The 71,267-nt window shown below is 49.9% G+C and overlaps 3 protein-coding genes across 4 annotated transcripts in view; all 3 read left to right on the top strand.

The window, feature by feature from the left end:
• The first annotated feature begins 16,389 nt into the window (after positions 1-16,389).
• Positions 16,390-59,020, top strand: LOC128722694 (protein giant-like). The gene is made up of 5 exons (XM_053816369.1): positions 16,390-17,380; positions 56,164-56,321; positions 58,036-58,270; positions 58,604-58,857; positions 58,934-59,020. Exons 1-5 carry the CDS (start codon positions 16,390-16,392, stop codon positions 59,018-59,020), a joined length of 1,725 nt encoding a protein of 574 aa, XP_053672344.1.
• A 10,596-nt stretch (positions 59,021-69,616) lies between these two features.
• The window catches only part of LOC128722695 (uncharacterized), a 4,308-nt gene continuing 2,657 nt past the window's right edge, over positions 69,617-71,267 (top strand). For both annotated transcript variants that reach the window (XM_053816370.1, XM_053816371.1), the window contains exon 1: positions 69,617-69,877. The gene's annotated coding sequence lies outside the window, so the exon portion shown is untranslated. The remainder of the gene's footprint in view (positions 69,878-71,267) is intronic.
• LOC128722696 (uncharacterized) overlaps positions 70,777-71,267 on the top strand; it is a 1,080-nt gene continuing 589 nt past the window's right edge. The window contains exons 1-2 of the mRNA XM_053816372.1: positions 70,777-71,195; positions 71,265-71,267. The exon at positions 71,265-71,267 is cut by the window's right edge and continues 74 nt beyond it. Of these exons, the coding sequence (XP_053672347.1) occupies positions 71,084-71,195; positions 71,265-71,267 (115 nt within the window). The 5' untranslated portion in view covers positions 70,777-71,083. The remainder of the gene's footprint in view (positions 71,196-71,264) is intronic.

A 71,267-nucleotide genomic window follows, 5' to 3' on the forward strand; every position in this document is an offset into this window, starting at 1 on the left:
TAATTTTACATGAGCCTCACATCACGCATGACGCAGTACAGTATTGTTTGGTGCCATGCCGCACTGCTTGCAAATGTTTGAATTAATTAATTAAACACTATTTGTCAGCTAGCACAATCGGCACATACATAGACGGACGGTCGAACACAGTGTATGAAAAAGTGCACTTTAAATTTATCGTTCGAGAGCACGTACGCAAAAAAAAAGTTTGCACGCGCTTGCAGCTTATCAATGCAAACAAAAGGCTCGATTGCGAATCACGTGCTCCACCTCGCGCTAATGGAGGCGCCTGGTGTTTCATCGATGATGGTGAAATTGAAACCACAAACACCCAACATCCAGGCTGATGGATGATCCCCGATCGCGCAAATGACCTTTCGCTGATCGCTTCGGGTAACCTTGTCAATTAAAAACTGGGCAACCGTTCCTCCGGGGCATCCTTGAGCGGTTCTGTAAACCGCGTTTTTTTTTATTTATATTGGTTTCACCCCATCCGCGCGTAATACAATCCATTCCGTTTGCTGCGTCAGCAAGCGCCACTGCTGGTGGCGAACGGTGATTTTTAACAATTTTTGACAACTCTCCACCCCAAGCAGGTTCGAGCTTCATTGGCTATTGGTCGAGGCCGGCCGGACGAACGGACGGTACCAAAAATAGCCCGCCAGGAATCTTCCGAACCTTCCCTGTGTTGCCATTGCACCCAGTCGTGGTACCACACGGGTGACATTTTAAAGTCGATAGACAATTTAAAGTGCGCTCAAAAACGCTGCCAAAGCGTGCGAGTGGGAAAAAATAGAGTAACCACCTCCTCGATGGAGTGTACGATCCTTCACTCACCTGCTGGTCGGTTGGTCGGTTTGTCTCACTGGGGGGTGACTCACGGCAATCATCGCCCTTAAATCTCTCGTCCCTTTCCATCTCACTCGCTCTGTCTCTCTCGCTCTCTCCCACTCGAGTGACAGGTCGATGGTGACATAAATTTCCCTACCACCCTACCGGCGCGTCCGATCCGGTCAGTCTGGCCAACCACCATTCAGCGGATGGTCAGCCATTTATCATCATTAATCACGCGTCGTGCTTGCACTCCGAAAGGCAGGCTGAAGTGCGTCTTCAGCTTGCACCACGGAAGGAGCGTCCTTGCAGCCGGGTTTCGCACCAATAAAAGCAGCTCGCTGTCAAACACTCACCACACGGTGTGGGAGCTTTCACTTGCACCGCTTGCTCGTGGTCTTATCGGTCCTTAAAGTGCGCTCCCGAAGCACGACCGGACCGATGTGGGTGTTTGCCGATGATTACGGAGCGATTGCGTTATTTATGAGGTGCCAGAGCCACGTATCGAGAGTTCCCGTTTCGCGCACGCGACCTTTGCCCTACAAAGCGGTGTGCTAGCATTAAATCGATGCGAATGGAAACACGCATCAACCCAAAACTCGGTGGTGGTCGTGCGACGTAATTAACGATTAACGATCGCGCAGTTGTCACGTTTATCACAAACGGTCGAATGCTCGAACGGGTACATCAGGGTGCTTAGGGGTGGAGATTAGCCCTTCACATTTACATTTTGTAATTCGTACGCTTATTGCTCCATTCTGCGCACTCCGTAAATGCAATAACACACCCAATAATCCCTGCTTTTGTACACCTTCTGGCAGCTCTCACCCATCCTAGGGGTCTCTCGGGGTGTCGTTGCACCCAAGCTGTGTCCTTCGAAAGGCCACGGAAAAGTGTGCATGCATGTTGCTGCATCTGGTCACCACCCCATGCAATGCACTAACGATTCATTTTCCGTGCCAGTAATGGCTCATTACGGTGAACCAGACCCGCTGGGGCACACCATCCCTTCATTCGTCCTTTTACACAGGGCCACTTGGGGACTTGGGTGCACGCATTTGTCACATGCATTTTTAATCCCAAAACCCGCGCAAGTAAGCCGGTTGACTTCGCGTGCCAAGTGTCGGTACCGTGACGCTAGCATGCCCACCGACTATCGAACATCAATCGCCGTTTTCGCCGTTTCGTACGTCATTCCCTTTGCTTTCCCATCCTGAGCTAGGGTCGTAAAAACTCACGGGGCTCATCACTCAAAGACCAACCGAAACCGAATCGCATGCCTTTCCGGAGCCTCGAGTACGTACCACACGGAGATCGTATCGCGAGGTGTTGCTCCATAAAATTGGTCGTTTGGGAGCGATAGAAAATTTATACCACCCCATCCGATAGGGTTTTGCGGGCGTTCTGGCCGGCGTTTTGTTTCATGGCATATCAGATCGGAAGAGTACGGGTGGTCGCGGTGAGATAAGCGAAAGTTTTAAATTAAACTTTCATTAATGGCCAGCATTACAGGCGCCACGCACGTGATACATTCAGTTTTATGCTTACCGTCTGGTCCGGTTTAAGTGTCTAGAAGCTAGATTAGAATCGGCCCGCGTGTCCGCATCGGTGAAGTGACTGATGAAAGGGTACGGTGCGAGCACGATTCCGTTAGACACGCTCCGTAATCATCTGATTAACGGTTAGCTATTTAATTTTGTCGCAAACTGATCAATTTATTCCGGAACTTTTGCCTGACAAATGATGATCAATCGGTACTCATCAACACGCAGAAAAAGGTTCAACCCTGGGTGGCCTATACTTTGAACGCTTCGTTGCCACCGACATGTTTGTTAACGGGCCCTTTTTCGCTCATTTGCATGCTCTCGCACACACGCGTGAGTCTCTTTCAAGGCACAGATCCTGTATTGTGCAACAAACCCCCCCGGGAGTTATGGATAATTCGTCATTCAGCTTCCGTCGGTCTAGTTTGGGGTGGTTGGCGAAAAGGGACCGTTTAAAATAGGGCCACCCGTAAAATCTCGACCCCGGAAGGGCAAAGAACGGCTACTCTGCCCGAATCGTGGTGGGGAAAACTCAAAACGTGAAACAGATTGGTGCGTTCTACACACCCGGTTGACGAAGGTTGGCAGCTGGGGAGATTGATTTGTCTCGCTGTGCGCGTTGATCAAATTGATCGCTATGATGGATTGAACAGAACCCTGCTGATAGGGATGAATTAATTTTAATATAAACACCACCCAAACGCTAGGGAAGTGTTTTTTTGTCTCCATTCTCCTCTCATGTGTTTTCTTTTCCATTCTTTTCTCGTTACAGGTAAGCATGGGCACGTTGCGTTATGGCGTTTAGTAAGTTGAAATGGCGCTCAACTCACGAAACGGAAGCACATCAAGCACAGACATTCAGGGTAACTTTTTCAATCTGCCAAACGCCGATTGGGTTTTATTTTTATGCCCCATCTGCTGTTCCAAGAAATTGCGGCTCAAAAAAGCAACCGCTTTTGATCACTTGCTGGCGTTTGCTAGCGCCTACAATGCGAGCAATTTTCTCGTGGTACGCGAATGCGTAAACAGGAAGCTTTTCATTCACCAAATGCGTGAACCGAACCGCGAAAGCAAAAGTCACACAAACCGCACAATGCACGGAAATCCGATTCTAAACACACTCTCTTGGAAAAGAGTGCAAAAAAAAGCTGCAAAAAAAAGGAACCTACGGCTCCCGTACTAGACAAACAAACGTACGTACGTTTGTATTGGCTAACCTTCATCGCCGTCGCACATACACAAACACACGCTCGTGCACGCTTCCAAAAATGGCGAAAGCAAGCCGTCATTCCGTGCGGGTGGCATTCCTAGCTGGGTCGATTTTCAATTTCGCGCACCGTGAATGATTGGGTCCGACGGACATCGGCAGGACACGAACCGGCAAAGGCGAACCAAATGGCCTCGAGAATCACATCCGCAACGGTTTTCTCCTCCGAAAACAAAAAAAAAGAAAAAGCGATGGTGTGTTTTGTGTTGTTGCTTCTATCGCTTCTTTCTCGGATTAAAAGTCACGAAACGTGCGAGGGCGCATACGGGAATGCTTTAACCTTTCGCCTGCAGCAAGGATTAATGCGCTGGATTATGGCGCTCGGGGCGATGTTTATTGATTATTTTTCCCACCCAGCCCATGGGGCGATTCTGAGCATGTTTTTTTTGCGTGTGTGTGTGTATGTGTGCGACTTGTTTCACGTGAAACTAGTTCCGTTCGTACAGGAAACCGTGGAAATCGATTTCACCGTTGCCTTCGGCACCAAGCGACACATGAATATTTAAACTATGCACTGCGCGCCTACGCGTCGGTTATCGCTGGCATGCTCGCTAAAACGCTCGTCGGCTAGAGTTTTGCATTGTTACTACTTTTCCGCAACGAGCGTGGGACAATTTTGTGCTCCAGCAGAACGCAGATTAAGCGGACAAGTAAACGCAACAGAAACGTTGAAACGCCACAGCTAGGGAATTAAGCTTTCGGGACGAAATTACGCCTGAACTCGTGACATCAAATTGATTTGCGCTCCTCTTCGAAGGATGCTACTTTCCATTGCCGGCGGCAATCGTATACAAGGAGCTAAATTCCGATCAAGTTTTCCGACCCACTCGTGCGGTAATTTCTGCTCGGCTCCAAAACACGGTGCCCTCGGTTACCTCATCCGCGTGATGTTTCGGTAGATCGAAGATACTTTATCGCGCGGCTGAATTTCCCCGGGGAGGGTGACCATAAATAGCTCCAGCCGCCCGACCGAGATACATCATTTCCTGAAGAGGAAGAACGTGGCCACACCCGGTGCTGTAATGCGAGTTGGGAAGGAACCGGGTAGACCGACGATTATCTTCGATTCAACACCATCACGCCGCACCATGCCGTGGAATGCATGCAACCGTGGGTGGAAATGCACATTTAACTACGACCATGGCGGAATGGCCGACCAATTCGCGGGTTGACGTGCTTTCAGAAGCCGCTATTTATAGGCCAAACCACCTCGTCACGTGAAAACCGAACCTGGGGGGGTGGTTTGGAATTTGCTGGCACCGGTTCCCGGATTGGCGCCATGACAAATGAACCGATAAGACGCGTCGACGGCGGGAAGGATACCGTGTTTTAGTTGGGGTGGCACTGTTACTGCCCTGCTAATACAACGCCTCCAGTGGGCCGTTTTACTGCGTCTTCATTGCAGCATATTGTATGTGCTGCGCGTGGTTTGAATTTTTCAATCTTCCGCATGGCTTCCGAGTGAGGTAATTTTCTCCCGCAATTAAAACCTCCACCAATTGCGCTGTGCTTTTATTTACCTTCCAAAACCATGTCAATCTTTAAAATGGGCGCTCCGTCGGTGGTAAAATTACTGCTTCTTCGTAAACGCCCTCCCACCCAGGTGGTGCTTAATTGGGTGTAATTTTGGAACCACGGAGCGTTCCATCATCATTCACCTGCATTGCGTGCTCGCTGCGACAATGGTGGTAAGGGCTAGCTGGCCGACCATCCGGTGCTTCCGGCAGGCATCGATGCGTTCGCTTCGCCTAAGCAACGCATTCCACCGGTCTCGACCCCAATTTAAACCGCAACTAGTGCCGATAAGATAAGATTAGGTGCTTGCGCACCTTCGCTATGCGATCGCGCTTAGTTGGGAGATATGCGGTCGGACCCCAGGTTCAACCTTCGCCCCGAGTGCGTCATGTGAGGAGCTCTCGCGAGATAATGCGGGTCTCGAGCTCACGCGCGCACCTTCGAAAGCCCTTCCGTCAGCGCGTCTCCAGGAGGTTGGCCGTGCTGGGTTGGAGCTGAGGTTGTGACGATAAATTAAACTATCTCAACTGTTTGAGGTGGCCACCGGCCCGGTGGGAAAGGTACCCGGGATGGGGAGGGCGGTGCCAAAATCTAAACAGCGCCAAAAACTCACTCACCCCGCGAGTCAGGTGCAGTGACGGTTTGCTTTCCGCAGTGGTCCCTTCTTGCGCTTTATCTCGGCCAATGCCACGGCTTGCCTACTTGCCGAGTCATGTGATCGTGAGGGGGTTTTGGTTTTTTTTTCCTCTTGTTGGTCGGCAGCCCCAGCTAGATGGGGGATAAATATTTAAACTCGTGACTCGCCGCCGGAACCACGTGTTTACGGGAGCAGCGAACGGAAACCATTTGTTGCCGATCGAAGCCGGCATTTGAGTGACGGGGGCTGGGAAAATCGGTCCGCAGCTGAGAGATGCTAGCCATGCGACGTGTGTGAAGCGAGCGTTCTTTTTTTTGCCAGCTGACGTTTGGCTTTGCCTTGAGTGTTTGCTTCGCTTTCCCAGGGAGGGAAATGTTTTCACAACCCTTGCGCCAAGTCTAGCGGCTCATTGATGCCGTGAGAATTTTCCAATTCATTCACACACCAAAAAAAAAAACGGACCAGTTGCAAATGTTGCCAAACCGGTAAAGATGTGATCCATTTTCGTCCCGTTAGCACGTTTCAGAGGTTGTCCTTTGAGCAAGAAAAAAGCACATACATCGAACGGAAAACGTGATGGCTCAAAATCTGCATGTAATCGGGTGGCATTCGAGGGTCACAAAAAGAAAGTAAAGCTCTCCCATCGCACCACCTTCCGCAAGTTGACAAGCGGCGGTCGAATTTCATTAACTTCGAGGCACATTCCGATTCGGAGTTGACGGAAAAATACGCCGACCGCCTCGGACTGGAGTGCGCGCAATGCGGCAACTGGAACAAACCGGTCCCGTTTCGGTCGTGACTCATCACGCCGAAATCCCTCCGAAATACGGCAACATCTGGCCGAAAATGTCAGCCACCCGCGTGTGGACAGGCGGAAAATTCCACCCTACCCGGTCGGACGAGGCTTCCGCAGTGACGTTCTTGCGAGCGCGGGTGTAACCGAGGACCGAGGACCTCCTCTGGTTCGCGGCGTGAGCGAAAGAGAAAGCAAATGCCGGCTGTACGGGCAAGGATATCCGTGCGGACTATGACGTCATTCGAGGCGGAATTTATTCTAGCCTACCGCTGCATTATTAAACCCTGGGTCGTTTCCTTCCGCCAGCCAGCAGGATCCTTGCTCGGGCCTAGTTCGTGGGTCAGATCCTCTCGCGGGGCTTTCTCTTTTCTTTTTGGTTACCCCCCCATTTTGCGTGTGTTGGTTTTGTGTTCTACGCTGGCTTTGTGTGCGTTCGTTCTCGTTCCGGCGCTTCGTACATTGTCCCTGTTGAAGTCGTCACATTGGCAGCGAAAAAGGACGCTGGTGCGGTCGAGAACGGGGAAAAAAAAAAGAAAATTACCACCTCAACGTCCCCAAACGTTATTTACCTTACTTTCTCTGCTTGTGTTCTCCTCTCGCCTGGAGTGTCCTTTCCACACTCTCTGCTGGCGCTAATCACGTCACGTCGAGTGCGAGGCGAACGTCCGTTTGTGCCCCGATAGCAGCCCGTTGTGGTGCGTCTAGCACAAAATGTCGTTTTTGGGAGGGCACTCGGGGAAAATCCCTTGACCTTCCTTCGCATTCGTTGCCTCCTGTCCCTTTTTGGTCGGAGGAAGGTTTCTGCAGCGGGGGATAATGTTTCCACGTGCGGGCGATCGATGGGGCAAGCGGATTCCTGACCGCGAACGGGTCCTTCTGCACCGATGCGAGGCGTAAAAAAATACATAATTTTATGGCCTCACAGACATCATAAAAATGCTAATGAAACGACCATCCACGTGAGGGAGATAGCGAGAGTGGGAAAGCAGCAACGATCGAGCAAGAGAGTCCGCGAGCGGTGAATGTGCGGGCGAGCAAAGGATGGAGTGACGAAGGAAAAGCCTTCCCATTTCGTTTCCTTTGGCAATGACTTCCGCCGCGAGGGATGCGCGGGTCCTGGTGCTCTGGTGTAAGCTCGTAAAGTTGTTTTGGTAAAGTTCTCTGCTTGCTGGTGTCTGTAAGCTCAGTTTCGTCCCGTGTTTATGTTGCTCTACTCCTACGCAAACAAGAACGGGATTCGCTCCTCGAGGAGAGGTTCTAAAAATGGGAGCCCACTCGAGAAGGTAGGATCGAGTGATAAACTCTTTCTGAATCGAAAAAGAGAGAGAAATTTGAAGAGAGTGAGCTCCTGTAAGTTTGAGCGAAAGCTTTCGAAAAGCCTTAAAAGAGCTCAAAGCTTTCAGAGGCTCTCTCAATTGTCCTGCTGATGTAGAGATGAATTTTCCTGCTGGTACAAGCGAGAGAATTTTAAACACGTACACTTACACCAACACCAGCGCCAATAAAATTGAAAACAAATAACGCCATCGGAGGGAAATCCTCTCAGTGCTCTCGCAAAACATCTTCCCGCCTGACATGCGCACTTGGACATCCGGCTATCGAAAGGATCTCAGGACTAAGCAGGCGGGATTCGAGCAGTTTGAGTGTCGGTTTGTTTTGACATTATCGCAAGCGGAGAACACATTTGACAGCTGAATGGGAATTCGTTCTCGACGTTGCTCGCGTTAATTAGTTATTCTTGTAGCAGATGACAACGACAACCCTCCATTGTGATAAGGGATGTATGCAAATTGAACTGCTTTTAATTTAACCCCCCTGGCGATATTTCTGGCTTCATGCGTATTGCTCTTTTGTCGCATTAACGTTGTGTTAATTTCTTCGAAAGGTATTTTGCATTCCCAGCCAGTCGGGACCAGCTAAGCTACTTTTCTTTTACCCCCTCTTCTAAGCCAGGGGTGAACTAATTATCAAGATGCGCTAATTTCAAACCCCAAGACACCCCGCGTGCCTGGTCGGCTCACGGACTAGGATTGCAATCTAGCACCATGGTGCGAACTCATCGTGCCGGCTTCTTCGCTATTGCGTGCGCCAGCTCAGCCTAGTAACGGCCTCGTTTGCGCACGAAGCGCTCCATACGCGTGAAACAAGCGCCAGAAATCGATCGGCGTTGCTATGCGCAAGCCTGGAGGCTTGGCCGCAATGGTAAGCTTCATTTCGTCACTGGCCGGGTGAGGGCGTAAGAAGAAAGCAAAATGTCTCGCCAGGAGCCGCTCCATATTTGCGGAATGCTTTAGTACGCGTTAGGCTGCGAACTTCGCATGAATGTGCGTACCGCGGGAAGACGTGGCGTGTGTTTGCGCAGCGCATCATCGCACCAGAAATCACGTGAACTTTGCATTCGGCTGGTTGTGAACGGGGGCTCATGGGTCTACGTTTTTTTACCATCGGCTCTTTGTGTAGCACTGCTCCTTATCAGTGACGCGTGATAATTTCGGACATCGAATGACGGTGGCGTTACCTTCGTACGCTTGCGGCTGCCGAAGGTGCCCGGAGGTCACGAACGGGAAGCGTCCTCGCCGTCGTAGGATGACGCAAAATGACCGCCCATGGCCATCAGCACTGCTGGGCAGCATTCGATTAGAAACCAATAGCGGGAACCTGTTAGCCGCGTGGCGGGAGAAAATATGCTGCGTGGTCATGGCACAAAGTCGCAGCGATAAGGAAGCCCGTTTCCCGTTTCTGGCCGTGGTTTCGACTCCTCAAAACAATCCGATGAATCGTGGGTCTTTCGAGTGAAGACTAGGAACTGGGAGTAGTGAGGGTTGTAAATCAATCAAACCGACGATTGCACACATTGGTGATGATTAGGAAAAAACATCAAAGTCGCTGGGGATGCGAAAAGGGCGGACTCTTTGTTGCTTGACGAAAGCGTGGAGCGCTTTGAATGAAACATGTGCTACATGCATCTCGTGTACTGAACACATTTTAATTTACTTTGAATGCGTAATTGCTCAGATCAATTTTAACTGCCAGTTTAATTTCGGGGACTAGTTTTAAGAATTTCATAAACCAGTAAAGAGTAAATTTCAAGTCACTTTCGCTTTCTCGGACTAGATAAATACCGACCTTATCACAGCGTCCACGGTTCGATAAATAATTAAATGTTGCAACCAAGCACACTGATAAGAGGATTTCTTAGTGTCTTCACAAGCCCCGGGCTTGCCGGATATTTGGGCTTAAAAGCGCGTTGAAATCGATGCACTTTTTTTCGCCACTTACTACATTCCATCGTTTCGTGGCGGATAAGATTGCACTTTTTCACGGGACGACGGTGACTTGTCAACACGATTATGTCATAAATCAAACGTATGTCCAAGGTGTGGCTCAACGACCGCGATGTAAGGGGTTGTTATCTCACTGTACATTCATCGAAGCCGGAACCGTTTGTATTTATTTTTTCGTCTTCACGAAATCAGTTCTTTTTTGACAATGGACAATGTGTTCCAAGAACCGGGTTGATAAACTTTACCATAAACCTAAAAGATGTGTCGAGGATATGTTTCTAGAAGGCAATTTTTTGCTCCGAGATAATCATCTGTATTCCCCATCTACCAAGAGCCAATGGTAACCTTCACCCTACCGGATATTTGGATCGATATTACTTATGCAAAATGGAACCAAAACAAACCCGAAACATAAAACAATCTCTCCCCAGTATTCATTCTTCTCGGCTCAACGACAAATAAATCAAACAAACAAATGTTGCTTCCGTTCTCGTTGTCCTTTCATCGCGAAACGTTCATCACATGTTTCGAGCTAAAAAAAATGATGAAAGAAAAGCTGTGTAGATACACTTTTCTCCTGTTTTCCCTGCTGATTTACCGCCTGTTCCCATCTTGTCTCAGGCGTTTATCGACGGATGTACGAGTTCCAAAACTCCAAAGCATCAATCTATCCTCTGGGACACTCCGGTCTTTGGAGGATGTTGGAATGTGGAATGGTGATTTTTTCTCCCTCTTTTGCTTCTCTCATTCTTTCATATGCCTTTGTCTCATCCGTTTGCTACGTCACAAGAGTGGGCAGTTGTTCTGCGTGCGGAGTTTTGTGCGTTAAGAGGCTTGATTGAAGTGCTATCGAAAGTTTTCCATTTACCAAACACAAGAGGCAGAGGTCACCGAAAAAAAAATCCAGGAAAATACGCAGTACGACCTCTCGCCTGCAAACACAAGGGAATTTAATGAATGCCGGTCGAGGCGGGATGTGTGCGGTTCGTGCCCGGGACTCCGAGCGGCAGGACGAAAGGCGCAAGACCGTTTCTTATCATGCGGCAAGGAAAATGGAAATCTTGCCATATCATATCGTGCAGACGATGGGTGGATGGAAGCAAATTTGCTCAAACACGAAACAGAGCTAAACAGGATCCCATTTCGTTGGTGGCACGGGGTAAAGAATGAGCGAAGGGAATGCAACGCACTCGTATCACGTGGCCGAGCCAGGTACCGGCGCTGGAAAACTGTGCACAAACGCTCACTCACTACCACCAACCTCGGTCGATGTCACGTGGCCAGGAATGATGATTTTTCCCGGTTCAAGGATGCAAAGTCCAACCATCCCGGGGGGGCTATTGGTGGAGTAGTGCGGCAAACCGAGCGAAAGAGGGATAGGTGAGCTACTGGAAACGGTAGAGAAACGTTCCCAACTCAAGCCCTGCTGAGTTGCAGGATTATGTTTCCATGGGGGAAAAGTATTAACGTCAAGGAGAGGACATAGAGAGGAAAAATGTTGGAAAATTGCTCCCACACCAACACCGGGTACATGGATTCTTTACATGCTTCGAGTTACAGCGTAAAACTCTGCTTACAGCTTGTAGCTTAGCACATGTGTCCCTAGATGGCGCTAGTGGCAGAGTATTGCTAGCAGCGCCACCTGCGGTGAAGTAAGGAGAACTATTGGATTTTCATAAATGAAGTCGAAAAACATTGCCTTGATTTTAAATAGTCCTATGTTTTGCAACATATCAATTATATGTATCCAAAAAACACCAAACTTAATCGCCATTCCTGGCTAAGATTTACAAACGTATGCAAATTCAGTGGTGGACCCGAAAAAGAAACCAACGTTTAGTCGTTGCAAGTTGATACTATAAAAGTAGATGAATTTATCTTAACTTTTTTAAACGGGGTCCGATCAAAGGATAGTTTACATTATGTGCTTATTACAATAATAAGTACTACTCGACAGTGGTTATTAGATTTGTATGCATAACCAGAAGCTAGAAAGCTTATCGCATAAAGTTGTTTTGCATGTTTTTGTGGAGTATGTCGTGTAAAATCGAGATTCTTACGTAGAGCTACATTTACTACGCCTTAAAGGGTACATCTATAGCTGCATTTTGAGCGCTCCGAGCTCAATGCTGGCAGCTTTGAGCCTACGGATAAATCATTTTCGAAATAGTTAATATTCTCCGGGAATGGACCGTGTAAGGACGGGTGGTGAAAACTCCCCACATCCCTACCACTCTCCCGACTCATCCGACCGGAGCTGACCCAGGGAGGACGAAGCAGCAGAAGCTGGCGCGGTAAAAACCCGCGTGACACGTGTTCAACAAACGTGACTCCGCCACCGATCCCATGCCCACATCAGAGAACGAGTGAGAGCGAATATGCCGACAGAGATGGAGCCGGAGAGAACGCGACTGATAGTGTGTGTTCGCGAATGATTAGGGTGGACACGGCATCGGTTGCTCTGAGAGAGATCCGATCTGTTGAATGCGACCGCGTCGGCATCCGAGTCATGTCCGGATGTGCGAATTTTATTGTCTCACTCGGTTTGACCGACAGCCGGCCTCCGGTGGGATGAGCATGAGGGTAGTTCACGCGATATGCAAAAACAACCGCGATGTTCAAACATGCGACCTTACACTCCCAAAACGGACGGGACAAGATGCATTTTTGGGGCAAACTTACACGACATACATTGGGTGTCGAAAAATGTCATTGGAATGCGAAAGGAAACGATACAAATGCATCAACATACAATTACCACCGACAATGTATTCGGGAGGGCTAGCATGGGCCTGGGTGGGAAGGAAACTTTCCCGACATTCGCCCTCGGAACGTGCGGATTTGACTTTCAGACGACGAACGGTTGCTCCCACGAGCCGTTAGTTTGGTGGGGCTGGGAGGGATGGAAACTGGATTAAATTTATCCCGGACCAGGAGCAAATCAATTGCCCGGGAAGGATCTCGCGAATAGGGAGGGTGAGAAGGGGGAGGGAGGGGGAGGTGGCGGCAGTTAATGCACCGGGCAGGAACACACGGATGTGTGGCAGTAAGGAAGGAAGCATCTTTTACCATTAAAATTGAAACGAGTACTGAAACGTGTCTCGCATCCCTGGTTACCATGGCGATTGACGTTCACGAGTATCGAAGCATGCCATGTGAACAACGAATGTCTATAGACGAACGACGCACATCCGCCTGCCCAAAATGTCAACGTCTCCTGTACGTCGGGATGTGCCCGACAGAGTCTGTGCAGAGTTGGTGTTTAATTTCTATTTTATTCTCTTTTGCAGGTAAGTGTCAACTCTATGAACCGATCCATCTGAAGCTGTGGCCGAGTATGTTTCCATTCGTGAGTACTTAACCCGTGTGTAACCGCGTTTAAATACGCGCCCGAATCCGCGAGTGTGGTTTGTACTACTGACAAATTAAATGGCTTCCATACAGCGCTGTAAGTAAGCTGGGTGCGTTTCTTAGTGGAAACGTTTGTTCGTTTAATTTTCCCGCCAAACGTCTAGCAAACATTCATCAAACACGCCAGCGTGAGTGCACCATAGTTCCGGTGGAAAATAGCGTGTGGGTTTGCCGCGGCTATTAGCGGGAAAATGTTCACCTGATAATTTTCTTCGTTCGAGCTTAAATTGCTCCAGAAACTGTTTTAATTTTGCCTGCTAGAAGGATGTCACCACGTTTGTAGTCTTGTATGAAGCTGAACAACCACAGTTCATAGACAGGCAATTTACTGCCTGGCATGCTTGGATGGTGGAAAAATCCAGCCCGGCTGCAATTGACACATTTCCCTCCAACTCTTTCCACACCCACCAGATTCAACTCGCCTCCCCGGGGACAAGCGGCAGCAGGCTAAATTTGTTGCATACAAGCAAGTGCGCCCTTCAAATATTTCCGTCCAATTTCCCCGAACGAAGCCCACATTTCCACAGGCTACATTCGAACGCCTCGCAAGGATTCCACCACTCATTACTTCGGAGCTCCCGAGTGGGGTTTGGGTTGGGTTGAAGCAACCGTACTGCACAAGAGTCCACAGCCACCCACTCAGGCGTTAGGGGATGAATTTAAAATAAATATACCCTCACGCCAAGCGCCGGTACGGAAAACCTCCGAGCGTCTGTTCGATATGTGTGTGACTTGCCATGCCAATTGCAGGAATCGGGTCCCATTCTTCTTCCCGCGCACCGATACTCACCCCCAACTTCCCTTTTTTGGAAGTGGAAGGGGATGAAAGCTGACTCCGCTCGCCGAGGCACGTTGCAGCGAGCGCGTTTTCGCGCGTCTCCATTTGCCGGCGCATTGCGGAAGGCGTGGACGATTAGGAAGCGGCGAAGAAGTGTGGGTGTACATGGGAGCGGAAAAATGAATATGAATTCACCGGCCGCCGACAAACCCCACCAACAAAACGCGCACGTGAGTGAGAGAGATGGAGAGAGAGAGAAGAGAGAATGATGAATTGTAATGAAGGTTCGTGGACCGTGTGGGTTGGAGGAACCTTTGGGGGTGGATTGCGCGGGAACAAAACATGGAGTGCCACGTGCCCGGTGCATACATATGTATACAAATCGACGGAGTGGCACAAACCAAAAAAATCACACACACACAAAACATTCCATGCCGATCCGTAACATCGTACAGTACGTCTCGCACCAACACCGGCACGCAGCTCAAGCTCCTTTTGTTTTTCATTTATTATTGTCCCCCCGCTTCCTGTCCTTCTCCCATGTGCACCCACGGACGAAGCGCTAGATCGTGTCTTCATCCGCGTGACACGAATGGGCCTGTGAGGGTGTGATCCACCCTTCGATGGAGGCGGCTGGTGGCCGACGGTGCCGTCTGGTCGCAAACGCGTCTGACTAACGTGACCCACCGCTCCTCCACCCGCGTAGTTCCTTCCTGCCAGCCCTCTCGGTTGAAGTGCAAACAGCGATTGAGTGCAGCTCCACCGGGTCGGTTCCCGGGAGCAGTACAAGCTGAGCTTTCGAAGCCATTTGAGGCGTTCCTGCCGTTTTCTCGCTCGCCGATTGCCGGCAGTGTTGCGCGCTGTGTTTGCAAGGGTTTTTCGTGTGCGTTGGTGTGCGTGCCGGTGTGCAGGTGTGTACGCATCCGACACCGAGGTGGGCTGTGTGAAGGCACGGAAGGAAGCCTAAGGAATAATATTTCCTTCGGTTGCTTTTCGTCCTCCTGCCGCCACGGGAAGCGAGATCGAACGACGCCGAGAGAGCGAACGAGAGAAAGAGAGAGAGAGAGAGAGAGGGTGCGCGCGGGCGCGATAGGGGGGTTGGTTTTTCCTGGCACTCTTTCGCACTGGCACGAGGCACGACCGCTCGCAAAATGTGAATGGAAAACCGGACCGACCCACCGTAGGAAGCGCTTCCCGTTCCAGCAGTCGGGTTTGGTCACATTTTCACCAGCATGAGCGCCCTCGTCCTGGCGACCTGGCCGTGGGGTGGCTTGAGCTGCGTGCCCAAAACGTGCTCCAAACGGCAGCCCATGGCGACGCCAGCAGCAGCAACCCCCGAGCGGGAGCCTGACACTGGAACCGGCTGGATGCGATCGCACCAGTTTCATTCCGGAAGCGCTCGCTGATGGTTTGTAGTTTCGCCACCGCGCATTATCCTTATCCGAGTGGTAGCTTAGCCCGCAAGGATCCTGCTCCCAGACGAGTTGGGGTTTTGTTTTGTGTGTGACGCGAAGCTGTGTGTTTCCCAAAGCTTTGTGGGGTTCTCGAAGAAAGTGAAGAAAAGTGGGAAGAACAAAATTATTTTAATTGATTTGTGTAAATCGAGTTGTTCGATCATTGGTCACCATATCGTCCTTTTCGCTAACCATGTCCTGAGTGACAGCGGAAGTGAGCTCCTCGTGAAGGCAGGTATAGTGTACCTTCCCGGCAGGGCCTTGTCTGTGTTTCTTTTCTGGCTTTTTGTCCCGTACATTTACAGCTTGGAAGCATTTTCTTGTGCTTGGGAACTGACCGTGCGCGAGTGTGTGCGCAAAGCAAGAGACGAAATATTCATTGTGTACTATCTTCACTAGTGACGTACTGTGCGGAATTAAGTGCAAGTGTGCGAAGGAAACATTCATCTAAACTATCGCAATTGGTAAAAATAAAAACAGTGTATAAAAGTTCAATCGGCGCTACTCGTGTGTGCGGAAAAGCGTTGCGATAATTTTCCACCCGACTTGGAATACGGCCCGTCGTTGGGGAAAAAGATGAGTGTAACTGATCGTGCTTCGTGCCGCTGCCAAAAGTTGCAGCTGTGGTGCAGCGTTCCGATCCTGAGTCCGGTGAATCGCTAAGCGCACGGAAAAGACCTGTTTGATTGGCCAGAGCTAGGCTCTCTTTTCGCACGAACTGCTCTCGATCGCTCGTTTTTAAAACACGATTGAACAATCAAAGCTACGCTTGATCTTAGCAGTCTGCTCGTACGCGTTCACGCCGAAATTTGGTGTGTGAAACCGTGTTTTGTGAGTCAAGTCGTTGTTCGACGTAAGCCAACGGTCGCGCTATGGGAACGGAAACGGCTTGTGGAGGTTATTACAACGAGTCACCAGCCGGACCGAGTGCGGCTGCTCTCGCCGGATACTACCGGATGTCCTCTGAAGAGGGAGGACCTGCTCGAAATGATTCGCTGACAGATGAGGAGCTGGCACAGGCGGCTGTGAATGCGTCCGACTGTGACACCGACCTGGAGATGCACCAGCAACCGTCTCAACAGCCGCATCAAGGTCAGCACCAACAACCCTCTCCGAACAGGCCGCACCTTCAGCAGCAGCAACAGCAACAACATATGCAACATGGACAACATCAGCACGCTCACCAGCACCATGGGGATGGGAATGGACGTTCTAACCCGTGGGCCGTTTCGCAACAGCTGCAAAGCCACATTTCTGGTAGCAACGCGACCGTTACAGTATCGGGAAATTCACCGTCCAATGGTGGACCTCCGACGGGTCGGTCAGGAAGCGGAAATGGATGGTCCTTTCCCAATTACCAGCGACTGTACAACGAGAACTCGTACAGCATCGCAATTGCGGCTGCGGCAGCTGCTGCTAGTAGCCAGGCTCAGCAACATCAGCATCAACAGCAACAGCAGCAACAGCAACAACAGCAACAGCAGCAGCAAGGCCAGCAACATTCGCAACACTCTCTACCAGGACCATCCCAACATCACGGCACACCCAGTCAGCAGCAACAATCGCAACAACAACAGCAACAGCAGCAGCAACAACAGCAACTGGTACATCTCAACAGTGCTGCCTTACAGCACCAGCAGCAACAACAAGCACATCAACAAACTGTTTCACAGTCACAACAGCAGCAGCAGCAACAGCAACAGCAACAACAGCAGCAACAACAACAGCAACAACAGCAGCAACAGCAGCAGCAACAGCACCAGCAGCATTCGCTTCAGCACGCCCCGAATGGAGGTTTAACAGCGGCAGCAGTAGCTGCCGCCGCCGCAGCTGGCCAACTCGGAAAGCGGTTTTACTATCAAGGTCAGTGAAAAATAGGGCAAACCTTGCAATTTTTGTGTGCTATTGAATGCCGGAAAAATTGATACAGAAAATGTGCAGAAAATTCGCTACCCTGCAATCTGTTGGGACGTTAAGCGCGTCACGCATCCGTAGGGTCGTTACAACCCTCGTAATATCGCGAGCGAACACTAGCGCCAAACGGCATATGGTGGAAGCTTCGCACTGCACTCGAGCAGCAGTGGTTTGCGTGGATGCTAAATTATGCAGTTACAAAAATGCAACTGTTTCAAATTGGTTTTACATTCACGGGCATGTATTTAAGAGGCAAATGTATTTATAATCGATCAATCAGTTAGAAGAACGGATGTTGAAAATATTTTTCTAAAGTACGCGGAATAACAGGAATAGCGTTGCTGCTTGACAATGCCTTAAAACTCGAATTGCACAAAAGGGCTGTGCCCCGGGGGCAAATCACCTAGAATGATGTTTGCACCGACTGCATCGGAATGCATTCGCCTGCTTTCCAAGTGCATAGAGACAGGAGAAAATTTCCTTCATTAGCCAGCTCCGCCCGCCCTAAAGGAAAAAGAGAACACACCCCTGGTGACTGTTGGGCCGGGAACGGGAGGATAACTTCACAAATCAGAGCTAATGAACCGGTCACGCACCGAAAAATTCAAAACCGGACGAAGCGACCCACCTCACTCCCGTGGGTCCCCGCACCAACCACTCGGACCGGTTCCTGAAGGTGTGTGTGTGTGTCTGAGTTGTACGTGTGTGTTTGCGCTCGGTTCGAATTTCACCAAATGCATCCGTTAAGGGCCGCCCTCGGGGAAGGGTGCGTGGGCATGAAAAGGGAACGTTCCGGGACCGCAATCTATCATGCGAATCCACCGGGAATAGGTGACCGATCGCACGCGATGCGAGAGGTGGAGAGTTAAATTGAATTAAAATGAAATGGGGGCCGATCCGAATGATCGATATGAAAAAAAAGAAAGAAAAACATATGCACGTGAAATGCCCGTCATATTCGAGTCAATTAATCATGTTAATAGCGACGAATTTTATACGCGAAAATTCCCAAGAGATCCGCTGCGGTTTGAAAGCTTTCGATTTTAAGCGATAAATTAATAGCCCAGCATATTTGATTTGATGGACGGAATTTCTGGCATCCACGCCTTGGTAAGGTGTGCGCATTTTCAAGATTGCGTTCTACTTCCTACCAAAGCCGATAAAGTACGGTGAAGGGCTGGCCGGGTTCAGCTTGTTCAATGATTATTTGCGCACATTTACCCGGTTTTTTTTTTCGTACCATAGTGTTTATTCTGGTACCCGCGTAGAGTGCACTTTGTTTTCACATGCACCGGCATTCGGGCGAATCGCCGCTCAACTTATCGGTCACAGGAATCCCACGTAAAAGTTCATTGTTGATTGATGCAACTCGCGAGAGAGCTCGATAAAGTAGCCGGTAATTGTTTGAATCGAACACATACACACACGCGCACCCTTTACGACCCTTTACGAGGCGAGCGAAATTACCTTCGAAGTGACCGATATTTGAATGCGATCCTACGCATCCAGAGAAGAATGATTGCTTTTCCATCTTGATGATGCATCCGTGCGGTAGTGTGCAATAAATGCAAGTGTTTTTCGCCATTATGCTAAAAGAGCGTCCTTGATCACCCTTGCCGGCGATACACCGTAGTGATATGACGCCTTGCAGGCGCGCGGAACTCGGACCAGTGTTCCACGGTACCCGATTTCGATTGGCCACAGAAAATAAACCCCTCGAGGCAAACCCTAAGGCCCTTCGCGATGCAGAGTAGAAGAGCGCCGACGTGAAAACACACTCGGCAGTGAATATGAAAATTTATAAATATGCTAATCAGTCTATCAGCCGGCCAGCCCGGTGATCGGATGCTGCGCCTCGATGGCGGACGGAAGTGAGCGTCTGCGAGGGTTGCGTGTGCTTGTGCCCATCGGGTCTGTATGTATGCATGTGTGTTTGTGAGGAATGGAGGAGAGTTAAGTGGGAGGCGTGCGAGCACTTGGCACTTGGTGGGCAATTGTTTTCAACTCAAAGAAATTGCGCTGCCCCGCGACGTCTCGAGCGGATCGCCGGAATTGTGTGAATTCCGAGGTAGAGTTGTCTACCCGTTTTTTTGCTTTTTCTTCTTTTGTTTCCGGGCTCGGATCGTTGCAAGGTGCATCGGAATTGCACGTCTCTCCAGAGAACGTTCCGAAGCCTTCATTCCAGTGAGCGTGTGGCGTGTTGTTGTCAACTCATCCTGCTTATTTGCAATCAAACTAAATATTCTAATGACACGAAGATGGGAGAGAGGATGAAAAATATGCACCAACAAACAAATAAACGCTACTCCGTGCAGCTGATAGGCATGCATTATTTATGTTACCGAGCGTTCGATCGCCGATTCGATCGATGGGTAAAGCAGATTATTTTGACGTGCATCATTAGAGCAACGGAAAGAAGAAAGCTTTCGTTTTAGAAGCACACATCAGAACACCTCATTAGCATTCGATTGGTCATTGCCGCGGCGTAACAAACAACATTTCACCACAATCCAAACATTGCCGGTTAGCACACGCCCTTGGAAAAGTGACGGGCGCTGGAAAATAGTGCAACAGGCTTTTGCAGCCAAATGTCACCCGAAGGGACCTCCGTGTTGGAAAATCGCTTCCGCTCGCAAAAGGGCACCGGTCACGGGTACTTTTTCCCACCCCAACAGTGCTGCCAGTGGAAAGGGCTGCTAATGCGCCTGGGACACCGCAAGCCACGTGAGGATGGCCATGGCGACCGTGGCCGGGCCCTTAAGCCAATTGGCTGCCGGTACGGCCACGCGTACGGCGCAATCTGCCGCCGTCGATGATAATCCAATTAGGCGAAATAATAATCAGCTCGTCCGAGTGACGATTTTCCGGGCCACCGTGGAAACGACCGTGTCGATGGAAATGTCCGTACAAAACCTGCGAGCTAACGGTGATCGATTGAAAAGTCATTTCGTCGTTTGACTGCGGTCTTTTTACTCGCAGCGAGCGCTCGCATCTCGTGGCGATTATATCTTTGGGTGCTTCGGCTTAATCAAATTTAATGCAAATGCGCTTCTTTTGGTGGGGAGGACGTCCATATTTCACCAATTAGCTCGGGTTTCCCTCGGTTTGCGGCTTATCGTGCAAAGCGCATCCGTTCGTTATATTTTCCACGATCAGTGCATTCGAGAGAGGACTTTTGCGCAGAGTGAAAGAGTGGGAGAAAGATACCCATTTTTAGATTTACGAATGGAAGGCAATATTTTCGTTTGAATCAGAAGCTGATCTTAGATGCTTTGGATGATCGCTTAATGAACTTTTTTGAGCGTTTTAAACGACGTCACCAAGACCACTCCCGTTTTATGTAATCTGGTTCGATTTGGTACCGTTTGAAGAAGAAGAAATCATATTAATCAACAATAACCCGTGCGTGTTTATCGCCGAGAGATCAATAAAACGAAACATAACGAAACCGCTCTCGGCCGGCGTCCTCAAGACCGGGGGCACGTGCCACACACGACACGTCCCGCAAATGCTCCAAAACATGTCTCTAATACACGGCTTTCCAACGGGCCAGCCAGTTTCCCCGTTTCGAACCCGTCCCAGACGTGGCTTCCCCGCGCGAGCGCGCGCGCGGCTCGAAACAACTTTCGATTTCGTTTTGTAAAAGTGAAATTTTCGACCACCCTTTGCCGCGCCCCTAGGAGCCACCCGTCCTACTGCCGATCGCTTCCACCGAACGCTTGAATTCGGGGGTTGGTTTCTCTTTCCGTTCGCTTCCGTCTCGGTCTCGGTTGGGCTTTGGGCCGCACTTCTTTTGGGGGATTTTTTTTCGGTGCTACTCGCTCGCGAAGATTGCCTTTTCCGCAAGCCACCGCCACAAGCTCACCGAGACAGCCTGGAGAGGTGGCTCGCAGGTTATGGGTTTGCTCACACCGACCGCGCGTTTTTCACGCGAACATCAAACCGACGCGAGATGGCCCCGTCATTGGCGCTTTTTGTTCTCTTCTCTTTTATTGTTTTTTTTTTTTTTGGTTGCTTCATTTCGTTTCGCTCGCATTTTTTGCCCCACAGCCGCCGGGTCGTGGCGGGGGTGGGCGCAGATGATCGGGGGAAAATGTCGCCGGGAACGGTGTGCCTCCCGCTTTGCTGTCCTTTCGGCACTCAGATTCGGTGGTTCCAAGCCGATTGCACGGTGGGTGAAGAGATTTTAATTGACTTATTACCTTCCCACTGCGAGCCGCAGTCTCCGGGCCGCCCAGCCGGGCTTTTACTCGATTTCGTGCGTTGCCTTTTTCACTTCCTACCGCGTTTTCTTTCGCTCGCTTTTCTTGTCTTTCCATCATCTCGCTCTTTCGCTCTGTTGCTCTGTTTGCGTCTGCGTCTACGTGGTGGATGGAATTTTTCGATCTCCGTTAAATCACATTCACGGTTGGTTGAGCCGCACTTTTTTTTGCTCGTTGTTGTTTTTGGTGTTGCTGGAGGAAAATCTCATCCCCATCCTCGGGGGAGGATGCTGTGGTGTGGTGCAGGGACGCCCCTTCCACCAATCTCGATCGTGATCGATCGCGGTCGATGGCTTGGAATTTCGGCATTCCGATTTATGTCCGACCCCGCGTCGCTTGGTTTTTTATTTCTTTCGCTGATTTGCTCGCAACCCCCCGGCGTGAAGGAAATTAATTACGAAAGGTAAATGTGGGAGGATTTTCCCTGACCTGAGCCCGCAACGGAGCGGGGATTGCTCTCTCGCAGACGGGTAATTTTCCGAATGCCACCGCTCGGCGATTGATGACGGATGATGAACCGAGCGACGATCGATGGGTCAGTCACCTCGGGCCTGAAAACAAAGCAAAAAAAAGACGAAACAAAAACCTAACGACGCACCCCGACGAGAGGAAACGATCATTTCCTTTGGCGATTTGGCGCGATCCATCCATCGCGGTGATGCGTTTCCGTCTGGACTGGACGGCACAATTAGCCGACGCGTTCGCAGGAAGGTAGCTGAACTTTGAGCTCATCAACACGGCTTTTCCATTTAGGCGCGCGAGTTTATGCACGGAGCGAGAGAGCGCCAGCAGAAGAAAGATCCGCCACCTACGGGTGGTGTGAAGAAAATGATTAAACGAATACTTTTGGCGTGCGATGGGCGATGAAAAATCAATAAGCAGCCATAAAACGCCCCATTTATGGTTCCGGGTCATTGTGCGACAGAAGAAAAGCATTTCCATTAATAAAATTCTGTGTAGCGTTGGAGCCTGCCTCCGTTTCCAGCGGGTGGTTATAAGCATGTTCTTGCGCACATTTCACATTTTCCATCAACAAAAGCCAACGGTTGAACGAGACACGTTGCCGGACCACGCCATCCACGTGTCCAAGACACGCGGCCCTCATCTCGCGGTCGCAGGTTTCGCCGAATTCGTAAGGCAACAAAAAAGCACCCCAACGGCATTCACTTTCTTCCGTGAGGGTCGCCTTCCTCGGGGCGGTGCCAGGAATCTCCACTTTTCGATTCGGTCGAGGGTGGGGAGGTTTTGGGCCCACCCAAGCCACCCAGCTGCTCCAAAGTTTGCTTCGGTTCAAGCCCTTCGAGTGTCGTTTGGGTACGATCTTTATCGTGGAAAACGGAGACCGCACCGTTCGATCCGATTGCTTTCGAAAGATTAATCAACCACCAATCGAAGCACCATCAGCGGGAGGTATTTGAAAGGCTTCACCCTACCCGAAAAACGCACATTAGTTGCGTTTTGTGGTGTTAAGGAAGATGAATAATGCGCTGCCCGCGTAGTCCATATTTCATACCGGGTGTTAAGGTGTCGGTGGCGATTGAAGCCGGTTGAATGGAACTGGGAAGGCAAGAATCCATCCAAAATCCCGTACATACACGAAAAGTGATACGGTGTGGGGGAAGAAGAATAAACAGAAAACTCCTAAATCATCGCGCCACGTGATACGGTTCCCAAACAAAACTAAAAATACCAATGATTTTCCGATTTGCTGCTCTCTTGCCATTCGGCTTAACATGTCAATCGAATCCCGGTGCGGTCAATTACCATCCATCACTCCGGTGACGATGTGCATATACGGACTGCCAAGGAAAAGCCTACTCGGGTGATTTGCAACACCGGTTCGGTCGAGATTTGACATCGGGAGGCTGCTTTTAAGGTTGCACTTGTTCAAAAAGCACCAAACACATGCCTGCCAGCTGGGAGACTTCAACGATGGGATGAGATGGGATTTAGGTGATTTTTTGGATCGAGGTTGATGTTTTGCGGAAAAGAGATTCTACCGATAAGAGTCCGTCACACTCTGCACTTGATAAAACATGTTGGGTCGTGTTTGGTTGTGAACGCTGCAGTGGAAGGTGGTGGAAAGCTGGTTCCATTTGCTTCCCCCTCCTAGTATCGGTGCGGAAGCGCAGAAAGTCGATAGAAAGGTGGTGGAAACCACAAACCCCGGCATGAAGGGAGGGCACCGAACACACACTCGCACGTTGCGTAACGCGACCACCAGCAAATGTCCATCCGCTCGCTCGGTCTCGCTCGGGCGCCTGGGTGGCATGAGGAAAAACCCACCCTAATGGAAATATACGCACCTCCACCCCGTCGTTCGTACGGGCTTGTCGTTCCGCACGCAAGGCGACCAGGCAACTCAGCCCGGTACCGGAAAAGTGGGCTAATGGGGAAGGAAGGGTGGCGAAAATGCGGGAAAAACTGCACAGCCCTAGTGAACTGGAAGAGGAAATCGACACAGCCAGGTAGCGACTGCAGGGCAAGGACGAGTGCCCACCTTTTGTGCGAAATGCGGCCGCGGCGTGTTTTTTTGATTTTGCCTTCTTCGTTTTCGCTTCCTTCGGCGCTCGGCTCGATTGGATGATCCACTTTTGTGCGATTATGTTTCCTGCTCGATTTTTTTTTTCATTCTTCTATCACCACCCGCTGGTGCGCGAAAGGCGGAAGGAATAAACGGCGCTAATTTAATTAATCTAAAATCTGACTTAGAACGGACCATTGGAATGGAGCGTGAAGCTTTTCTGTGGGGAGGAAAATGAAATTTGCGCTTGCAAAGGGGGGAAAACTATTTCGCGGAAAACTCGTTGACAAGCTGGAACGCTGGCGTATTATAATTTAAAATTGAATCACTACAATTCCTGCTGGTGCTGAAGCTCTTTGACCCGTAATGAGGTACTTCTCGAAAGAACTCATTTAGGCTACGCACACCACCAACCAAACGCCTCCTGGGGATTACGAGCCAAAGTGAGTTTTGCATGTAGGAAGTGGGAATGCATTGTGGTGTTGTACCTTTCTCCTTTTCCGACCGTGGCCCTTTCTGACAGTACTTAAGCAGTCTCGACGCGGGTAATGGAACAAGAAGCACGCAAAAGGGAAGCTAGTTCCTTCGAGTATTAGGAAATGAAGTATAGTTTTGCGGGAATCGATATAGAAAGGATGCTAGCGGAACATAATTTAGGGGTAGTTGAGCATGTGCCAAGTGATGGAAAGAATGCTGTCGCGATTGAACTACTTTCATGCCAAGTTTTTACAGCGCGTTTAGTAGCGAGATCCATTCAAATTGCATCTCTGGCGCTACCTCAAGGCTCCCTGTCCAAGGGGTCTGTGTAGCTATAGAAAAGCTGAATTTCGGTCGATCGTCTGGGATGGATAGTGTTATGGATAGAGAGAGATTGAGAGAGAGAAAGAAAGAAAAAACTCCGTAGGTAAGCTTTACATAGTGCTGTAGCATGAAGAGCCTTTCTCTTTTTTTAGGCACTTTCGGTTTCGTTGCAATAAGCATTTTTTTTTATTTGACGATATAATAAAGTAAGGTACGTTTCCCGTTCACTGGTAGTTCTTGCTAGTGTAGCACGATTGCTTACTGATTTGGGTATCTCTTTTTTATTTACAAAAAAAAAATGGAGCCCCTACACACCCTTTCCAGTAAGACATCCATTATAATTACCTTCAATTCGTGACGGATTGACCTGACAACTCGAACAGCGGCCCTCTAAAGCGTACATTACTCATCTCACACGCTAGAGAGAAATCGCTTTGCCACTCGCCCGTTAATTGAAATGCTAACCGTTCCCTAAACGAGCTCGTTCTGTTCATTCTGATCGCGCGTTCCATCGTGCAACAACAAAAAAAAAGAATATGCTAATGCCCATCGTCACCAAAACCCACACGGTCCCACGCGCCACGCTTCGACGAAACGCAATTGCGGCAGCTGCAACTGCAGTTTCCTTTCGCGCCGAATGGCCCGGCCTGTCCGGATGCATCAGGCGTCGCGGTGTCTTGAAACCCACCACCCTGGATCGGCACCGTCGACCGACTTCCTTGGATGCCCTTGAACGCCGCCAGCGGCCGAGCACACATCCTAGAACTTGATCTTGAAACTGTGCCAGAACACGCCGCTGCGGTGACGCTGCCGATGACGAGGATCGTGCTGACGCCGGTGAGAGGCTTGCTGGTGGTGCAGCGGTGCGTTCTTCGTGCACCTAATTGCAGCTGCAGCTCAAGTTGAGATGACGCGCGATCGCAAGCGCGGCTGTCGCGGTTGTTGCGGTCGCGCGCTGTCAGAAGCGGTCACAAACACACGCCCGTACGGGGCCCGTGCATGTATGCACATGCACTCGGGGCTGCAATCGATAACAATCGGCGACCGCATCATTTCTCGCGAATCGAGGTGGAAGGGTCGAATCAAGCGAAGGCTACAGTGCGGTTCAATTTTTGACACACCCCGTTAGAACTCACAACGGAACACAAAGGGCTGGGAAAGAGATGCTTAGCTGTCTGCTAAATGCTACTCAAGCATCTTGCTTGATCATTAGCATTTTGTTCCAATTCTAATTTGATTGATTCTTCGTACCATGGTGCACGTTGCCGATGAGTTTCAGCCGATCAGTGGTCCGCTTGATTACCACTAGCGATCGATGGAACTATGGAAAGATAACTGCAGTGACATACAAACACAACCACAAAGCTCACTACGGCAGTGGGGGCAAAAGATCACATTTAATGAAGCATAATTTAGCTCCAGCGGCAAAGAGGAAGCAGTTGGCATATAAAACCCCCTCCTCGATCGTGCGATCCGTTCACGTACGTGCACAGTGCACGCTGTATAAAGCGCACAAGCCACTGCATCCCTTAGCTGCATTTCCTAGCTTCACCAGCCCGGAGGTGGCCCGACAAAGGGAGATGCAAATGATGTTCCGGCACACACTCTAACCCCTAGCTCGCTCACACCGCTGATCAGTCGAACGTTTGTTTGCAGGCGGGTTGCATTTTCCACCCTACTGGCGGCTGAAGGAAGGGCCTCCACGCCCTCGCGCAGCCACTCGTCTTTCCCACCGGTGGGGTGGCAATTAGACGATCACACAAGCATCTTATGGGCCGGCTGGGCTCGCAAGTAGTGGTGCAGTGGCCCGGGAGCGATAGCTAAACACTCTTTAAAATGAACACTATGCGAATTAATTTTCAATCGGCTTGATTGTCCGCTAAGAACGAGGGGGACGCCGCCTGTGCAGGTGTTTGTAAGGCCAGTACCTACTCATCTGCCGCATACGAACCGGTTGGTGCGCATACTTTGCCCTCTGAAGGGTTGAAGCGGGATCGAGAGAAGAGTAGGAAAAGCGAGAAAAAAAAAGAGCACATGCGAAATAAATCAACAGTGCGCGCCAGCATCGAGCCGCTGATAAGTGCCAGTACACGCCGCCTAGAGCGTGCAGCGTCTAAGCGAGAAGAACCGGCTCAACCGAACCGGCTCACGCCATCAATAGACCGTCAATTTCCTATTTCTGGCGGCGGGTTACGATTAACAATCAATAATCAACATTTATTAACCACGTTGGACGACGTGCTTTGCCTGTGCCGGTAGGAACTCCCGACGAGCGACGGAGCTGTCCGTTGCGTTGAAGTGGGAATAGAATTACTGGCTTAGTATGGCGGGATGTTGCAGAACAATTCCAGCCAATAGTGACTAGAACGAGTGCTCGATTCGTGGTTCACATTGAATTGACATTTGATGCGTAGTTGATGAAGCTGATCGGGACAATGCCCTCGGTAGTTTTGGGTTCATTTTGGATTGTGCTTCAAACCCTTCAACCCTTAAACTGACGCATCGTATCGGTGTGGGAGAGCGATGAATGATTGAAAGCTTGTATCAAATTGCGTGAAATCCTAGCATTGAGCTTGTCCTATTCGTCCTGTAGCCGTGAGAACAGACACGCACGTTCACCATCCGCGAGACGGCACTACTCCAAGATGGGGAGTGTCTGTTTTCCACGCCTTACGCCCCAGGCAGCATCATTTTGCTGGACGCATTTCCCAACAGACCTCCGAAAGGACTAAACCCCACCCATTCGAGCGCGATGAGGGCTGGAAAAGGCTGGCAGAAAGACCGGAAAATCCTTCCTCCCGCCTGGTGCGTGGTGGTGCGCATGTGCGTAACAGTTTTCCGACCATGCGGGTCGGCGTGTGTGTATCCCTTATCGGTGGAGGCGCCAATGGCGAACGTTCCGGTGGCCCCCGAGGTTCTCGAGTTCGGTTCAAACGCGGAACAGTTCCATTCCGCACGTCGAACACCGAACAAGCTTCCCCTGGCGGATCGCTTCGTCCGGCACCTGGGACACTGACTAGCGTATTTTGGTGTGCTTTGCGACGCGCGCGCGCCCACGTGTGTGTGTGTATGTGTGAGAGCGTGTATGTGTACCACTTCGATTATTGCCAGCGTCACGTAATACGTGCAAAACCCCCTTCCATTGGGCCGGGTGACGTCGCGCTCGGTGTGTTACGATTTTTCCTATTGTTTGCATTTTCTCGTCCATTTCCTCCTCTATCGCTCGCTTGGATGCATTTCTCTTCCAAACGGCTCACTCTTTCTCTTTCTCTCTCTCTCTCTCTCTCTGGCTCTGTTTGCGTCGCTTTTTCCCACCACATTTTCCGCCGGCATTCCGTTAAGCACTTCCGGCAAACGAGCCGCCCGTTTGGCTTGTGTTTGTGTGCGTGTTTGCCCATAGACGTAGGGGGAGGGAAAGAAAGTAAAAGTGTTTCCCCATTGCGCCAACCCCCACCCCCCGGGCGGGTGCTTTTACAGCGCGCAAGAAAGAGAGAACCCCACGCAGGGTGAGTGCGAGTGAAAGAGAGCTTTTTTGGCGAAAATAGAAAAAAAAAAGCTCACCACCAGCCAGCCATTTTATCTCGCGGCAGCATCGCATCCCCGCAAGGGGGACAGGAACTGATTTTTACGGTCTCCACGTGTAACGGTGTGTTGGTACTTGGGTCTGGTTCCCCCCAAATCTGGTTCCCTTCGTGATCGATTCCCAGCCCGCTCGCAAAGCTCCAAAAAGGGACCGAGATAGAGTGTGAGAGAAAGAGAGAGAGAGGCAGCCATTGAGAGAGTGAAAGAGAGCCATCTCAAAAGCTCACCTACACAAGGTACCGCCTCGGCATGGCGCTGGGTTGGCGCTACTTTCACTCGCGGGCTTTCCGTGCCGTTGTATGCGTGCGCTCACTTCCGCATGGAGAAAGGGGTTTGCGCAGAACGAGCCAGCAAAATGGAGTGAAAGAAATCGGCCATGAGAGAGAGTGAGAGAGTGAGAGAGAGAGAGCAAAGTGAGCCCGAGCACGCCCAGGTGGTTGCGGTTGTGCCATCTGCCTCGGGTCGGGTTAGGCGACGTCGGCTGCACGCGCAAGAGTGAAAGTGATCGGCAAACGGACCTCCAGGGTGGAATGGGGGTATGGAGTGAACGCGGCGAGGAGAAGGAACAGAAGAAGCAGGAGGCAAGGGTTTTTTTGGCGGGGGATTCGCACCCCCGGCGGAAGGTAGCGTCGCGAGCCAGACAGTGGCCGCGCTGGGCTTACTCTGCGTTCCGAGGTCGATCGCGCGCGATCGCGTACTGTCGCTCCGTGTTCCGTGTTGCCGTGTGTGTTATTCAGCCAACCAGCCATCCTACCTGCCTGCCTGCCTGTCTGTCTGCCTGCTTGTCCACCGCTCTGGTGCCCGGGTTTGGTTTGTCCACCCCCGTCGCTACCACCGTGGGTCGCACCCACGTCCTCGTGGTTAGTTCCATCCGATGGAATGTTGTGGGTGACATTAAGCTCAGAATTTCCCAAAATCAACAGGCCCAAAACCGTTGAAAAGTGATGCCTTCGGTGGCTTGTACGCGTGATTTCAGATGAGCCTGGCACGCGAGTGACGCACGGACGTAGTACTCTCGAACCGGTGAAGAAACCCTTCCTAAGTGTCCACCTACTCGCGAAGGTCACCCGATCGATCGCCAGTGAGTGAGTGAGCCGTCTAACGAACTGCCTCACATCCCGTGGGAAGCTGACAAAGATCCCGGTGTGTGTTTCTGGAATTCCGCGGTGTGCCGTAGTGCCTATTCAGTATCTGACTGCACTCGGATTCGCACTAGTGCCCGCTCAACGTAGCGCCGGTTTTCGCGAGTGTTAGTTGAGATCTAACTCCCCGGGTGGGAGTCGTTCTAGGCGGCGATTAGAAGCTCGTCGTTGGGTTGGGAAGGGTGGCAACGAGCGGGAAACACACGCCCCACCACCAGGGGGGAATAGAACAAGTAAAGAAGCAAACGCGCGACCCGCAACGCATGGCATAGCACGTACAAGGTCAGCGGTCCCGGTGCGAACGAGCTGCATTCGCATTTGCATAGATCGGTGCGAAGGGCCACACAAGTGGCCGGGTGGAGGTGCAGCAGAGTGTAGACAACACACTCGCGCACACGCCTGGGAAGTAGTAGTCGAGTAGCCCGTCGACTAGTGCACAACCGCTGGAGTCGGACGCTCCCGCTCGAGTAGGCCAGTCCGATGGTGCGTTGAGGAAGCGCTCATTTTCCCCGGGAAAACTGTGACACGATCGCGATTCAGTGACAGTGGGTGCGTATTAGTTGCTCGTACTGGTGTGTGGTTTATCGGTGTTGCACCACCTTTCGGAAGTTGCTCAGATGTCGCTGCTCGTGGTCCCGACCGGTCCTGACGTTGCGGATCGTTTGTTAGCGTTTGCTAGTACTCGGGTTTGACTGCTGATCACTTCGAACCGATCTTCAAACCCACCTAGCCACCGGTGCTTCGGGTTCGTGTGTTCGGTGTGGTTGCTTACGCCTTTTTTTTTTGGTTTTGTTCTAGTGCCTCCCATTCCATAGCGTTCGTCGTTTTTTTTTCTAGTAGTCAGTCACCAACCGATCCGTTCGAAGTACCCGTCAAGCTCGCCAGCTAACATGGCGTGAGTTGGCACGAGTTGTCACGGAAGATCTGCAACGACGCATGCAAATACTTATCACGATGGAGTGTTTATGCGTGCTTTAGTTCCGGAGTAGCGCGTGTCCCTTTTTTTGGGCAGTGTGTGTGTGTGTATGTGTGTTTCTGTACGGTATCCAAGTGCGTGTGCGTGTGTATGCGAGCTCGTGTGCTCGTGTGCACTCAAGCGAAGCTAGTGCTGGTAGTCGCCGGGTGTAGTAGTCGACGACAGGAAGTGCGAATATTGCAAACAAAACCAAACCGGAAGTAAAGAAACCTCTTGAAGGCAAACGCAGTGAGAGTTGCGAGTGTGTTGTTCGAAGAAGGATAACGACAGAATTGAAGCGCCTTCGTGGAGTATCGCGTGCACGCGGTGACGAATCGAGCGCCCTCTGCCGGATCGTAGTATAACTCACCTGAAAGGATACTGACGCATTGACTCACTCTGAGTTCGACGTCCTTGCGACGTGCTTGCGGAACGAACGATGAACATGGAATTTCAACCCCTCCCGCCGGTGTCCACGATGAACATCGGCCCCCCGACACCGTCCCCGTCGCCCCACATTCAGATCCTCTCGAACGGGGGTGGCCCGAACCAGGGCGGTCCGGGTGGAGGTCCTGGCGGTGCGGGTGCTGGAGGTCACAACGGGATGGGCCCGGGAAGCGGGGTGCATAGCCAGCTGCTTGGACCAATGCCCCCGCCCAGCATCCTCCCGATCGGCATGCCCCTCCAGCAGGTCGTTCACAATCTCCAGCACCTGACGAACGTGGGTGGCCTTAATATGGGTGGAAATCCGCAACAGCAGCAACAGCAGCAGCAGCAGCAGCAGCATCAGCAACACCAGCAACAACAGCAGCAGCAGCAGCAGCAGCAACAAACGCACCAGAACTTGCTAACGAGCAACACGCCGGGTGCGAATGGGCTGACCGGGATCCATCATGGCGGCACGCAGAATCTGCCTCCGACCTCTCAGCTGCTGCAGGCGATCCACCAAAACACCAGCAACAACAACAACAACAACCCGAACAACGGTGGACCTAACAACCAGAACAACAACAACAATAATACCATTAACCTGAACAACAACAACAACAGCAACAGCAACAACAATAACAACAACACCATTACGCAGTACCAGGTGCAGCAGCTGTGGAGACACCACGCGTATCTAAACGGTAAAGTGATCGGTTTCCATTTTGGCGGCTAGACTGCGCTTAACTACTAGGACGGGAACATACACACACACACACACTCGCACATATTTGTTTTCTCGAAAGTGTAAATTTTTAGGTGTAATATAAATCGGTAAGGTGATCGATTGCGAACGAACTCCGCCACCGTCTAGCCGCATTCTTCGCTAATAACCCAACGAAAAGTTCGCTTTCCCTAGAATCCCACCCTCGAAGGGATGTGCCTGGCGGATGCCATTACGCGGCCGGTTTCCAATCGTACCGGTTTTTGCAAACCATTAATCACGCCGCCCGGCGGAATGCCTGGGTTCGTTGCCTACCGCTCGTTAGTGTCTCTCGAGCGCGCCCTTGCCGTGCGATCGATTGAGCAATCTGGGCGGTGACGTTGCCAAAAATAAAGGCAAAAAGGAAAGAAGCTGAAGCGCGATTCGATTCCACTCCTCGCAGTGGATCCCGGACACCGCGGCAAGATGGCAAAGATGGCGGACCGAGGGCGCAAAAGGGTGGCAAACTTTCCATTTCACTTCACTTCCTCGTTGGAACCGGCCGGTTTGGGAGCCTCGAAAAAAGCTCGACTTGATCGAATCGGATCGAATCGGTCCACGGGGAACGGTCCGCTGGTCCGCGTTCCCGTCGGTGGATGTGTGTGTGCGAGAGTGCGTTTATTTTTCTCCTTTGATTTCGTTTCGTTCGTTTTCTGCTAGGGACCGTGGTGCTGGGGACCGGTTTTTCGGCTAATGGATCGAGCGCTTTTTCGGCGCGCACTCCGGTGGGTGAGACTTTTACTTTCTGCGACATTGACCACCGGGTGGTGTGGCCTCAGATTTCTACAAACACCTCACCAAGAAGGGCCAGCTCGTCTTCAGCATTTGTCTTCATCGAAAAAGAAGAGGGGAAGAAGAAGAAGAAGAAAAGGCAGATGCTTAGGAGGGTGTGCTTTTTTTTGTTGTTGCTTTTGCATCCCCTATTGCGATCCTGGCATTCCGCGCCTCGGATGCGGTGCGTTTGGTTGATAAAACTTTTATTATTTTTTTTTCACCCCCTCCCACACACACACACACAAGCACCCGCGTGCGCGTGGACCTTTCTCACTTTCCTTTGCGTCTCCACGCACAATGGCACCGCCTGCGTCTCGAGCGAGCGCCCCAAACCAAACCGCCAAAGATCGCGCTCTCCCAAAAAACAAGTTTTACGCACCGCTGCACGATTTCGAATCGCTTCCTCGTTCAGCCAACCCTCCCTCCATCTCCTCCCTTTCCCGCTGGGCTGCCATTTCTTTCCTGCCGTTTCGCGACGCGCGTACACCACGCTGCGTGTACGCATGACGGAGCGCAAGAGGAAAGTTTTCGATCCGTCCGAGAGTTCGCGCAGTCCGGCGTCCGGGTGCGTGCGTGGTGCGTGAATTTTGTGGCGTTAGTTTTTGGTTGGGGTTGCGAGGGTTTTTCGGGGGTTTCAGACGGGGGGAGCGCATTCGCTCGGGCCTATTATCTGCCGTGCGATCGTGCGTTTTTGTTCGTTCTGTCTCTCTCGCTTCCGCTTCTTTCATCTACGCACATTTTTTTTTTGCTGTGCGTTTCCATCCGCCCAGGCTGATTTGGGGTTTAGATTCGTTTACGCACTTTTCTCGAATTTATTTTATGCTTTTTTTTTGTGCTTCTCTCCTGCTCTGCAACACCACCAACACCAGCTCCAGCTTCACCATTTTCGGTTGCGAGCTAATTAATGTTTGAATTAAAAATGCTAGAAAGTGAAACCGTTTTTTCCTACTACTTCTTCGACTTCTTCAGCGTCGTTTGATGCTGTCTGCCCGTCGGAAGGCTGTCTGGGGTTTTTTTCTCCAAGCGAACGATACACATTTTTTGTTCACTTCCTTCGTTTTTTTTTTCTGTCATCTCCATCTCGTGGCTGATCGTGGCCTGTGGGTAGGAGGAAAAAGATGAAAAATGCACTCTCACTACCCGTCGCGATCGCAAACGGTGGTTGCGTTTTGTTTTATGGAATCGTTTTCGGGCAAGAAAGAAGCATTAACGATAAGCTTTTCGCCCGGAGTCGATTAAAGAGAGTGTTTATACTTTATGGCGGGTCTATTTTTAGCCCCCGCCCGGGTGGAGGTGGGACACGAAAAACGAATCCCCCGATGATGGGGTGTATGATTTCCCTCGAAATGTCAAACTCCCGCGATGACAGGCGAATCCGTCGGAGGTTCGTTGGCGGAAAACTGGTGGGCTTTAAGCCAAGACACCAGCGGCAGCCGCAAGGAAATCGCGCGACCTTCGATCTTTTCCGAGCCGTCTCGGGAGGTCAGCTTCGGTACAGGGCACCCTACGGGAAATAAAATTCCCATAACGTCCCACCATTGTGGTGCCGTATTGGCCCGCACGAAACGAGAGAGTGTTGTCATCGATCGAAGCCGCGGAAACCGACGCGGAAGATGTGCCTCGGATCGTCCCCGAGGTTATGGATTATTGATGGGAGAAAGTTTTCCGATGCGCCATTTCATGTCGGGCTCGGCAGGGGCTCACGACTCTTACGGACCGCGGGCGTTTTTATGGGGGGTGGATTTTAGCATGCGCCTCTTCGCGGATTGCAACATTGTGCAGGTGTGATTAATATTGGCCAGTACAAATCGATCGCATGGAACGGATGAGAATATGTTCCTCTCAAATGCGATCGCTTCCCAACGCTAACATGCTAGGAATGTCGCTATCGAACCCGCTCTGTGAGCAATTAACAACTTCCGCTTTAGCGCAGAAACACGCCACCACGGTGGACACAACAAATTTAGGCCAACTCACTTGTCCTGGTGACGCATCGCACATTTCGTCATCACGCGCGCGTCATGTGGGTTGGAGTCGCTGTGGTTCGGATTTTCCTTTCCCTTTCCCGGTGGCATTAGTCACGTAAAACGGTCCACTTTGGCAATCTTCGGCATTACCCTCGATCGTCACGTCGCGCATCGACGTTCAGCTACTTCAATTGCGGGTGGTCACCGGCTTCGAGTTGGCATTCGACCATTGTGACGCTCCTTTTCTTACGAGCAATTGTTCGGCTACGATCGACAGGTGTGCCAGACTTCGTGACGGCGCACAGGTGGGTGGTTTCTATTTCGAATTTCATAATTGATCACACCTAGGTGTGTGTGTCCGTGCGTGTGAGTGCGAGTATGCTCTGGAAGCAATTGAACAACAATAAGTTGAACAGTTGAGCCGCTTGGGTTTTTGGGAGTCTATTTTCCGCATGCATTTCGATTATCGATTTAAATGGAGTACTTTTCGGACCACCATTACTTATTCATCCTGTAACGATTCCCTGTTCGACCGGCGTGCTAGACCTGCACTTGCGACTGCGTCGTAACTTTCCGCCGGACAAATTAGAGGCGGCTCGTTAAATAGCAACAGTGTGCATCGCTGTAATTACCGCTTACCATTAACTCCCCGCCGGTTTCAACACACAGACAGCATGATCGTGCGCACCTGTGTGTGTGTGTGTGTGTATGTGTGTAGGTCGCACTGAGACCACTTTGCATCCGGTGCATCCGATTGCAAGTGGCTTCGGGTCTGGCTCGTTCAAAGACGCAGGAGTGCATTTTGTGGTGAGATAGCGACCGTAGGGAGACTTGAAGGGCGTCGAGAAAAGACAAATAAGCTTCTCAAGCACACTCGACGACGACAAAACAGCACATCAACGTACGAACTGGCGTCGATACCGGCAAGCCAAACGAATAAACAAAACAACTTTGGCTCGGGTGCGGAAAATACTCTCACACGGAACCACCAAACCGATATCGGCTGCGACGTAATCGGGCAGGGTTTCGGTGGGAGCTTTTGGCTTACCGCGTCCCACGGTACTCGGTCTACCCAGTCGAAGGGCGGTTGTTTTTCCGTCATTTTTTTGCCTACCGATCGAGGGTTTTTTTTTCATCTTTCTTTCTTTCTGCTGCTGCTGTTGCACCAAAGCCATTTCCTTGCTTAGTTTTCCTCGTCATTATTCTCCCGCAAGGGCCACACGAATTTACGTTCACACACATATATATCCGGGAACGGTAGTTTCTGCAGCTTGTTGCGGCTTTAAATGCATCGCTGCATGCGTGTGTGAGGAGCTGCACGTTTCTTTTCTAGCTTCCTCCTCCTTAGGCGCCCATTTCAGAAGACGGTTGGTTTAGCAAAAAAATTGAAAAAAAAAATCACTGCTCAAACCCTCAACCACATGCGGCAGTGGCGGAACGGCGGTACATTGTTTTTGTTTGAATTTGTTTTAACGCAGCCCTCCACTGGCTTCAGCCCCACGTACCACCTTGGTTCGGTGGTTTCGATGCGGGCGTACAACCGAAGGGTGGCGGACTCGGGAGGAAAAAGCGCATGGAAATTGCATGCGGTGTTGGATTTGTGGCTTTTTTCTGCTTGTTTGCTTCTCTTCCTTCATCACCTTCCCGTGCCTACCACCACGCTGCGGAGGGTGGCCACTTTCATCCGCTTCCTCATGGGTTGGAGAGGAAATGAGCCTTCCGTACCACCCGCTTCTTTTTTCACCACGGACTCGTCGCCATTACGTCACCACGCTAGTAAGGTAGACTTGTTAGAGGTTGCCTGCTTGGTGCGTGAACGTGGTTTTTTCGAGCGGCATTGGTTTTGTTTGCTTGTTTACGCGCGCATTTAAGGCTGTTTTTCCAACTCATTCCCCACAAGCAAGCGGTACAAGCACACACACACGCAAACAGTACCACGCAGACGGCACAGACAACCCAAACAACACGCGGGCGGATGGTGAAAGGTGACAATTTTTACCAAACACGCCACGCTGGAACGTCTGGGAGGCCGGAAAAAGGGAAGCCGGATAAGGGAACCGCGATCACGGGTGTAGATATGCAGCTTTTTTTTGTTGTTTTTTTTATTTGTTTCTCTTTCTACCCTTTTTTATGCTGTTCTCCTTCAAAGCCTATTTCCTTTAGCGATAAAGATCGTGCGGGCCAAATTAACAGCTTAATTGGGGCGAGCTGGAAGACAGCGGAGTGAATAAGCTTTTCTTGTGCATGAATTGAACCAACTGCAGTGGAATGCCACAAGCTCGTTTGATTATACCAAGCTACGTGTGTTGGATTCTACACCTGTTGGTTGTGCATTATGGTACTACTAAAGACAATTGCACTACTCCTTTAGACTCCTATAGGCAATTGCACTGGAAAAATGTCAATCTTTTTGGGAGTTTGTAGTTTTTAACGCAACGTACCACGTTTTAGAACGTGCTAGCCTCCAGAAGAACGGATTGCGAAAATAAAACTTACCGCTTCTGAAACGTGCTCCCAAACATGGCCGAAACCGAAAGGGACGCTTTCAGCTCCCCGTCAAATGCGTGAAGTTTCGTCAGGACGTGCCGGTGCGCCGGTTCTCCGACGACTTTGAACCGTCAGGCGTAGCATATATCCTTCAAAACCCCGCTAGACCCAAACCTGGGCCACACGAGCCATGGCAGAGCCACAAACAGATAGTTACCGCGTACGTGCTTCTGCATGAGCCTGCGTGCGCGTGCTTCTGTGTTCTGACTTTCCGCGTTTAACACAACACCACCGGCGTTCTTGGTTCAAGCATTGAGAAAAACAAAAAAATAACGCATAAAAAGCACCGCTTTAAAAACCGCTTTGTTTTTACGCTAGCGTTTGCCGCCGCTGTTTGCGAAAGAAAAGCAACAAAAACCAAACGGTACGCTCCGATGAAAGTGAGAAAAGGGTGTCGGGAAAGGGGCCTTCTTCTTTATCGACTTCCACCATCTCGAGCACCCCCCCCGGGGCGGTTGGGGGTTCGTCGCTTTGTAAGTCTTTCGATTGGCTTCCAGCCTGAGATGAGCACCGCACGATCGTGAAACGGAATCGAGCTTCGTTTTCCGCGTTGCGGTTACGGGGCCGTGTTTGAAAAGAGCCACATGATGGTTGGTTTCGATTTCGTTTTGAATGATTCTGCCGCTTCCTGAGATTATCGATGCCGTTTCCTTCCCGTGCCTTTTGCATTCATCGTGCGACGCGTTGGGCTTCCTCACTTGCGCTTCGACATTTGCGCTCCACGAGGAATGTGCATCCTAACCGGTGAGAGGCAGGCGCCCGAGGCCCCGAGGGTTAAGTGGCACCCGTTCGCTAGGAAGATCCTCACCAATTCGCCTAATGCAGTGGGATTTGAAAAGAGTGAATTCGCAGGCACGATCTCTCAACTGTTCAACCGGTCGGATGGTGGGTTTGAGGTTTCGCAAAAATAAGCGAGCTATCCTTGTCTTTGAGGATTAGGAGACCCGAAAAACTGCACCCGAACACGGGGCCCTGGCGATCGCGGCAGTTCGATAATGGCAATGCTCGACCACCACCGACCGGTGATCGTGCGCGCGTTTTGGAATACGAAACATTCACCAAACATGCACCGGAGGTGACGTGCGGTCGTGTATCTGCGATCGACCAGAAACCGCAACCGAAGGAAGCAAGCTTTCGTGATGCGACCGCTCGTGAATCCATTTCCAGTCAATTGAAGAGAGAGAGAGAGAGAGAGAGAGAGAGAGAGAAGCGAAGAGGAAGGAAGGACTATTGTTTCTGTCGGGAGACGGGCGTGTAATCGTGGGGTGAAAATTCATCAACATCGTGGGATTGATTATTGGTGAGCCGTAATTTCAAACCATGCCGAGCTTTTCTATCATTATTTGACTAAGAGCAAAACGAGACTGGATGGAAGGCTGGGATGAAGCGAGACAGGCGAAGGAAGCCCCTGCCGCTTGCTGATCACTTTTTAATGAGTTGTCATGCGCTGTAATCTCAGTTGCATGCTGCACGAGCGATACCCTAGCGCTCGTTAATGAGAGCACACTGCAACAGGGGACGGCTTTATCAATTCTTTTGCCACGTCGAAGTCGAAGTCGAAGGGCCAATCAGTGTGCTGCCCGACTGGCCTGACAGCCAACAAATTTCAAATCAAGACATTTAAAGTTCAACAAAAACGAAAATCGAACTCAAATGTCATCCTGAAAATGAAATAAAAGCAAAAAAGCAACACCTCCCGCCTGCAGAGAAAGTCAACTGGTGGGAAAAACGGAACCATTCGGAACAGACCGCTTCAGCGTCGGGTTCGTGTTTCATCACGGCACCGGAACCAGGGGGCCCGGGAGCGAAAGGAAACCGAAAATCGAAGCGACGAAATTAACGGAAAACTTTCCCCCGCTGGCGAGCGCTAATAATAGGCCGCCTCGAGGGGCCCCATAACACTGGCCCCACTGGCACGCGGGAGTTTTTGAGCGTATGTGGAATCTGGATCGACGTCGTCTACGTCATAAATGTTGGCCGTCGCATCGTTCGTCTTATGATGCAACGGTTCCCGCAGCGTCATGTAACTGCGTGGCAAGTGTTAGTAGTTCACCGGAAGTACGCTCAAACACTTCGAGCAACGATTGTAAACAGCAATCACATACTTCGCAAAGGAAGCGAAAACCCAACGCAAGCCTTTTCCGTGCGATTGTCTCTTCCTGGCTTCGTGGAAGTGCTTTATGCACTTTGGTTTCGGTTTCGCATTTGTGGGCCGCTGGCAAAAACATAGCCCGCTTGAAGCCAGGAATCACAGACCCCTTTCGCTGCGGTTTGCCTTTCGCGTTACCTTTCGGCAAGAGCGAACATGCAACAAATTGCACGCCAGCTTGCGTCGTGAAACGGAAATGTCATTCGGGAAAGAGCGGCGATGGTGATCTCGGGCTGTGAACCCCCGCCGTCTGCAGGACAACGCTTCCTCGTGTAATTCCGGTAGCAAACCAACAAACAGGCTGCTCACAAATGCATTCGAGCCGTTCATTTTTCTCCGCACTGCGCTACTTTCAAAAATGCAGCTTCGATCAGCGATCGACGAAATTCGGGGTCGGTCGGACGAATTTATTTTTAGACTTCAGGACCTTTCCCAACCCCGTCTGCGACGTGACCGGAAGCCACTACGGTTCAGTTTTATTCGCTCGCTCGCCCCGTTCCTTTGGAGCGTTCCTCAGCGTGTGTATGTGTGAATGGAAAGAGGGAGTGTTTTTTTGCATCCACGTCCGCATACGCCAAGTGCACTTCTCACCTTTCACGTTTCGATCGATCGTTTCGGTGTTCGGAGCCTACTTTTACCGCGTTGTCGCCGAGGTGCGCAAACGCACGCGAACTACTTTCGCGGTAGAAAGCGAGAGTTTTGGTTTGGTTTTGTTTGCTCGCACAGCGCGCCACATACGTGCGTCGGTGTGTTTATGCGTGAAGGAGTTGGGAGGCATGTATTCAGCATGCATTCGCATCATGTGCGGTTGTTTTGGGGCCTGCCGCGATCGCACGCCATCGATCATGATGGATAGGCGTTACGTGCGTTACGTAAGGTTCGATGGGTGGAAAATGTGCGATGGGTGGGGCGAACTCTTGCGGCAAACGGAAGCCGAACCAAACTGTAGCAAGCTTGGCCCTCCCTGGTAGGGGATTGAGGAAATTAAAATGCAGGAAATTGTTAGTCGGACAAGAAAGTAGATTAGTGCGGTGTGGGCTTATTTGCGCCTGGGAACGTGCCTCGTGGTAAGGAAAGTGCGTAGCATTACGCAACGCAGCCCGTTCTACCGGAATCGCTGACATGGCGGTTTTATTTTCGGCTCACTTAAAGTAGATCGTGAGCTTTTCATATGCAGCACTCCGGAAAGACGCACGGCGACGTTTCTAATGCTCCATCTGCACATGCACGGTGCCACTCATAACGTGCCTGTGGACGTGTATTCGATTTGCTAAACATGACTCGAAGCCGGTTTTAATCGTTCGCTTTGATTTCCACCCGTTGGCCCGTTTGCCCCTGTCAGCGGACTGACGTGCAACAAAAGTGCATTTTACGAGGCCAAAGGTGCCGCCAGCGTCACTCAAACTTTACCTCGCTAGTGCCACGACTTTCAGCGTGAAAAGTGGAAGTGAAACCAGCATAGAAATCTGCTCCATCGCTCCATTCTGACCCGGCTCGGACGGATCGAGTGCAGCAACCTGTCAGCAGCGGTGACGGGATTAAGCTAGATCCCTTTCCGCACAATTAGCCGGTGCCGCTGACGATGGGGACGGTCCCGGACACGATAACTCAGGCCGGAAAAGTCCCGCCGAAGCGTCCCGAGCGCGCATAAGTACATAGATTTTTCCGCTGCCAATCAGGCAACGACGTGCGGTCGAGCTGGCTGCAGCGGAAAAGGCACAATTTATACTTCCATTGTGCGACCGGCAACGCACACTCGTCAACATTCATCACGTCGAGCGGCTGACGGGCCAGGGGTTGCTTTTTTTTTGCCCTACCCGATTGAAGAAAGAAGGAAAAAAACGCACAAGGTTCGTGTCTTGCCCGCCACAGGCCAGAGGGCTTCGGGCATTGAAGTCTTTTGTTTATCCGAGCTGAACCGTGGGGGCGGCGGCTCGTTATTGTTTCTTTGTGGCGCCCGCGCACAACATTTACGCCCCACCGGGTCCCTGGAAGGGCGTCCCGGTGTTTTCCCACAGTTTCTGGCCTTCGATGGAAACTCTCCGAAGGCGTGGGACCGTACGCGTAGCTGCAGCTCCTTCTTTTTTCTTGCGAACATTCACGGCCTCACTTCCGGTGCGCTCTCACCGGGCGGAAGTGGGAGATTTTTTTTACGACGACACAATGTTTGTGTGAGAGAAAGAAGGATAGAGAGATAGAGAGAGTGAGAGTGAAAAAAAGAGAGTACCTTCAGTGTGCGATTCTGCGCAGTTTGCTGTTAGTGCCTCTTTCTTATCACATTTTGGGGGCGAGAGCTTACCGCGTCATAAATCACACATCATATCAGTGACGTAACGGGTCGATGTTAATGAACAACGCGTGAAACGCCTTCCACCAGCCGGTTGAACTTTCATCGAGCGCAGCTAAAAGGTATAAAAGTGAATTAATACAGCCACATTCGGGAGAGAAAGAGAGCAGAAAAAACACACCCCATTGAATGGAAAACTGCGCGCCAACAAAAAAGTGGTGAAAATTAAAGGCGGTGGAAAATTAAAATCAGAAGTGAAACTTCGTTTCCTTCTTCCTGTGCTTTTGCCCCTCCCCGTCTAATGGCCACTTTTCAAACCAATTTGTTGCGCAATATGGTCTGTGGCGAATTTGAGGCACAACGGGTGCGAGAAAAAAATAATGTACGCGAGCCCAAAGTTACCATAATATCACTAATGCCGCGGAAACGAACACGAGACACAGAGAGAGAGAGATAGAGATAGAAAGGGAGGTAGAGAGTGGTAGAAGAAAAAAAAAGGCTCACATAAACCAGACCCCCAGAGGGGAGAAATAGAAGCTATGGCGGGCAGATGTTAATAAGCTACCCAGCAGCGACTCCGGGCGGTGAAAAGTGAAACTTTCCTTCTTAATTAATCGCTGCGCATCTGCGGCGGCGTTCGGTTGCGGCTGATTCATTATCTAACACCGTGCTTCTTTCTGCTGGTGCTTGTTTCTTTTTCCCTCCTTCTGGTGTCTGTGTTTTTTGCTTTGCTTTTCCAAGTTGGAATGAGAAACAGAGAACATAAGGAAAACGGAAAGGTGTGCGCAAAAAAAAAAACGAGCCAAGGCATGCTGCCTTCTGGGCACGGGAAGCTTTTCCGCGTAGAAATCGAACGCCGGCGGCTTCCGAGACCCGCTGTCGCTAGTTTTCCGTATCGAATTTCCACCCGCGAGCGAGAACTCCCGGGCACCGGTTAAATTAATTACCTCACACGGAATCGGGAGTGAGGCCTCCTCGGATGGACACACTTCTTTTGCTGTTGCCGCCGCCGCCAAAGGCCAGCCATTGCGAAAGTCATCCGGTTGGAACTGCGTCCCTTCTTCACCGGTGACCACGTCCCCGTAGGGGATCGTGATGAGTTTTTCTTCATCTCCCGGCGTGTCTCCTCGAGGAGGTATAGCTCTTGAGATGCGCATGTTTTCGCTTTCGACATGCCCGGGTGGAACAGATTGGAGGGCAGAATTAGCATATGCAACCGCTCATCGGATTCCGGAACGAAGTGAAACGGGCGGTGTTGTTGCGAAAAAAAACCGTTCCTCGGTAAATTCCCCACTAAATGTCAAACGATTTCCGGCCTGCTTCCGGCTCCGGCTTATCCATTATCTAATACCGTCTGCGCCGAAGAGGCGATCGATTTCGCGACACCAATAACGCCACCGAGCCACCAAAAGGTCACGAAAGAAAGTAGCGGATATTAGGCGGGTATTAGGCAAATTTTGCAGCACCCATGGCTGATGGCTGGCGTTACTCGGAGTGGGCTTTTTTCTCTGTTCTCTCTTTTGTTGATAGAGTGGAATTATTGTGTGTACATTTGCATTATGTGCCCCAGTCGTGCCCTAGTTGCTAATCGCACCAGGAACAAGGAACATTAGAAAATAGTGTGTTTCGCGCCTCAACGAGAGCAAATTGAGTGTCACGGCAAAACTACTCTTCCGCTCGAGCCCTCCAATGGGAACAAGGTCCGAAAGGGCCACAAATTTCACACCTCACTCAGGAAAGTGAAACCAACAGAGTGGTTAAAAACCAGGGAAGTAAAACCGTCCACAACCGGCCACAAAAAAAAAAGCACACGACACGCTTCGGCTAATCCATTTCGAAGCGCTTTTTAGCTTTTCCATTTCATTTTTTTTACGCCATAGTGCCGAGTTCCATGGAGCCGTGAAATCAAATCACTCGCGCTTATGCAACGCACGCAGGCTAGCAGGATTAATTAGTGCATCCCTGCCTGCCGTGTGTTGGCTCTTCCGAATGCGCCCCGCCCGGGGCTTTCGATTACGACCTCGCGATCGGATGATACACCGAGGATGCAACTCCTCCCAAGCTCACCGGACATTCGGACGCGATAAAGCCGATAAGTTGACCAAAGGACGGGTGCTCGTAAAATGGCGAATTTATTATTCATGAAGCCACCCGGAGCCGAGATGGGTCCCAGTGCTTTCCATAAATTTCCATTGCCGTTTGGGCCGCTGTTTGGGTGTTTTTTTTTTTTGCTTTAGTGTGTCTACAAAACGAACTATTCAAAGAGATATATCCTTCGGATCGCAGCCAAAGGCGTTGATAGCTGAGGTCGTCGCGTAGGTTAAGCTCCGGCTGAGGGGGATTTTCTTTTGATTTTTTTTTCATTTTGGCAGCAATAGGTGCGGCCGCCTTTTTTGCGGCACTCGACCGGAGCCTGCGCCTGCGAGAGGATGCAGAGTATATTGGGTGGTTGGAGGATTTTTTTTTCTCTCTCCTTCTCCACCCGATGTCCACCCGTTCCGTCGGGTGGCTGCGCCTTTGGAAAACTTTCACCACACCGTAGCCGAACGAATCTACGCGCCGGGGCCCCGGTCGAACGTCGATGTCGACGTCTGCATCGTTGTTGCGTGCGGCTTCTCCACCGCCGAGCATGCGTTTCGCGTTTTCGGCGCTCGAGATCGATATCTAGTAATACTATCCGGCCCGACCCGGACACGCGCGAAGCAGATGACATTCCCGCCCCGGCGTCCCACGGGGTCCCAGGGTGGCCGGATCTGCGCAGGAACCAGAGGGGTTCGGTTCCGGCCGAAACGGGTAGAACCGGTTTACCTTCCCTTTCGGAATCCCAACGGCGGTGGTGGGTTGGGAACTCCCTGGGTCTCCCGAGAAGGAAGGTCTCGACGGACGGGCGAAATTCAGTGCCACCTACGCGCGATTCGCTTTCACCAGCTGCTGACCTCGACGCGGGGCTGATCGCGATCCGGCCCGATGACAGTGAAATGGCGAGAGAATTTATGCGCAGAACCCAGGTCTGAGAGGGCCAACCGACCCGTAGGTGTGAGAGAAACGATCCTTTTTCGACCCCCTTATCACCGACGTGGCGCGGTTGAAGGCAAGTTGCCGCAGGTCACATTGGCGATCGTCGCGCAAACAAAGGGCCCTTCCCATCCGGGTAGCCGGTGTATCGGTGGGTCCGTGTGGGCTCTTCCTGTCGAACAATCGAACACAGCGACCGAACAAGGGTACAGACCACCGAACAGGGTGTTTGTCCACGGGGCAAGAGGGCTGAAAATCATAAGTCGTGCAAATGACGATCACGATAACGACCAAATCGTGTCCGTGGCAGCGCGGGATGGGATGCCCGTTTGATTGCGCTGCCTTTCCCGGCATCCCTTCATTAATTAACAGTTAACAAGCCACCGGCATCCCGCGGTGTTGAGCGAACAAACCGTGCCATCCGCATCGACATCGATGTCCACGCGAACAGACGGACGACGAAATGCGCACCTTTTCGGTGTGCGAAGCGGACCAAAGCTCGCGTGAGCACACCATCCCGATCGCGATCCAAGTTCCGTGCTTTGCGATGCGATCCCCAGGCCATCCTGGGCCGTGCCCTTTCACCTTCCGGGGGAGGGAGGCTTTGTACGAAGGGTACAACTCCGTCGGCGTAATTAAGCGATCCACGGTGGTGTGAAAAGCGAAATTTTCCCTTTGTTGCAAACGGCCGTTTTATGGCGCTCGGAATTACCGCAACATTAGGCGAGCCGTGTAATTGATTCGCTACAGCACCCCCTTTTTGCGGACGGAGGTCGATTATCAAACAACAAACAACGAACGCAAAACGGCTGCCAGTTTTGGGGAGAAATTGTAACGCACATCCCGCGCATTGTTTCCGGTTCCGAATTGCACATTCGGAAGCGTGGGAAAAGTATGTGGCACTCGGGTCGAATTTGGGGTCACCGCAGTAAGGGATGATTTATGGCAACGCATCCCTTCGAAGGGACTCCCACTGGGTCAGTGATCTGTCGCCTGCACCTTCCCATGCTAATGGACGAGGGTAATGATGGTAACCATAAACATAAAACTCCATTCCGATGTTTTACGACCAGCCCGCACAAGGAGTGGGCACTTATTGTGGCGTAGGTGGAAGCGAGCATACGGCCGCTGAAAAGCCTCATAGCTAGCGAACTGATAATTCGTTGCGGCATTGAAATATGGCTCTAATATCGGGCCCGAATGGACCAAAACTTTCGAACGCGCCCTCGCCCGATCGATCAACGATCAATTTGCGTGCCAGAAGTGGTTGAATATTACTCACCACCACTTTCTGCAATCGGCTGAAATTAATCGCTCTCCGCACGGAGATAAATACGTTCCACCATTCCGTCCCGGGTGAAGGTGGAATAGAAACAACGTTGCTTTTGCGACCATTACATGGAATCCCGCTGTTTCGGCCCACACAGCCACTCGCTTTCTTTCCACCACGGCCATAGACGGCAGGGTCTTGTAGAATTTCTCCCCTTTTTTTTCGATTACCACCCTCCGGGCGATGGCGGATCAAGCTCGGCATCTAAAAGCAAATAGCGAAGCCGGAAAGATTAACCGCGTGACATTAGTGCGGCCGGATTGCTTGGAGCGTTTCGAATGTGTGGCCAGGAAAGCGACCGGACTTTTGCTCAGAACCCGGAATTGATGGGTCGAATTTTCCACCACATTCCTGCGGGCTTGGTAAAGCCAATCCAACCAAGCGCCCTTTCGCGTTGTTAGTGGAAACTCAATGGTTGCTTCGACTCGACTGGCGTCGTCGGAACGGAGCATGCGTTCAGTTGTTGGGCTTGTGTTGCTGCAGACTTTCCGCGTTCAACGGGGTTTCCTCGTTCGATAAGCTGCATAAGGGCTGGTGTGCTTATTAAATTAGTTGCTGTATGCGCGGCGTCAACGGCATTTCCCACCTACAAAACCTTCAAAACGCAAGCCGAACAAGCACATGAATTGCAACGGGCCAGCACAAAATTCAAGGAGAACTCAACGGAGCGCAGAAAACCCGCAACATGAAGCGGAGAGAAACGCACAAAAAAGCACACCTACCCACACACACAGACATACGGCAGGACCGTTCGGCACCAGGTTGACCTGATTTCGGCACCAAAATTGAGGGTGAAGGTACCGCGTCAGATCCTTCCACCGTGTCGCGTTTTGCGATCCGATTACGGTGAACGGCTTACCCTCTGGTTCTGGTTTGTCCGTCCGGAGTTTGCTTTGTCCCAAGCGACGACACGGTGGCTCACCCGCTCAGCCAGGGTCGCTTTCGAGCCTTTGTTCTTCGCCACATTTACCTCAATGGCCCTTCCCGAAATTATTACCACTGTGGTGACACCGCCGGATGGGGATCGGGACAGCGCAACAGGCGCAACCACGGTAAGCTAATCCTTCTCTGTTCTCCGTTCCGCGCGAGGTTGGAGCGAGGAAAGTTCGCCAGACAGACCTCGGTTCGGTTTCCTTGCCTTGAACTGCCTGGCAGGAGATGGCGAAAAAAAAGAAGAAAATAATAACAGAAACGAGTTAAAATAAAAGAGAAATCGCATCCGGGATCGTTCTTCGGGCGCCAAAATGGAGAGAAAGAATAATGAACGTGGGCCACCTGAAGAAGGCAAAAAAAAAGTTGCATTGCGATGGATGGGTTTGTTTCCTCCCAACAGGGTCCAACGGTTTCGAGGGGGGGGGACAGAATACTGCCGACCCGAATCCCGTCGCTGGCTGACCTCCAGAAGACACAAAAGGGAACACGTTGGGAAAGGTTCAATCCGGTTGCCGTCGGCTCCAAACCGGACGAATCAGACGAGAAGCCTTTGGCAGATGGGTCCACTTTTGAGGTCTGGTCCGGCTGCCTGTAGCGAACAGGATGTCTCTCATTTTGATGCGCGTGATTATTCATGCGGCCGAAATGAATCAACGCCACCGGAACCAGGCAGTCGATCAGGCTCAATTGCTTCTGCCACCGCGACACGAGTTATCCGAGTAATGCGCGTAATTGAACGTAATTACGCGTGCTTCGAAAATGGCCCTCTCGCCGAATTGTAGGAAAATTTCCGCATTATAACAAACAAAATTAGCACAAAATACGCACACTTTCCCCGCGGGGTGGTTTTGTTTTCTTCTTCGGAATAATGCATGCCGAACCGGTCAGACAAAGAAAAACACGAATCCGACCTGCCGGAAACACCGATAAACATTTAAAATACGACCGTACCGTGGGAGGAGCGAGAAGGAAACCCATCTACCAGGCTCCGTCCAAAATGAAGCTTAAAAATTACAACAACGAGAAAAAAAAATACGACACTAAAAGAGACGCACCATGATGAATGGATTAATCGGCTATGCCGCACTAAACGTAGGGGGGGTGCGTAAGCTTTGGGGGTGCACCCGAACAAAGAGAGAAATGTCACTTTCGCGCTCGGTGTCTGTTCTCCCGACTGGAAAGAGACGCATTAGCATAAAGAGAAACACGACCACTGGCCCATTACTGGCTGGACACCCGCAGACAGCGAGCCACCGTGCGGGGTGCCGAAAAGTCCGGCCAAATTCGGCTCACAATGAGGGTGGAAGGCTTTTCCACTCCCACCACCACAACGCGAGGGGGGTGGGGGGGGGGGGTGTTTAATTTCGTTGGCGTGACGGTGTGAGGCGTGCGCGAAAAAAAAAAACAAAACAACAAAAACGTGCAGGCTCCACGATTGCGGTTGGCTCGCTCTCATAAATCAGAATAAATTTGGGCGCATTATTCTTCTGCGCCGCCGTTCGCGCACAAAGCGCTTTCACGTGATGGGGTTGGTGGAAATTTGTTGGACGAAATTTCCCTCGCTCGCTACGCATGCTACGCCAGAGCGGAAACGCGAACACGGTTGCGCAATCCGTGCGCCAATTTTAATCACTTTCGCTACCGTCTACGGCGGATTGGCTGAAAGCTCCACAGACGCAATCCTGGTGCTGATAAAACCCAAACCAACGCTTTCTCGATGTCTGCCACAGCAGCCCACCGATGAAGGGAATGGAAACGGCGACCTGTTGGGGTGGAGAATTGCGTGTGAACTTCCCGACCCGAGGCTGCCAGACGCGGTGATAAATTCCCATCACTCTCATGGTGGCCCCGTGGATGGCAAGGCCGGGCATCATGTGCCAGCCCTGGAGGCCACCCTGAGGCAGCCAACTGGGCACCTCACGCGCCATCTTGTGCCACCCCTTTTTCTCGCCATTTCACTGGCCACTCCCGGGCGACAAGTGTCTTAGCGGTGGTCGGATTAAACGGTTCCGTCGTTTCGGTACCAGAGGGGAAGCCATGATGGAGACGAAAATTCGGAATGGATTCGATGCCATTTTAGAGGCGCTTTTACTTTCACCTTCGCAGCGTTCACCACGCCCTGGCCGAACGGTGGGACTGGCGAGCCCTTCCAGGTCGTGGCATTCGTGAGTTCTTTCCACTTTTTTTTTTATTCGTTCGTTCGTTCCACCGCCCAGCGAGTCGAGCGCGGTTTCGGCTCAAACAAATGAACGGCGACAGGCGATCTTTAATCTCGACCGACTCGGCGAAAGGTGATGGAAAGCAAATTAATGCTTCGCTTCTTCCCTTTCGCTACTGGCCGCCGGCAAGGCCACCAGCACAGATGATGGCCAGCGGAAGTAGTTCCGAAGGGCCCGAACAAAAACAAAGCTCAATGGTATCGAAAAGTCCTGTTAATGATTCGTGTACTTAAGACAGATGATATATAATGGTTTTTTTTAAATAAAAGAAATTTAACAGCATGGAATATTAAACACAAAATGTTGATCCCTGCAACGACCTGCATGCAAACGGAGGTACTCAACCTGTAAAAGGTCGCCCAATTACCCGGCCTAATAGCTTCATTTCGGTCGCCCAGCAGGCCATGCCAGCCGGTTAATGAGCAGACATTGCGCGCGCTTAATGTGGTGTCTCGCGTTGGCTCGAAATGTCACCCGTTCGCGGGCAGTGAAAATGTTTCCTTGTTCGCACAAATGCACCACCCCGACGATCGATCGTTCGAGCTGAAAATAGCACTCCCGAATAGCCGCGGAAAAATAGATGCGAAACAGATGCGATCTAAATCGCGCATGTGTGTGTGTGTGCGAGTGCGCCCTTCAAAGGGACTTTGCCGGCCGGATTCGTCGTTAATGATGCACGGCGAAGGCAATGGACTCGCAGAGCAATGCGGCATTGAAATATCCGCGATTCGCAATTGGCTCTCGGAATTAAATACGAAAAAAAAACTTTTAATATAAAAAAAACCGTCAAACCATCCAACGGGCAAAGGAAATTGAATTCACCCTAAGCTTCACCCCGGCAGTGGATCGTCGGGTGGTTTTTGTTCCCGGATTAGGAATTTAATTTCCCACCCTCTCCAGGTGCTCTCTAATCCAATAATCCACCTATCCCCGACCATAATGGCGGATGGCACCGATGGGAAAAAGTGGCATACGATCGCGTGGAGATCGAGCGTTGGAGACTCACGAGCGCACGCCGGTTCAGTACTTCCGGCAATTATTTAACCACCCCGTAGGGGTACAAAAACCCACCCCCTGAACTCGAAGCCGAGCGGTACTTGTTTTTCCACCCGCACTAACGCACTTTCCTCCCATCCTCTACCATCAGCTACCGTGGTGTAGAGCATGGGTTAGGGTTTGGTATCGACCCCGAACTCACTGGGATGACGGAACGAAAAGAAGACTGAAAAAACAGAAAATTGTACTGGCCCTACCTTCGACCCTCATTTCCGTACCGCGGCGTACCGGGTGCGGGTGTAATCATACCACCAACGGATGGATCAAACGCGCAGGGTGACGGTGGCTGCTGCGTGCACGCGAACGAACGAACGACGCTGCAAATGTAGCTCAAGGGTGCGTCGCGATGGATTAGAACCGCGTTTACGCGTTTTCTTTTGTGTAGCGTCACCGTCCGGTAGGGGCAGCACCCGGTCCAGCAGGTGCAGCGAGTCATAATTTAGACGTCACTCGAACAACTGCATCATGTGGCTTTCCGCAGTGCACGTTAGTGCATTCGGTGCGAATGGGACGCTCCGATGCACCACGCATGACACTGACCTGTCGCATAGCCATAGCGTCAACAATGGATCGGTCGGAAGGTGGCCGGCCTCGTTCGTCCGGTCGATGATGGATGCGAGCCCGGCGGTGATGGGACGGAATCCGTACACCGGGCATCCCGAACAATGCGTACCACACAACTCGTTAGACGTCCTTAACGACTCGTTTGCCGTCTAGCGTCCTTTTCGCGGTACAATTTGCAGCCCATTCATTATGGAACGCGCCGAACGGAACGGCGATTAGCTGTGGACATAGCCTGGCGGATGGCGCTGCAATTTGCATATCCGGGAAAACATTGCAAATACGCGGGACGCTGTCCGGGTTCGCGATCCTTTGGGGCCGGATCGCGTGTACACGATAATGCGCTTATTGGAAATCAATTTCGCGCCCATCATTATCCGCCCAACCGTTGCGCGAGCGGATGGAAAAGAAGGAAATTTCGCAACCCTGGTTCCGCGAAGAGTCTTGCAAGATATGGTACTACCTTCGCGGTCCTCGTTTCCTTGTTGATTTGTGGTAGCATTTTGTTTGCCAGCGGATTGGGAAAAGGACGGGCGACCCCGGTGTGTGCCCACGTTCCGGCACGTCCCATTAGACAAAACGCACTCCGATGAGGCCAGCGAGACCTCCCGCGGAATGGCAAGGTGCGTTTGAATGGTGGCCATTTTGCATGCAACAAGCGGACCGATGGCGTTGCTGGCGACGACTCGCGAAAGCGCAAATAAAGCCTGCCACTTGGGGGAAACTCTCGGAATCGCAAATGCATGCGCAAATATTGCACGTGGAAAGGTGCAGCACTCGAACAGGTTCACAGGTGGAGTAACTTTTTTTCTAAGAACGGTAAAAGAAGGCCCAAACCAGAACGGGACATCTAGTTGGGGTTTAAAGGTGTGAGTTTTCGTTCAACCCTTTAAAAGGAAAAGAATCCCGGTCAGGTATGAAAAATCAAACTCAAAAACCTTCCAACAAAACCCCACTACCGTTAGGACCGGAAACAACGCAGTGTGCCAAGCTGCATCACATACATACACACACACACGCGTTGACTCTTTTATGGCCTATTTTCGCTTTCCCCGTTCCGCCGGCCAGTTGGAAAGCTTTTCTCCTTCGCTCGACGAGCAGCCGCGCCGGTGCATTGTATAATTCACATAATTACAATTATGTCTTTTGCAACATTACCTCATGCGAATGCGCAATTTCCTCTGCTTCCTTGTTTCGACCTGACCGCGTGGCTTGTTGGCGAAACGGGTGAGAGTGGTGGCGCTTGTTTAGACGTGGAACAGAGGAGGAAGGAGGAAGGAGCGGGGACACAAAGCCACATTCCGGTCGGTGGAAAGTGGTGGCGAATTTGCGGCTTTGGATGCACAAACACGCCATTTTCGCTCACCACAGATATAGAGATAGAGGAGCGTGCAGCGTGAGCTTATCGGTTGCATCGACGAGCTTTCGAGAAAAAAGTGCACCATAAGAGGGCGCTTGGAAAATTGAAGAAACCCTTTTTTCCAGCAATATAGCTCGCGTGAGTTTTGCTTACTTAATATCATGTACCTTAGTGAGCACATCGTTTCTCTTCCACGTCCTAAAGCACTCAAAGTGTCCTCGAAGCCAATACCGATTCGGATAAATCTGAGGCAAATAAGTGTTCGAAAGCACCCATAAAAGCACTTGTTTGCTGTCGACAATGTACAAATTGATCGGCCACTACACCTGGTCTATCTCGTGCTTCGCAGCATAAAACGTCCGCTCTGTCGGTTTATTGGCTCACTGGAGTGGCTTAGAGTGCCACAACTTTTTATTGACAGATAGATGATAAAACCGTTGCCCGTTGCGCAATACGACCGACCATCTCGGCCTTCCGTCTATCCGGCGAACAAAACCACTACTCCAAACCAACCGTCGAGTCCACCGACAAGATCCGAGCGAAAGTTTCAACGACTCCACGCTAGAGGAACGACACATCAAATCTCTGAAGTGTGCCCACAGGAAACAGGCCCCACAAACCAATCGATGGCATGTTTTATGGCCCGGTCTTGTGTCTCCGCAACGAGCCAGCGACCGGTTTTCTTACATCCCTCGCTCTTGTGCCTCACCGTTCCATGGATCGAGCAGGTCCGCTGTCTTGACTTTGATGACCGATTTCCCGATCGGCCCACGGTTATGGGGAGGAAATTTAATTTTCCACCTCTTAAGCCCCCGGAACGGAATAAAAAAAAAGAAGCGTAATCTGTCCATAAATAGGATCCCTAGGTTCGGCCGAGAGATACGCGATCGCGTTCGCTTATTACAGCACGCCTCAGCGCGTCCTGACATGCCGCCATCGCCATCGTCATCGTCTTCGTTGTCGCGAATGTCCCTGCATGGCCGGTTGATGGTGCAGGTTGCGCAACAAGAAGCAAACAGCGGACGCATCCGTCGTGATGGCAGGCGCAATGGAAAAACCGGTTGTTCGGACCGGGGCCTTAATGAGAAAATTTCACTTTCATCCGCAGCCTAGTTTTTCGCGCGCGGGCACCTTGCCACCTTGTTTTTTATTATTGGCATAGTTCCGCTGATTTTGCTTCCTGCTGGCGTTGGTGCGCTTGACCAACACCGTCACCGCTCGCGTCTAAATGGTTCGGGTATGTTGTGTCGGCACCCCGCTGTCGTGATTTAGCGCTTTCCGCTAAGTGCGTGCGATCGCGTTGTTGATCGAAGGAGAAACTTTTGCCCGATTACGATTTGTTTATTTATGTGTCAGTCGTAGCATCGCCGAACACTCCTTGGTTGTTTGGTGGTTTCACAACACTGACACCGATGCCATCCGGCCAGAGAGCGAAGATTACACCAGGTTTGTTAGTTTCCGGTTTGTCACAGGCAGTCTGTACTACGTTTGGCAAAACTTTCTTTCGCACAGGACAAGTTTGTATGTCGATCCAGCTTGCTGCCAATTTGCTAAAATAAGAAAGCTAAAGCATCGTTTGCTCGATTGGCATCGTTACCTAATCGATGTTACACCTTTTCAACTCTATTATTGGATTGTGACACTTCCTGATTAGTGCACACTTGCAAGTGGTGATATCGAATATCACCGAGAGCATCATCTTTGGAATCAAACCCTAAATGCAATTAGCCTTCTCTAATGAAAAGGATACCATCCACCAGAAAGCAACCAAGCACCATATTGGTGCCTGTGTTCCCGTCCGACCATAACACATAAATCAATTCGATTTAGTTGACAAACGTCGTTGGACGGCCGGAATCGGTTACATAAACGGAACACACTGCCCGGAGAGAGTATACGGTGTTGTAAGCCACCGTTCGGGTATGCCCAGAGACCTAAATACCGTACCGGGCTAGCGCGAGGAATTCCTTCATTCCCGAGCCACCGCTCGATGGCCTTAGTAACTCGGTGGCTCAGTTTCCTTCGCAATGGTCGCATACCCATGTTACCACCCTTACTGCCATCCATCAGCTCAGTTGTGTTGCTCACTGGGTTGACTTTAATTACTATCATCGGCCCTTTTTTTCCGTCATCGCGCTCAATCGTCACTCCGCAATGCGAGAACCGGTGGGAGCAGCTTTGCCGAAGAAAGGCGTTCCGAGGCGAATGCAGCCATTTCCCGCATTTCCCACCATCACGCGGGCGCGCTCGCGCGCGTGAGGTGTTTCGCGCCAAAGCAACGCAACAGCGCTTGGTCGCCGCTGGGGAATTCCAGCTCCTCACCAACTAGGAAGTGCATCGGAGATAGCCGAGAAACCGCAAACCCGGTCGTAACATAATAGAGGCGCTGCGGCGCAAAACCGTTGCTTCCGGCGATCGCTCAAACATTCAACACATGCGCCACGCGATGTCGACATTTATGTGCCCGGTTGCCTCTCGGGCTGGCGGGGCCATGTTTCTATGTTACGTGTCTTAATGTGCATTTCCCTGGGAGCGGGGAGCAGTGAGGGAGAAAGCGACGCCGTCGAGGATGAAATTTCACTTTCATTTTCTTCTCTGTTTGTTTTCGTTCGTTCGTGTATTCGTTCGCTCGTTCGATGGAGCGGATCGAGCTGCGTTTGGTTACCTTCCGCCAACAGGCTCTCGAAGACCCATTTTATAGGAAAGCCGCAGCCTATTCGCTCGGCTAGCAACGATTGTTTCCTCCTTGACGCTTGTTTTCTTCCACCTTTTGCGCTTTATTTCGCTCGTCGTGAGCGGTGAGCGCATACAGGCCATGGAAGGAAAAAGCAGGAAACATTCCAAAACCAATAAAGCTTAATGACGGACCGCGCGCACACACCTGTAGCCTGGTTGCTGCGCCTCGAGGCCCCTAGGTACTTACTCGAGCTTGATAGTGGCCAACTGATACGCTCGACGGTCCTTCTCGTTTGTTCGTAACATATTGACCGATTTCTGATTCCGATCCAAGTTATTGCGGTCCAAACATGACGTGGATGCTGCAAATGCGCTGAAAGGGCTTCTTCATTTCATAAAAGTTGTAGTCAGGGGGACTTATCTACAAATATCAATAAATTATCAAATGGTCACAATAGTCTTATCTTGACGTTTCTTCTTCTTTGCCGAAGTTTACCAGATTTCAGCTTCTTTTACCTTCCTGTACTAATCCGTGTTTACGAGTACCATTTCACAAGTCTATGGAGCAACACCTAACTCCTATATGATTATTGAACGTCAATCAAAACTAGGAACCCCCATTCCGAGTTCGCTTTGGAAAATATCCTTCTGTCAACAAATATCCTTCTGTCATCCTACCGACAGCTGTCAAGTTGGGTCGATAAAAACGCGCAATTTTATTAGCGGACACTCTGAGATTTTCCGCCAAAATTTCCAGTCCATCTAGTTGTGCAAGTTGGTGTAGTTCGTTACTTAAGAAAAAGGTGTAAATTTCCATGGATTTCAATTTTAATACGCTAGTGAAACGCTTGATTGAGGGCTCCGGTAACAAACTAACCTTGGGATTCCTTAACAGCTACTGAATACGTACACGTTGCGCTGCTAAAACTCAATCAATTGGCTTACTTTTTACTTATCTATGTGTCTTTCCAGTGTTTCTCACTAATGCACCAGTAAAAGCGTGCTTTTCATTTATTTTTTCAATTGCTTTCAGTAAATTACTCAGTCGATTGAGGTCCACGGATGGGTCATTTATCCTCTACTTAATTCTCAGCGACTTCACAGCACATGACGTGAAGCATTTACTAGTTGTCTGTGTGTCTAGCTAAAAAAGTTAATATTAACCCTTTGAACCTAATCACAACTGTTTAAACTAATGGCGTCGAAGGGGATGGGCGCCGCCAATCAACATAGTGTGACCGTGTGTTTTAACGCTTATTAACCGGTTTTATGATTTCGTTTGTCCCAAACGAGGGGGGAAGCAGGTGCGACCAATCGTCCTGTGACAACCCGACCACCACCGTACACCCTTTATGATTTTCGACGGAAAAATCTATAATTCATGGTAGTCTTTTTATTTTCAGGTAAAACAAGCAATAACAAAGATATCTGCGGCGAGGACAAACACAAAGAGGAGGGTGACCCATGGAACGTCGATGCACACTCAGCGTTCCTGGGCCCGAACCTGTGGGACAAAACCCTGCCCTACGATTCTGATCTCAAAGTGCATCAGGTGAGTGAGGTGAGCAAAAACGATCAAACTTTACTTCTTTGCATTAATCGTGTCTGGTTTGTTGTTAAGCGTAGTTCCGTAATTGCTTGCTTTTACGCGTTTGAGCCCGTTCGTGTGGACGTCGCGATGGTGAAGGGGACCAGAATGTCCGTATCGTCATTTGGATGACGGATTCGTAGGCGATGTTTGCGTTTTATACTGGCCACAAATTACTTAATTTTCCATTTGCGCGGATACACTAAAAAGAAGCATAAATGAAGCACAAACTATTAGTTGCTTGTTGGTGAGGCATCGGTTTAGGAAATCGCATGGCAGTAAGAGACCGTAGTAAACGCTGGTGTACAGCCGTGATAGCGAAGAAAGGAATAACCAGGAAATAAGAGACAGAGAAGCAAAGAGCGAAGCGAGAAGAGATGGAGAGAGAGAGAGAGAGAGAGAGAGAGATAGAAAAAGCGGAAGCTGAAGGAAACTCGATTGGAAATCTTAGAAGCCCATAGTTTGTCTGAGACAATGGTACAATTAGGTTTTTTTCCTTCTTTTGCTCTCCACCCTTAGCTTGTCGGTTGCTATTCCGTTTGTTTCTCGATGCTTCGGTTGCTTTTCCACACCACGCTGGGCACGGCAGTCGGCAACCGTTGCGTCAAGAAATGCACCACCATCGTGGTCTTCTTCCACCGAGTGCCAACCCTCCGGCAGTCAGCCGGTTAGATAAGCAATCACCTCCACCGGGTGCCCGTGGCGGCGAGACTCACACCTTCCGCCGCGACGGCGAGATTGGTATCGGTTTCGGAATTATTGTGCTTTTCTTTCGCCGCCCAAGCGCACGGTTGGTTACGGAAGGAGCCTCCAAAGAAAAGCGGTGGAAAACTGAATTTTTCGGGTATCTCGCATACAAAGAGCAACCGGAGGGTGAAAACCACCCTATCGTTCATCAGTATGACGCCCGTCCAGGAAACCGAGCGAGCTCCTCACCATGAGTGAAAGTGAGTTGAAATTTGTGTGGCCGCACTATTGCCACACTTAATAGACCACCACCACCGGGGTGGGTTGTTCAGGGTGGTCGCGGAAAGGGAAGGAACCTTTTTTTCTCTCTCTTAATTTTGGAACTAATTTCCCGCCAAACGCTCACGTGCCCCGTGGACTGCTCGGGAAAGCCCTAGCTATTCTCTCGTCGAGTGCAAGGAAATAAAATTAACTCCTAAAATGACCAGCCAGCTTCGCGCTGTCCGCTGATGGTGGCCACTGTGTGGCTCGAATCTTGCCAGCTTGAAAATCGAAAGTGAAGGAAATAAACGAAACGAAACGCGTGGCGTTCGTTCGATGAACTTTGCTGCCCCATGAAATTTGGTAATAATTGAGTTAATGTTTGCCTCCCCCGACCGGTCGGCCGAGAGTGTGGCAAATAGGCAGAGCGAGTGCAAATCCCCCAAGTGGAAATTTAAAATCGAATAGTGTACAACTTGGGTCCCGTTAAATCATAGCGTAAAAATGCGATTAATTTGTTGGTAGCTCAGGTTTTTTCGGTAGACATTTTACCTAACTGATTTTTTTTTCGTGTATCCGTGTGTAGTATTTGATAGTAATATTAGCAAATTGCCTGCCGTTGTGCTTGTCTTGTCCGCTTGCTTGTTTGGTTGCAGTAACTGCGTCGTATTCGATGAAGCTCCCCGAACTAACCGTACCGTTATCCTTTGCACCTTGCACCATGCACACCTCGTTGCAGTATGCTGACCTGGACGAGTTTCTCTCGGAAAATGGCATTCCGTACGATGGATTGCCGAGCAGTCACCTGGGCAACTCGACCAGCCTGACGGGCCAGCGGTCGGACAGCATTGGCCACTGTGCGGGTCTGTCGCTGTCCGGCCTGGGGCAGGTGACCACCAAGCGCGAGCGATCGCCCTCGCCATCGGATTGTATGAGCCCGGAAACGATGAACCCACCGTCACCGGCCGATTCAAGTAAGTAGCGTCCCCTACCGGTGTGAAGATCCGGACCAGGCGCCTCCAGCGCCGTCCAGTGGTGATCGCATTCTTAGTTCATAAGCTAGCGATAAGGCTAATTACGTTAGGGCCCGTTATTTTATTATTTTTCTTCCTCGAATGAAGACACGGCTGCTGTCTTTGTTCGAACCGAATCCATTTTCCAACCACAAACCCATCACCATCCATTTCCTCCATCATCGTCGTGTTTCATCATCATCATGTCGCGGCATTCATGCATTCCACCCGTCCACCCCGTTTTTGGTTGCTCTTTTTTTTAAGGATCATCTCCCTCATTATTGTAAATGTTAGTTTTCGATGTTACAGCGTTCTCAATGTCGTCCACTCGTGATTTCGATCCGCGAACGCGCGCCTTCTCGGACGAGGAGCTAAAGCCCCAGCCGATGATCAAGAAGTCCCGCAAACAGTTCGTCCCGGACGAGATGAAGGACGACAAGTACTGGGCGCGCCGTCGAAAGAACAACATGGCGGCGAAACGCTCCCGTGACGCGCGCCGCATGAAAGAAAACCAAATCGCGCTCCGTGCTGGTTACCTGGAAAAAGAGGTGCGCTTCGGTTTGGTGCGATTGGTCGTGAACCGCGTTTCTCTAACGCCTGTTTGCTCGCTTCCGACTTTTCTAGAACATGAACCTACATCGAGAGGTGGAGCAGCTGAAGCAGGAAAACATGGAGCTTCGCGCTCGGTTGTCCAAGTACCAGGAGGTATAATCTTAGCCTATCGCGACGCCACTCACGCTACTATTACTACTAGTACTCCGGTCGGTCGCTGTACGGCGGCCGGCCCCATCCGGCATCACCGCTTTTACCATCCCGAAACATCACCATCGTCGACACCGTACCGGCCAGTCGCCGTCGCCGCTTCGATATCGTCTACCAACGTTACCACCGACCACACGGGCATCGGCAGCTTAATTCAGGGCGGCAGCTTAATACGGCAGCTTTTATCCGCCACGATGCTTTCCGTCGGCGATCGAGAAAACGGGCGGGCGATCGTTTTACCATTTTATGCCTCCTTCCCGAGTATGACGGCGGCAGCGGAAACCCCTTTTGGGTTCGCTGGGTCGCGGCGTAAGGCCACGTGGCAAACCATAAGGACACACATGCACACCGCCAAACTGACGAGCGACACGTGTCCGTACGCGCGCGCGCGAAAGGATCGGTGGTTCTCGGCGCAGAGAAAAGGCTATGTAGTTGTACGTTAATATTTTTTTTTCTTTCGGTTGTTACTAATATAACCCTAGCATGTACCGTAGGCTTTAGTTGACTAGTTGACAGTTGATAGCTAATAGACGCTCCAGTAGCCAGGGCCGGCGTAGCAAGCAATTGTAGTGGGAACGACGGCGAGCTCAGAACACGTGGCCCGAGTGGCAGAGAATGAACAATATCGCTGCTATCTGCGTGCAGTGTGTAGCGTAAGAAAGTTTTGTCAAGAACAGTAGAGAGGAAGAGAGCGAATGTTACATCAAATGCTATTAAACGCCTATTCCCCGATTAAAGACCGTAGACACGTGTAATGCAAACAGAAAATCCCTTAAACGCGTAATGATAACACAGCTGCAAAAAGGAAGGAGAAGAAAAAAAACAAAATGGATGAGGGAACATTACTCTTTCGCTTTGGCGGTAAATGATACTTTCTCGCATAGAACATAAATGCTCGTTTCTGTTTTGCATGTTTCGGTTATCAGTCTGTTTTTCGGTTAGCACGCTACGGTTAGGATTGTTATGATTGTTCTTTAACATTTTCGGATGCTTTGAACGCGTTAAACATTCGTCTGTAGGAAAATTTTTGGGGTTAAAAAGAGAAGATGCAGATCTTTACGGTGAAGAGTAGTTAAATTAATGTGCTGGATTCGTGCAATTGGTAATGAAGCTGTGACGTAAACAGAAGTGCAAGAAAATGAGCGGGTGGGACATGATGCAGGCAAGCGAAGAATAAAAGCAAGAAAAGGTCTGGAACCTGATAAGAAGCTAGAGATTAGGTCAAAATTTACTCTTAAAAAGAGAGGGCAATAGGTGAAAAAGGATTACGATTGTTTAGGATTGTCAATTGGGTGGTCATCTAGTGGTTTCGGTTGTATTTGCTGTTGCGTTTAGATGTTCTCTCACGTGCTCCTTCTTTTATGCTTTAACAAAATCTAAGTCCTTCGCTGCACTTTGAACGTGCGACGTGAAAAAGCGCTACCGGAAATAAGCGCACCACGGATGAAAAAAAGTAAAATGAAAGCTCGTTGGGCAGCTCAGGTAGCTTAATTGCACCTTCGCTGACGATAGCAAGGACGACGACGACGTAGGGCTGTGAGTTTATCAAAAAGCGCCCGTCTCAGTATCCGACGGAGCGAAAAACCACATAAGCGGGCACCGAAAGCAAAGTAGCCTAAAAAGGAAGGCGAATGAAGATGGGAAAAAAAAGAAAACTCTCACACCTTGCCGGTTACAGGGACAACCTGCCACAGATCGCCACCCAACCGAGCCTTAGGGTGGTTCTTGGAGTGGTCAGGCAGCTCCGTAGCGCAGGATCGAACGGAGCACATGGTGCCTCCGTTTCGTGCGGGATTTGTGGGGCATTGCAAAGGATTGCAACCCGTCACAACTCCAAATCTCTTGAGCGCCTGGCGCGCACAAAATGCCTTCGGAATTATCTTCCAAAACCATCCTCACCGTCGATCGTGTGTTTGATCGACCCGAGCCGGTGGCCGAGCAATGTACAAAATAGCGAAAAAACACACAGAGAGATAGAGAGAGAGAGAGAGGGAGATGAAGAAAACGGTATGAAATAACACTCTGAAAAAGAAACTTCGACCCTTGTTGACTGTTTTTCACCCTACTACGCTCCTTCACGTGAAAAGCGAAGCGAGCCTTTGACGTCCTCCAGTCTGCTTCGAATCGGAGGAATGTTCCGATCCGTGTTGGCTCGCCTTCGCCGGGCGCAAGTTGCGCCGTCGTTGGCACGAGCCATCCCTAACCTATCTTTTCCGGACTATTTGCTCGCTTTCGATGCTGTTACTTTCGATCCTTGTTGTTGTTGTTGTTGCCTCGGGATGGCCACACACGAACCGGCCCTTTCAGCCACAACGGCGTCCGGTCTGGCACCCGGGAAACCGTTTCTCCCTTCTAGGACACGCGGGTGCGTGTGTGTAGAGCGCGCATTGCGCATATACATAGTTGCAATGGAAAGATTTAAAGCGATAAAGCACTGTTGGATAATAATTGTTACCGAGTTATACAACTTCATTTCGTTTTCTAGCAATCGTTAACCGTGGCGCAAATCGTCCACGCAGATTAAAACGGTGGTACATTTAGATGAGAGCAGGACGCATACACACATCCTTATAGCGATCGAGTGCGGCGAGTAAGGCAGAAGCAGATTGCAGCGAAGAGAAGATTGTCTCAAACCCGCGGGAAGCGAGATCAATTGCGCAGGATCAAGCAGAATCAAACCACACCGGCTTTATGTCGGCTGTACATACGTTCAAACGTTGAAATTATTACGCAAAGTGTCGCTAAGCTAATCATCGGCCGCTGGTACGGATGGAAGACGATCGCTTAAACGGAGAGGGAACTACATATGGCCCCGGTCGGAAGCAAAATTAGCACACGCTGCGCTACCGGATGGGCAAACAAGGGCTTGCCATGTTTTGCTCGCAAGCTTTGCCTACCTGTTTGGCTGGTCTATGAGACGGAGAATGGGAGCTACATTTGCTCTGAATAAAAGCTCGCTCTTTTCGCTGCGAACGGTTGGCCAGCTGCGCGGCCTGTCTAAATTAGACACACTCGTTAGACGGTAACCAAAATGAGATGCCATTTCGGTACACCCCTGCACACGTTGACAGTTTCGTTTCGTTCTGTACGGCCCAAAAAGGTGATCGTACCATGCTTGGGGCCGCCTCTTTTCGTAGGCGATCCCTCCCAGTAAAGCGATGTGCGCCGTACATCCCGGCACCAGGAATGAACGAAAGATGCTACGCGACTTACCCCAGATGTTAGCAGATCGAGAACGAGCGCCAGTCGATCCAAGCCCAATAGGTGGTGATGTGGACAACCAAAAGTGGACGGTTGACCGAGCCGATGACACGAAGAGAGAAAAATTGTATGCGTAGCGTGCGGAAGGCAAGATGAAGCAGAAGAAACAGGAAACCCACAAATATGCTACCGCATAAGGCATGGATGGCAAAGCGGAAGGCGAGAGGAGCATGAAGGGAAGCAGTTGAAGGAGATAAAAAAAAACAATGAGAGCAAACAATTAGTAGTCTGATTCAATTGTAGTGATAGTAACATTTAGTAAGTGACACAAGGCGATAAAATATGTAATTTGATAAGGAGCAGCAGTACGCAAACACAAAAAAACACAAAACAAAGCGAAAACAAAGCTACCAAACAAAGAGAGAAGCGCGAGCCGCCACACAAAGCAAAAGAGGGCAGTTCTCGATCCCACGCAAAGGGTGCAGGAATAAGGAAGCTCCCGATGGGTGGCTCCCGCGAATGGTTGAAATGTTGATGAAAGTGTGTAGTGTTGGGGTGCCGTTAATATACACGGACTGGACTCGCAGGAGTGCTGTTGTTATACATTTGCGCACACCTGAGTTACCCCCTGTCTCTGTTGGTCCGGAAGGTGAAGGAAAAACCCCCTGTTACGTCCGGAGCAGCCTGTTCGCTAGATTAATGTAAAAGGGAAATGGTACACCTCTAACCGGCAAAAAGCAAAACAAGCAAGCAAACAAGAGTTACAAAACATTAACAAACAAATGAAGAAGAAAAAAAAACAACAACAACAAAAAGAAACAACATAAAATTAGCGAAAGATAGAAAGCAGCAAAGCAAAATCAAACTAGCCTAGATGAATGACGATTTGGAAAACAAGAATTATTGGCAGCATGCGTTTGTGTAGAGTGTAGCGTTGCAAAGTAGAAGAAAGAGACAGAGAGGTAGAAAGAGATAGCGAAAGATGCTGCATCGTAGCGACAGCAGGACGACGACGACGACTACGACGACGCGTACGCTTATTCCACCGAGAGGACACAGCATATCGAGTTACCATCGACCGGCTGTTCGGTGTCGTTGCGGTGTCGCTCGATCCAAGTAGCCCGCTCTATCTCTACTTAGAAGAGGCAGCAGAAGTAGAAAAATACACCACCCCCCTCCCATTCTTACGCACCTTCTCACGGTAATGGGGCCCGAAGTGCATACAGAAGCGACTACATTGTGAGTAGTGAATTTGCAGGTTTTGTTTGTTTTGTTTGTTTGGTTACGTTTGGATTATTATTAATATAATTATTACTATATATACACACACACACTTTTTGTTTTGTAAATAGTGTTCTCGGCGATTTTTTGTAGGATAACTCGTTTTTTTTGTGCGTTACCTTGCCCGGTAATCGTGTGTGTTAATTTCGCGTAAGGTCGGTGTTAGAAAGAAGGTATTTCTAGAGGCCGCCTGCTCGAAGTGGCGCACTCGTACGGCACACGACACAAAATCACTTACTAGCGAACAAAACGGCAAGTACACTTGGCAAGGGAATAAAGCCTAGATCATTTAGCAAACAATTAAAACAAAAACCACACCACCCTGCACCTAGTTACGAGTTCACACCGAAAAGATTATTAGTAACCGCGAGTAGTAGACGGCCGGGCAGCAGATCGATCTAGCGTTGTGTGTGTAGAGAAAAGGAGTAAAAAAGGCAGAGAAAGCGAGAGTTAGAGAGAGAGAGAGAGAGAGAGAGAGAGAGAAACAAGAAACCAGAAAAGAAAAGTGTAGAAAGTAAAATAATATGGCATATAGTTAAGCGTTTTCGTTTTGTTTTATTGTTATCACTTCGTAGCAGCAGCCGTACGATTACTAGGAACGGTCAAAGTCGTCTTACTTTTCTTCTCCTTCGCTTCTCTATTAGATGTTTAAGCCTTTTCTTTTTGCCTTCGTTTTTCTTCTACTTCTATTCTTAAAGCGGTCCTTCTAAGCTTCTATTCTTAATGCGGCCCTTTCCTGCTCGCACGTTCTATCGCGTACTTTACGAACAACATTACGTTCTCGTTAGTGTGACCTAGTATACGTTTGAGATACTGAAACGGTTTAGCGTTTGAGTTTAGGTGAAACGGTATCGGAAAACAACCAGCGACCGACAAACCGACCTAACCCAGCTACTCTTACTACTACTTCTTTTTCGAGCCTTTGTGGTCTTTTCAGGATACTTTATCGTTTCAGCGTTTCGTTTCTTCAAATTCATCTACCGCCTGTAAATGTTATTTAGTTTAGAGATTTACTTCCCTTTATTTGTTGTTTTTTTTATATGTGAATATTACCGGTGTAGTGGTTTAGTGCTGTTACTTTTCTTCCACCCTTTCTTTTACTTCCGCGGTTTTCCTGACCCCCTTCTAACCTGTGTAACTGTGTATCACATTTGAGTGCACCCGAAAAAACTACGTTATTTGCAATAACTGGTAACATGGTGAAAAGAACTTTCTCCCCATCCGCCATGTTCCCATTCTCATACGTTACGTAAGCCCCGCCCAGCTCCACCCACAACTTACGCTTTCACTTTTACTTTTTATCACCCACGTCTAAACACACGCGCGCAGTCATTGGAAGAGGGAATGGAAGAAACAGGACCTTGATCTTGTTGTCATCATTACTATTACTATTATGATTATTATTATTATTATTAATATTATTATTATTATTAATATTATTATTATTATAAATGCTAGCGAATGATAACGATTTTTTTTCTGAAAAGAGATCAATAAACTTGTAAGCATAGTAAAACATGTGCCCGCCTTGTACTGTTTGATTTTGCCGCGTTTCGTTTTCACCATTTTGGTTTTCTCCGTTCCTATCGTTAGCTTCCGTTTACCCACCGTTGGTTTTTCGCGGCCCCAGGACCGGGAGTTGGTCGCGGTTTCGAGTCCTAAATACAATTATAAAAACGGAATACAGGTAGTGCAGACAAAAAAAACAAAGCAAACAAAACAAACATTTAATCGTAATCTTAATCCTGCTGAGAGAAGGGAAATATGAAGCAAATCAACTTCCCAGTAATTCAATCACCCCCCACCCCCCCCCCCTCCCGCCCATTCGTCCTGTACGTTACTAATGATGATACATCCCTTCCACGCCGACAGAGACTCACCGAACTATTACACCTAGTGGATTATATAGAGTATATACAGGAGCATCATTATTATTATTATTATTACTACTATTATATTGTAGTACGTAGTGTTGTAGAGTTTGAAGCGTTATACAGCCCCCTCCATAGGAGCAGGGTAGTGGGGTACGTCAGTGCGGGGAAGTGGGCACTGAATCCGTTCAATCCCGACGAGCAGACGAGAGACGTTACGCAGCGGCATTGGCGCTGGCAAAGGATGGCTCGAGTCGAGTCCTTTACTTGCAACTTGCTTTACTTTCTACACAAGTCTCCCTTCTCGAGTCCCATTTTCTCAAACCCCGGAACGGTCATCGAACGGTGTGTTCCCTCCGCAAAACAGCAAACACAGTAGACTGCGTGTGAACCGTACGAGTTCTCTAACTGATTCCCGTCCCGTGACCTATACACAAAACCGGTAGCAGCAGCTGCCATCTCCCCAATCCCATCTGCTCGTTGATGAAGGCGTAAAAGTTTGGGATCCTAGTATAGAAATAAACGTTATACACGCCCGCGATGATCGCCCCACATAAAGAAGAAAAAACGCAAACCCCTTGGTGAACAATAAACGAATGAATGTTGAATCGATTTTTACAAAATCACAATCCCCCCCTACGAAGGCGCATTGCATAGTGCATATGTAGCGAAGTTTAAACCAGAAAAAAAAACGCTTAAATAAACGCAAAATTTATTCTAAGAGTGTGCTAACGTGACGACAGCGTTGGGTAACTGGATAACGTGGATAAGAAGATTTAAATAAAGCAAATAGATCAACCATAAATAAAAACCGAAACAACCACTCATGATGAAGGTAAACTCGTAGATATTAGTCGTAGCAAAATCACCCTGTAGCCGTAGTTTGAATAGTAGTAGTTGACATTAGTGCATACAGTTCCGCGTAGCTCCACCAGTAGCAGTAGGCGCAGATTTTCGTGGCTTTCGTTCGCGGTGACGTTATCAAGTTGAATGCTTCGGGTTTGTGTGTGTCTTTTTTTTGTGTCTTCCGGAATTCATGGTGCGTATTCTACACACTGGCCGGTTTGTTTGTTCCACGTCCTGGAAATGGTAACGTCCAGCTATGGTTCCTTTTTTTTTGAGTATCCTTTTGGCTTATGGCAAGCGTATGCCCATTAACAAAACCACGGATTGTTTCGTTCTATCGGTCTTTTTTCACCATTTTCACCACACGGCAAAAGATAAACTCTTAACATGTAAGACAAACAGTGCAGCTAGCGAGACTGAATCAAACGAGGGCGATTACGAATCGTGTATTTGAACACATATGAAAGCATAACATAACTTAACCATGGGTGAACGATGCACATTTGCGAAGAGCAAACAACATTAAACAAAAAAAAACAAAAGCTAAACTAAACGTTACAGCAGTTACAGATTGGTGTGTTTCTTCTTTATGAGATGTTGCGCATTTGGCGTGCGAAAAAGAGTGTAGCTGTAAGAATGAGAATGCCATAAACAAATACTTTCTGAGGTGAAAACTTTCTCCAAACTCATACCATTTGAGGCACAACAGAGCAGAAGTGCTGGCGTGCTTTGGAGCAGTTTGTAGTAAAATTTACTTCAAACGCCGTAAAAGAGGGGTGAACAAGATTAGTTGAATGAAATTTACCCGTTACCGTTTGGTTTTGTTTTTCTCCACTATCATAATCTGCAGCTTGTTGATAAATATCGAATTTCTACACGGTCTGTAAAGCCTGGAAAGTTCCTCGAGTAACTCCTAGCTCACGACAAGTCTCGCATAGTTTGAGCAGACGTTATTTTCGTTTAAATATTAACCTAACTGCAAATCAATTCTGATTATTTTTCATCATACAAAATGATGGAATTAATCAATAACAATTCTCTAGTCTATGTCTCTAATGCTATCTGTAGTGATCGAATGCAGAGGATGAAATTTTCCCCTACAAAATGACCTGTTTTGTGTTTGTGAATTGATCTGATTATTGAGCTTTTTGAGAGCTTTACCAGACGTATGATTTCCTCCCACCCAACTAGCTCGTTGTACGTGGCTTGTGCGAGAATAATAAGAACAAAAAAAGTGCCTCATCATCGTGTGGAAAACAAAATGCAGTCACCACACCAGGACTGCGGTGCGTCTCGAGTGGACGTTTGACGAAAAAAAAAATAATGCATTCATCAAGATGAGCGGCAAATCGAGCAACTACTCAGCATAAGTAAACGGACGGATACCATATAAAGAGTATGGAAAAATAAACGTAAAACAGACGCCCCGCGCCAAGCGAGGCTGTATAAAGGCATATGTGTCATTTTCGCAGTATCGTAGAGAACCTTTGTAGTTCACCAAACCAAACAATCACTACAAACTGTGTAACTTCCGGACTGTAGAGAGCTTAACCGTTCACTGTGCGTTTGATTTACCGATCGCGTTTTGCTGTTGCTGATCACCCCCATCCACCCCTTCATACATGGGTAGATGATTATGTTGGCCCCAAATGGTCCCGATCCTACGTCCCACCATCCGATCGTTGGATGTTAGCATCGAGTGTAGAATGAGAGAGAAAAATCTGGAGACACATTGGGTGGAATTAGGAGTTGATCCAAAACGCACTGTTCGCGAGTGTCCTCGGTTTACTATGAGTTTGTTTGAATGGCAGACGCTGCTAGATGTTAGACCGCTTATACCGAAGCGTGGCTGGGCGTGTAGATTGCAGAGGCAGCAGCAGCAGTAAAAAAACCCCATAAACGCGCATAAGCCCTACATACTTCATTCGCTATCGTATCGAACTAAAGGAAAGAAGTTAAACTCACACACAATTTTACCGATAAACTAGCATGCATTGTTCATAACAGAGTAACGTAAAACCATTAGCCGTGTGTCGGGAGGATCTACAAGAAGAACAAGTATTCAAAAAGAGAGAAAAAAAACAAACAAAACTAAAAGCTACCGGAAAGGAATGGCCGGAATGTTACACACACACACACACGCTAGAGGCTAGTGGGGAATAACATAATAAAGAAGAAGCTGCGTTAGCGGAGAAAACTCAAAACTAGCCGAGCTAGCCGGTTAACCTTTACAAAGAACGGTGGTACAATGTTAGGAATTAAATAAGTATAGATTTAAACACGATGAATTCAGCATTCAACAAAGAACAAAAAAAAACAGGCCGAAGCGATATGAGGCAGTGTGCAGCATTATGCGACTTAATCATAAACGAGTAGAACGCTTCAGTACGCTTCAGGGCGCAGGACACACAACACACAGCACAGAGGGCATCGTGGCATGAGCCGTGGGGTAGGAACGTTATTTGTTGGATCTGAAGAAGGCGGCAAAGAGCGGGAGAGCAAACGAGAAGGTGAGGTGATAAAGCAAAACTACGAAAGTGTTATCTAAGCGGCTTGCAGAGATGAGCGGAAGCGGAATTTAAATCACAAAACCCAAGTAGTGAAAATATGGCCGGCACCGGAACCCAACGGAATGCAAAGCGTGGTGGGTTCAACGCGTGGAAACCAAGTAGGCATGTGTAGCGAAACGTGGGCGCAAAACAAAATGGTAAAATAATTAAATACCCCCCCAAAAAATCGAAAGTGAACATACAATTTAAATAAATCCACACGCGCACACCACACTGACATCAACACACACACAAACAGAGCTACGGAAAATGGTAAAGCTATGTATACAAATGGACTGGTGGAGGTTGAAGGAAAAGCCTTTCGAAAAAAAATGGCGCCACACTGTTGCTAGCGTGAGGAAATTTAAACGAAACGGTAATAGCAAATGTTTGCAAAATCACACCCCAGATAATGGCAAGGATCGTGCTCGCGAGCATAGATGATCATGATCATGACCCAGCCACACAACACACACACACACACGAACACACTATCAACGCTAATTGATGGGATGGCCTGCGGACGAGCGACATCCTCATAGAATATGTAATATTTTGTGATGATATTATTAAAACTATTATTATTGAATAAAAAGTAATCGTTTGAAACAATGGTTGCGTGTTTGTGCATGTTTCACCCCCTACACACGCACTGGACGTGGAGTTCCAACCCTGCCCGGGTCAAAACAAAGGCACTCACCCATCGATGGCACCCTTCGGAGCGCGAGCTCCAGGGTGCGTGAGTGCCCATCCGTCAGGGGTTGCTTTCGCATCGCACTGTCCACAGAGGAGAAAAATCATCTGCTTGCGACGCGCGTAGGCTGACTCGCTGTCCGTGTCCGGCTGGGTCGGTGTGGGTTAGGCAGTATTTTTTCCCTCGCCAGAAAGTAGTGCAAAATGTGGCGCCGAACCGTCGGTTGTCGAATGGGGCGCATGTGAATCATGAACGCACGGACTGGTGCACACACTTCCAGCGAAACAGCCAGCAGCATCAGCAGCAGAAAGCGTCGTTCCCGGGTGTTCCTGCCATTGCGCTCCACCTGTAGCGTTCTTTGCTGGTAAGTAAAGGCCACACAAGTAGCATAGAACTAGGTCGTTTGGTTAGGGTACCATTTTGTGCCCGTGCGGTGCGAGCTGATGTGCACGTTTTTCCTTTTTGGCTGGGAGGAAAAAGATCGCGTTTCTTTCTCCGGGGGCGATTGATTCAAGGTTATTTTTAACTATTTCTCCACACCCTTCCTGTGACGAAATGCTGTGCTGTGCGATGTGTTGTGGCAGTGTTTGTGAGGTTGAGCAACCGGTGATAGCGCGATGCGGACGTTGTTTTGGAATTCATCGCCAATCGGATTTGTCGTGCAATCAGTGAACAATTTTTTTTTGCTTCCTAAAATTTTTAGTACCAAAATCATAGGATGTATAGTGTGAATCAGTTCCACGAAATTAAAAACATCACACCATGAGCATAAGCACTCAAACATGGCATGTAAACAGAGAGCATATTACAGTGCAGTGCGATGTAATGGGTGCATGTGCAATAATGCTCATTCTGCGTGCTGTTTGATGCAACTGAGTGCAATCCAAAAGGCGGAAAATTTACATTGATGAGGGGTTTTTCACACCCATTCTTTTGTGTCTTTTTATGCGCTTTTAGTTGTGCTTTATTTTTCACAATGCTTCTATGTTGTACAAAAAAAAATGGCACTCAATTCCGCGTCGTTCTGGGCACTCACGCACAATTGTGCGTTCCATTGCCACGCTCGCACTCTCATCGCTCATGCGCACACGCGTTACGTGGGTTACTCACACGTTTTCCACGGTCCATGTCAGCTAGCAGTGCGGGAAAGAAAAGGACCCTCGCATTTTCACAGCCATTGCGTGCTGTGGTTGTCATCAAAACAGTGCCATCGTTCGTGGGGGATCGAAGGGCAAAACATTCATTCATTGTATTCGCGCCCGCAAACGAACGATCCATCTTGATACAGTTCAGGTGTTCGACCAGGCCCATCAGGCCAGCGGACAGAGTTTTCCCCGAACGGCGTGTCCCATTTTACCGTGCTGGGCCACGGAGTGTGAGTTGTGCGAACGCGTACCATCCGGAGTGTGACAGTGTGTGGTGACAAGCGTTTCGGTGTGTCTTTCGCCGTTCAGCCAAGATGCTGGCGTTGAACCCAAACTAACCGTGTAGTGTTGGGCCATTTGTCGCCGTCGTTGTCGTCGTTGTCGGTCGTGAATGCCAGCTTGTTGGGATAACTCCCGTGGCCACCATGACGACCAATCGAATGCACAAGGTGTTCCTGTACAGTCTGGCCATCTCGCTGATAGCCATCTTCATAACGCTGGCCAGCAAAGTGTTCCCAATCGCCAATCTGCCCCTGAGTAAGTATCCGGGTTGCGAATTACCGCAAACGCAATGCACCATCAACTCACGATGCTTCTCGATTGCAGGTA

The sequence above is a fragment of the Anopheles nili genome, chromosome 3, assembly GCF_943737925.1.
Source record: "Anopheles nili chromosome 3, idAnoNiliSN_F5_01, whole genome shotgun sequence".
In the NCBI taxonomy this organism is placed as follows: Eukaryota; Metazoa; Arthropoda; class Insecta; order Diptera; family Culicidae; genus Anopheles; species Anopheles nili.

Excerpts from the sequence above, each read along its gene's own strand:
- LOC128722694 (XM_053816369.1), top strand. The coding sequence starts at position 16,390 with ATGGGAACGGAAACGGCTTGTGGAGGTTATTACAACGAGTCACCAGCC. Across the intron at positions 58,271-58,603 it reads ACCGTCACCGGCCGATTCAA|TTTTCGATGTTACAGCGTTC; the intron begins GTAAGTAGCGTC and ends TGTAAATGTTAG. Across the intron at positions 58,858-58,933 it reads CTGGTTACCTGGAAAAAGAG|AACATGAACCTACATCGAGA; the intron begins GTGCGCTTCGGT and ends CGACTTTTCTAG.